Below are 72,089 nucleotides of genomic sequence, written 5' to 3'. Positions count from 1 at the left end.
GTAATGCGCAAGAAATGGTACGGAAACCCCGTATTTACATATCTGCCACTGTGCAGGAGAATCCGTATAGGTGTTCGAGTGTTCGAACCGTAATGCGCAAGAAATGGTATGGAAACCCCGTATTTACATATCTGCCACTGTGCAGGACAATCTGTATAGGTGTTCGAGTGTTCGAACCGTAATGCGCAAGAAATGGTACGGAAACCCCGTATTTACATATCTGCCACTGTGCAGGAGAATCCATATAGGTGTTCGAGTGTTCGAACCGTAATGTGCAAGAAATGGTCCCGAAACCCCGTATTTACATATCTGCCACTGTGCAGGAGAATCCGTATAGGTGTTCGAGTGTTCGAACCGTAATGCGCAAGAAATGGTATGTAAACCCCGTATTTACATATCTGCCACTGTGCAGGAGAATCCGTATAGGTGTTCGAGTGTTCGAACCGTAATGCGTAAGAAATGGTATGTAAACCCCGTATTTACATATCTGCCACTGTGCAGGACAATCCGTATAGGTGTTCGAGTGTTCGAACCGTAATGCGCAAGAAATGGTATGTAAACCCCGTATTTACATATCTGCCACTGTGCAGGAGAATCCGTATAGGTGTTCGAGTGTTCGAACCGTAATGCGCAAGAAATGGTATGTAAACCCCGTATTTACATATCTGCCACTGTGCAGGAGAATCCGTATAGGTGTTCGAGTGTTCGAACCGTAATGCGCAAGAAATGGTACGGAAACCTCGTATTTACATATCTGCCACTGTGCAGGACAATCCGTATAGGTGTTCGAGTGTTCGAACCGTAATGCGCAAGAAATGGTATCTAAACCCCGTATTTACATATCTGCCACTGTGCAGGAGAATCCATATAGGTGTTCGAGTGTTCGAACCGTAATGTGCAAGAAATGGTCCCGAAACCCCGTATTTACATATCTGCCACTGTGCAGGAGAATCCGTATAGGTGTTCGAGTGTTCGAACCGTAATGCGCAAGAAATGGTATGTAAACCCCGTATTTACATATCTGCCACTGTGCAGGAGAATCCGTATAGGTGTTCGAGTGTTCGAACCGTAATGTGCAAGAAATTGTACGGAAACACCGTATTTACATATCTGCCACTGTGCAGGACAATCCGTATAGGTGTTCGAGTGTTCGAACCGTAATGCGCAAGAAATGGTATGTAAACCCCGTATTTACATATCTGCCACTGTGTAGGAGAATCCGTATAGGTGTTCGAGTGTTCGAACCGTAATGCGCAAGAAATGGTACGGAAACCCCGTATTTACATATCTGCCACTGTGCAGGAGAATCCGTATAGGTGTTCGTGTGTTAGAACCGTAATGCGCAAGAAATGGTACGGAAACCCCGTATTTACATATCTGCCACTGTGCAGGAGAATCCGTATAGGTGTTTGAGTGTTAGAACCGTAATGCGCAAGAAATGGTATGTAAACCCCGTATTTACATAGCTGCCACTATACAGGAGAATCCGTATAGGTGTTCGAGTGTTCGAACCGTATTGCGCAAGAAATGGTACGGAAACCCCGTATTTACATATCTGCCACTGTGCAGGAGAATCCGTATAGGTGTTCGAGTGTTCGAACCGTAATGCGCAAGAAACGGTACGGAAACCCCGTATTTACATATCTGCCACTGTGTAGGGGAATCCGTATAGGTGTTCGAGTGTTCGAACCGTAATGCCTTAGAAATGGTATGTAAACCCCGTATTTACATATCTGCCACTGTGCAGGAGAATCCATATAGGTGTTCGACTGTTCGAACCGTAATGTGCAAGAAATGGTCCCGAAACCCCGTATTTACATATCTGCCACTGTGTAGGAGAATCCGTATAGGTGTTCGAGTGTTCGAACCGTAATGCGCAAGAAATGGTATGTAAACCCCGTATTTACATATCTGCCACTGTGCAGGAGAATCCGTATTGGTGTTCGAATGTTCGAACCGTAATGCGCAAGAAATGGTACGGAAACCCCGTATTTACATATCTGCCACTGTGCAGGACAATCCGTATAGGTGTTCAAGTGTTCGAACCGTAATGCGCAAGAAATGGTACGGAAACCCCGTATTTACATATCTGCCACTGTGCAGGGTAATCCGTATAGGTGTTCGAGTGTTCGAACCGTAATGCGCAAGAAATGGTATGTAAACCCCGTATTTACATATCTGCCACTGTGTAGGAGAATCCGTATAGGTGTTCGAGTGTTCGAACCGTAATGCGCAAGAAATGGTACGGAAACCCCGTATTTACATATCTGCCACTGTGCAGGACAATCCGTATAGGTGTTCGAGTGTTCGAACCGTAATGCGCAAGAAATGGTACGGAAACCCCGTATTTACATATCTGCCACTGTGCAGGGGAATCCGTATAGGTGTTCGAGTGTTCGAACCGTAATGCGCAAGAAATGGTAAGTAAACCCCGTATTTACATATCTGCCACTGTGTAGGAGAATCCGTATAGGTGTTCGAGTGTTCGAACCGTAATGCGCAAGAAATGGTACGGAAACCCCGTATTTACATATCTGCCACTGTGCAGGAGAATCCGTATAGGTGTTCGAGTGTTCGAACCGTAATTCGCAAGAAATGGTATGTAAACCCCGTATTTACATATCTGCCACTATATAGGAGAATCCGTATAGGTGTTCGAGTGTTCAAACCGTAATGCGCAAGAAATGGTACGGAAACCCTGTATTTACATATCTGCCACTGTGCAGGGTAATCCGTATAGGTGTTCGAGTGTTCGAACCGTAATGCGCAAGAAATGGTACGGAAACCCTGTATTTACGTATCTGCCACTGTGCAGGGGAATCCGTATAGGTGTTCGAGTGTTCGAACCGTAATGCGCAAGAAATGGTAAGTAAACCCCGTATTTACATATCTGCCACTGTGTAGGAGAATCCGTATAGGTGTTCGAGTGTTCGAACCGTAATGCGCAAGAAATGGTACGAAAACCCCGTATTTACATATCTGCCACTGTGCAGGGGAATCCGTATAGGTGTTCGAGTGTTCGAACCGTAATGCGTTAGAAATGGTATGTAAACCCCGTATTTACATATCTGCCACTGTGCAGGAGAATCCGTATAGGTGTTCGAGTGTTCGAACCGTAATGTGCAAGAAATGGTCCCGAAACCCCGTATTTACATATCTGCCACTGTGCAGGAGAATCCGTATAGGTGTTCGAGTGTTCGAACCGTAATGCGCAAGAAATGGTACGGAAACCCCGTATTTACATATCTGCCACTGTGCAGGAGAATCCGTATAGGTGTTCGTGTGTTAGAACCGTAATGCGCAAGAAATGGTACGGAAACCCCGTATTTACATATCTGCCACTGTGCAGGAGAATCCGTATAGGTGTTTGAGTGTTAGAACCGTAATGCGCAAGAAATGGTATGTAAACCCCGTATTTACATAGCTGCCACTATACAGGAGAATCCGTATAGGTGTTCGAGTGTTCGAACCGTATTGCGCAAGAAATGGTACGGAAACCCCGTATTTACATATCTGCCACTGTGCAGGAGAATCCGTATAGGTGTTCGAGTGTTCGAACCGTAATGCGCAAGAAATGGTACGGAAACCCCGTATTTACATATCTGCCACTGTGCAGGGGAATCCGTATAGGTGTTCGAGTGTTCGAACCGTAATGCGCAAGAAATGGTAAGTAAACCCCGTATTTACATATCTGCCACTGTGTAGGAGAATCCGTATAGGTGTTCGAGTGTTCGAACCGTAATGCGCAAGAAATGGTACGGAAACCCCGTATTTACATATATGCCACTGTGCAGGAGAATCCGTATAGGTGTTCGAGTGTTCGAACCGTAATTCGCAAGAAATGGTATGTAAACCCCGTATTTACATATCTGCCACTATATAGGAGAATCCGTATAGGTGTTCGAGTGTTCAAACCGTAATGCGCAAGAAATGGTACGGAAACCCTGTATTTACATATCTGCCACTGTGCAGGGTAATCCGTATAGGTGTTCGAGTGTTCGAACCGTAATGCGCAAGAAATGGTACGGAAACCCTGTATTTACGTATCTGCCACTGTGCAGGGGAATCCGTATAGGTGTTCGAGTGTTCGAACCGTAATGCGCAAGAAATGGTACGGAAACCCCGTATTTACATATCTGCCACTGTGCAGGGGAATCCGTATAGGTGTTCGAGTGTTCGAACCGTAATGCGTTAGAAATGGTATGTAAACCCCGTATTTACATATCTGCCACTGTGCAGGAGAATCCGTATAGGTGTTCGAGTGTTCGAACCGTAATGTGCAAGAAATGGTCCCGAAACCCCATATTTACATATCTGCCACTGTGCAGGAGAATCCGTATAGGTGTTCGAGTGTTCGAACCGTAATGCGCAAGAAATGGTACGGAAACCCCGTATTTACATATCTGCCACTGTGCAGGAGAATCCGTATAGGTGTTCGTGTGTTAGAACCGTAATGCGCAAGAAATGGTACGGAAACCCCGTATTTACATATCTGCCACTGTGCAGGAGAATCCGTATAGGTGTTTGAGTGTTAGAACCGTAATGCGCAAGAAATGGTATGTAAACCCCGTATTTACATAGCTGCCACTATACAGGAGAATCCGTATAGGTGTTCGAGTGTTCGAACCGTATTGCGCAAGAAATGGTACGGAAACCCCGTATTTACATATCTGCCACTGTGCAGGAGAATCCGTATAGGTGTTCGAGTGTTCGAACCGTAATGCGCAAGAAATGGTACGGAAACCCCGTATTTACATATCTGCCACTGTGCAGGGGAATCCGTATAGGTGTTCGAGTGTTCGAACCGTAATGCGCAAGAAATGGTAAGTAAACCCCGTATTTACATATCTGCCACTGTGTAGGAGAATCCGTATAGGTGTTCGAGTGTTCGAACCGTATTGCGCAAGAAATGGTACGGAAACCCCGTATTTACATATCTGCCACTGTGCAGGAGAATCCGTATAGGTGTTCGAGTGTTCGAACCGTAATTCGCAAGAAATGGTATGTAAACCCCGTATTTACATATCTGCCACTATATAGGAGAATCCGTATAGGTGTTCGAGTGTTCAAACCGTAAGGCGCAAGAAATGGTACGGAAACCCTGTATTTACATATCTGCCACTGTGCAGGGTAATCCGTATAGGTGTTCGAGTGTTCGAACCGTAATGCGCAAGAAATGGTACGGAAACCCTGTATTTACGTATCTGCCACTGTGCAGGGGAATCCGTATAGGTGTTCGAGTGTTCGAACCGTAATGCGCAAGAAATGGTAAGTAAACCCCGTATTTACATATCTGCCACTGTGTAGGAGAATCCGTATAGTTGTTCGAGTGTTCGAACCGTAATGCGCAAGAAATGGTACGGAAACCCCGTATTTACATATCTGCCACTGTGCAGGGGAATCCGTATAGGTGTTCGAGTGTTCGAACCGTAATGCGTTAGAAATGGTATGTAAACCCCGTATTTACATATCTGCCACTGTGCAGGAGAATCCGTATAGGTGTTCGAGTGTTCGAACCGTAATGTGCAAGAAATGGTCCCGAAACCCCGTATTTACATATCTGCCACTGTGCAGGAGAATCCGTATAGGTGTTCGAGTGTTCGAACCGTAATGCGCAAGAAATGGTACGGAAACCCCGTATTTACATATCTGCCACTGTGCAGGAGAATCCGTATAGGTGTTCGTGTGTTAGAACCGTAATGCGCAAGAAATGGTACGGAAACCCCGTATTTACATATCTGCCACTGTGCAGGAGAATCCGTATAGGTGTTTGAGTGTTAGAACCGTAATGCGCAAGAAATGGTACGTAAACCCCGTATTTACATAGCTGCCACTATACAGGAGAATCCGTATAGGTGTTCGAGTGTTCGAACCGTATTGCGCAAGTAATGGTACGGAAACCCCGTATTTACATATCTGCCACTGTGCAGGAGAATCCGTATAGGTGTTCGAGTGTTCGAACCGTAATGCGCAAGAAATGGTACGGAAACCCCGTATTTACATATCTGCCACTGTGCAGGGGAATCCGTATAGGTGTTCGAGTGTTCGAACCGTAATGCCTTAGAAATGGTATGTAAACCCCGTATTTACATATCTGCCACTGTGCAGGAGAATCCATATAGGTGTTCGACTGTTCGAACCGTAATGTGCAAGAAATGGTCCCGAAACCCCGTATTTACATATCTGCCACTGTGTAGGAGAATCCGTATAGGTGTTCGATTGTTCGAACCGTAATGCACAAGAAATGGTATGTAAACCCCGTATTTACATATCTGCCACTGTGCAGGAGAATCCGTATTGGTGTTCGAATGTTCGAACCGTAATGCGCAAGAAATGGTACGGAAACCCCGTATTTACATATCTGCCACTGTGCAGGACAATCCGTATAGGTGTTCGAGTGTTCGAACCGTAATGCGCAAGAAATGGTACGGAAACCCCGTATTTACATATCTGCCACTGTGCAGGGTAATCCGTATAGGTGTTCGAGTGTTCGAACCGTAATGCGCAAGAAATGGTATGTAAACCCCGTATTTACATATCTGCCACTGTGTAGGAGAATCCGTATAGGTGTTCGAGTGTTCGAACCGTAATGCGCAAGAAATGGTACGGAAACCCCGTATTTACATATCTGCCACTGTGCAGGACAATCCGTATAGGTGTTCGAGTGTTCGAACCGTAATGCGCAAGAAATGGTACGGAAACCCCGTATTTACATATCTGCCACTGTGCAGGGGAATCCGTATAGGTGTTCGAGTGTTCGAACCGTAATGCGCAAGAAATGGTAAGTAAACCCCGTATTTACATATCTGCCACTGTGTAGGAGAATCCGTATAGGTGTTCGAGTGTTCGAACCGTAATGCGCAAGAAATGGTACGGAAACCCCGTATTTACATATCTGCCACTGTGCAGGAGAATCCGTATAGGTGTTCGAGTGTTCGAACCGTAATTCGCAAGAAATGGTATGTAAACCCCGTATTTACATATCTGCCACTATATAGGAGAATCCGTATAGGTGTTCGAGTGTTCAAACCGTAATGCGCAAGAAATGGTACGGAAACCCTGTATTTACATATCTGCCACTGTGCAGGGTAATCCGTATAGGTGTTCGAGTGTTCGAACCGTAATGCGCAAGAAATGGTACGGAAACCCTGTATTTACGTATCTGCCACTGTGCAGGGGAATCCGTATAGGTGTTCGAGTGTTCGAACCGTAATGCGCAAGAAATGGTAAGTAAACCCCGTATTTACATATCTGCCACTGTGTAGGAGAATCCGTATAGGTGTTCGAGTGTTCGAACCGTAATGCGCAAGAAATGGTACGAAAACCCCGTATTTACATATCTGCCACTGTGCAGGGGAATCCGTATAGGTGTTCGAGTGTTCGAACCGTAATGCGTTAGAAATGGTATGTAAACCCCGTATTTACATATCTGCCACTGTGCAGGAGAATCCGTATAGGTGTTCGAGTGTTCGAACCGTAATGTGCAAGAAATGGTCCCGAAACCCCGTATTTACATATCTGCCACTGTGCAGGAGAATCCGTATAGGTGTTCGAGTGTTCGAACCGTAATGCGCAAGAAATGGTACGGAAACCCCGTATTTACATATCTGCCACTGTGCAGGAGAATCCGTATAGGTGTTCGTGTGTTAGAACCGTAATGCGCAAGAAATGGTACGGAAACCCCGTATTTACATATCTGCCACTGTGCAGGAGAATCCGTATAGGTGTTTGAGTGTTAGAACCGTAATGCGCAAGAAATGGTATGTAAACCCCGTATTTACATAGCTGCCACTATACAGGAGAATCCGTATAGGTGTTCGAGTGTTCGAACCGTATTGCGCAAGAAATGGTACGGAAACCCCGTATTTACATATCTGCCACTGTGCAGGAGAATCCGTATAGGTGTTCGAGTGTTCGAACCGTAATGCGCAAGAAATGGTACGGAAACCCCGTATTTACATATCTGCCACTGTGCAGGGGAATCCGTATAGGTGTTCGAGTGTTCGAACCGTAATGCGCAAGAAATGGTAAGTAAACCCCGTATTTACATATCTGCCACTGTGTAGGAGAATCCGTATAGGTGTTCGAGTGTTCGAACCGTAATGCGCAAGAAATGGTACGGAAACCCCGTATTTACATATATGCCACTGTGCAGGAGAATCCGTATAGGTGTTCGAGTGTTCGAACCGTAATTCGCAAGAAATGGTATGTAAACCCCGTATTTACATATCTGCCACTATATAGGAGAATCCGTATAGGTGTTCGAGTGTTCAAACCGTAATGCGCAAGAAATGGTACGGAAACCCTGTATTTACATATCTGCCACTGTGCAGGGTAATCCGTATAGGTGTTCGAGTGTTCGAACCGTAATGCGCAAGAAATGGTACGGAAACCCTGTATTTACGTATCTGCCACTGTGCAGGGGAATCCGTATAGGTGTTCGAGTGTTCGAACCGTAATGCGCAAGAAATGGTACGGAAACCCCGTATTTACATATCTGCCACTGTGCAGGGGAATCCGTATAGGTGTTCGAGTGTTCGAACCGTAATGCGTTAGAAATGGTATGTAAACCCCGTATTTACATATCTGCCACTGTGCAGGAGAATCCGTATAGGTGTTCGAGTGTTCGAACCGTAATGTGCAAGAAATGGTCCCGAAACCCCATATTTACATATCTGCCACTGTGCAGGAGAATCCGTATAGGTGTTCGAGTGTTCGAACCGTAATGCGCAAGAAATGGTACGGAAACCCCGTATTTACATATCTGCCACTGTGCAGGAGAATCCGTATAGGTGTTCGTGTGTTAGAACCGTAATGCGCAAGAAATGGTACGGAAACCCCGTATTTACATATCTGCCACTGTGCAGGAGAATCCGTATAGGTGTTTGAGTGTTAGAACCGTAATGCGCAAGAAATGGTATGTAAACCCCGTATTTACATAGCTGCCACTATACAGGAGAATCCGTATAGGTGTTCGAGTGTTCGAACCGTATTGCGCAAGAAATGGTACGGAAACCCCGTATTTACATATCTGCCACTGTGCAGGAGAATCCATATAGGTGTTCGAGTGTTCGAACCGTAATGCGCAAGAAATGGTACGGAAACCCCGTATTTACATATCTGCCACTGTGCAGGGGAATCCGTATAGGTGTTCGAGTGTTCGAACCGTAATGCGCAAGAAATGGTAAGTAAACCCCGTATTTACATATCTGCCACTGTGTAGGAGAATCCGTATAGGTGTTCGAGTGTTCGAACCGTAATGCGCAAGAAATGGTACGGAAACCCCGTATTTACATATCTGCCACTGTGCAGGAGAATCCGTATAGGTGTTCGAGTGTTCGAACCGTAATTCGCAAGAAATGGTATGTAAACCCCGTATTTACATATCTGCCACTATATAGGAGAATCCGTATAGGTGTTCGAGTGTTTAAACCGTAATGCGCAAGAAATGGTACGGAAACCCTGTATTTACATATCTGCCACTGTGCAGGGTAATCCGTATAGGTGTTCGAGTGTTCGAACCGTAATGCGCAAGAAATGGTACGGAAACCCTGTATTTACGTATCTGCCACTGTGCAGGGGAATCCGTATAGGTGTTCGAGTGTTCGAACCGTAATGCGCAAGAAATGGTAAGTAAACCCCGTATTTACATATCTGCCACTGTGTAGGAGAATCCGTATAGGTGTTCGAGTGTTCGAACCGTAATGCGCAAGAAATGGTACGGAAACCCCGTATTTACATATCTGCCACTGTGCAGGGGAATCCGTATAGGTGTTCGAGTGTTCGAACCGTAATGCGTTAGAAATGGTATGTAAACCCCGTATTTACATATCTGCCACTGTGCAGGAGAATCCGTATAGGTGTTCGAGTGTTCGAACCGTAATGTGCAAGAAATGGTCCCGAAACCCCGTATTTACATATCTGCCACTGTGCCGGAGAATCCGTATAGGTGTTCGAGTGTTCGAACCGTAATGCGCAAGAAATGGTACGGAAACCCCGTATTTACATATCTGCCACTGTGCAGGAGAATCCGTATAGGTGTTCGTGTGTTAGAACCGTAATGCGCAAGAAATGGTACGGAAACCCCGTATTTACATATCTGCCACTGTGCAGGAGAATCCGTATAGGTGTTTGAGTGTTAGAACCGTAATGCGCAAGAAATGGTATGTAAACCCCGTATTTACATAGCTGCCACTATACAGGAGAATCCGTATAGGTGTTCGAGTGTTCGAACCGTATTGCGCAAGAAATGGTACGGAAACCCCGTATTTACATATCTGCCACTGTGCAGGAGAATCCGTATAGGTGTTCGAGTGTTCGAACCGTAATGCGCAAGAAATGGTACGGAAACCCCGTATTTACATATCTGCCACTGTGCAGGGGAATCCGTATAGGTGTTCGAGTGTTCGAACCGTAATGCGCAAGAAATGGTAAGTAAACCCCGTATTTACATATCTGCCACTGTGTAGGAGAATCCGTATAGGTGTTCGAGTGTTCGAACCGTAATGCGCAAGAAATGGTACGGAAACCCCGTATTTACATATCTGCCACTGTGCAGGAGAATCCGTATAGGTGTTCGAGTGTTCGAACCGTAATTCGCAAGAAATGGTATGTAAACCCCGTATTTACATATCTGCCACTATATAGGAGAATCCGTATAGGTGTTCGAGTGTTCAAACCGTAAGGCGCAAGAAATGGTACGGAAACCCTGTATTTACATATCTGCCACTGTGCAGGGTAATCCGTATAGGTGTTCGAGTGTTCGAACCGTAATGCGCAAGAAATGGTACGGAAACCCTGTATTTACGTATCTGCCACTGTGCAGGGGAATCCGTATAGGTGTTCGAGTGTTCGAACCGTAATGCGCAAGAAATGGTAAGTAAACCCCGTATTTACATATCTGCCACTGTGTAGGAGAATCCGTATAGTTGTTCGAGTGTTCGAACCGTAATGCGCAAGAAATGGTACGGAAACCCCGTATTTACATATCTGCCACTGTGCAGGGGAATCCGTATAGGTGTTCGAGTGTTCGAACCGTAATGCGTTAGAAATGGTATGTAAACCCCGTATTTACATATCTGCCACTGTGCAGGAGAATCCGTATAGGTGTTCGAGTGTTCGAACCGTAATGTGCAAGAAATGGTCCCGAAACCCCGTATTTACATATCTGCCACTGTGCAGGAGAATCCGTATAGGTGTTCGAGTGTTCGAACCGTAATGCGCAAGAAATGGTACGGAAACCCCGTATTTACATATCTGCCACTGTGCAGGAGAATCCGTATAGGTGTTCGTGTGTTAGAACCGTAATGCGCAAGAAATGGTACGGAAACCCCGTATTTACATATCTGCCACTGTGCAGGAGAATCCGTATAGGTGTTTGAGTGTTAGAACCGTAATGCGCAAGAAATGGTACGTAAACCCCGTATTTACATAGCTGCCACTATACAGGAGAATCCGTATAGGTGTTCGAGTGTTCGAACCGTATTGCGCAAGTAATGGTACGGAAACCCCGTATTTACATATCTGCCACTGTGCAGGAGAATCCGTATAGGTGTTCGAGTGTTCGAACCGTAATGCGCAAGAAATGGTACGGAAACCCCGTATTTACATATCTGCCACTGTGCAGGGGAATCCGTATAGGTGTTCGAGTGTTCGAACCGTAATGCCTTAGAAATGGTATGTAAACCCCGTATTTACATATCTGCCACTGTGCAGGAGAATCCATATAGGTGTTCGACTGTTCGAACCGTAATGTGCAAGAAATGGTCCCGAAACCCCGTATTTACATATCTGCCACTGTGTAGGAGAATCCGTATAGGTGTTCGATTGTTCGAACCGTAATGCGCAAGAAATGGTATGTAAACCCCGTATTTACATATCTGCCACTGTGCAGGAGAATCCGTATTGGTGTTCGAATGTTCGAACCGTAATGCGCAAGAAATGGTACGGAAACCCCGTATTTACATATCTGCCACTGTGCAGGACAATCCGTATAGGTGTTCGAGTGTTCGAACCGTAATGCGCAAGAAATGGTACGGAAACCCCGTATTTACATATCTGCCACTGTGCAGGGTAATCCGTATAGGTGTTCGAGTGTTCGAACCGTAATGCGCAAGAAATGGTATGTAAACCCCGTATTTACATATCTGCCACTGTGTAGGAGAATCCGTATAGGTGTTCGAGTGTTCGAACCGTAATGCGCAAGAAATGGTACGGAAACCCCGTATTTACATATCTGCCACTGTGCAGGGTAATCCGTATAGGTGTTCGAGTGTTCGAACCGTAATGCGCAAGAAATGGTATGTAAACCCCGTATTTACATATCTGCCACTGTGTAGGAGAATCCGTATAGGTGTTCGAGTGTTCGAACCGTAATGCGCAAGAAATGGTACGGAAACCCCGTATTTACATATCTGCCACTGTGCAGGACAATCCGTATAGGTGTTCGAGTGTTCGAACCGTAATGCGCAAGAAATGGTACGGAAACCCCGTATTTACATATCTGCCACTGTGCAGGAGAATCCGTATAGGTGTTCGAGTGTTCGAACCGTAATTCGCAAGAAATGGTATGTAAACCCCGTATTTACATATCTGCCACTATATAGGAGAATCCGTATAGGTGTTCGAGTGTTCAAACCGTAATGCGCAAGAAATGGTACGGAAACCCTGTATTTACATATCTGCCACTGTGCAGGGTAATCCGTATAGGTGTTCGAGTGTTCGAACCGTAATGCGCAAGAAATGGTACGGAAACCCTGTATTTACGTATCTGCCACTGTGCAGGGGAATCCGTATAGGTGTTCGAGTGTTCGAACCGTAATGCGCAAGAAATGGTAAGTAAACCCCGTATTTACATATCTGCCACTGTGTAGGAGAATCCGTATAGGTGTTCGAGTGTTCGAACCGTAATGCGCAAGAAATGGTACGGAAACCCCGTATTTACATATCTGCCACTGTGCAGGGGAATCCGTATAGGTGTTCGAGTGTTCGAACCGTAATGTGCAAGAAATGGTATGTAAACCCCGTATTTACATATCTGCCACTGTGCAGGAGAATCCGTATAGGTGTTCGAGTGTTCGAACCATAATGCGCAAGAAATGGTACGGAAACCTCGTATTTACATATCTGCCACTGTGCAGGAGAATCCGTATAGGTGTTCGAGTGTTCGAACCGAAATGCGCAAGAAATGGTATCTAAACCCCGTATTTACATATCTGCCACTGTGCAGGAGAATCCATATAGGTGTTCGAGTGTTCGAACCGAAATGCGCAAGAAATGGTATCTAAACCCCGTATTTACATATCTGCCACTGTGCAGGAGAATCCATATAGGTGTTCGAGTGTTCGAACCGTAATGTGCAAGAAATGGTCCCGAAACCCCGTATTTACATATCTGCCACTGTGCAGGAGAATCCGTATAGGTGTTCGAGTGTTCGAACCGTAATGTGCAAGAAATGGTATGTAAACCCCGTATTTACATATCTGCCACTGTGCAGGACAATCCGTATAGGTGTTCGAGTGTTCGAACCGTAATGTGCAAGAAATTGTACGGAAACACCGTATTTACATATCTGCCACTGTGCAGGACAATCCGTATAGGTGTTCGAGTGTTCGAACCGTAATGCGCAAGAAATGGTATGTAAACCCCGTATTTACATATCTGCCACTGTGTAGGAGAATCCGTATAGGTGTTCGAGTGTTCGAACCGTAATGCGCAAGAAATGGTGCGGAAACCCCGTATTTACATATCTGCCACTGTGCAGGAGAATCCGTATAGGTGTTCGTGTGTTAGAACCGTAATGCGCAAGAAATGGTACGGAAACCCCGTATTTACATATCTGCCACTGTGCAGGAGAATCCGTATAGGTGTTTGAGTGTAAGAACCGTAATGCGCAAGAAATGGTATGTAAACCCCGTATTTACATAGCTGCCACTATACAGGAGAATCCGTATAGGTGTTCGAGTGTTCGAACCGTATTGCGCAAGAAATGGTACGGAAACCCCGTATTTACATATCTGCCACTGTGCAGGAGAATCCGTATAGGTGTTCGAGTGTTCGAACCGTAATGCGCAAGAAATGGTACGGAAACCCCGTATTTACATATCTGCCACTGTGTAGGGGAATCCGTATAGGTGTTCGAGTGTTCGAACCGTAATGCCTTAGAAATGGTATGTAAACCCCGTATTTACATATCTGCCACTGTGCAGGAGAATCCATATAGGTGTTCGACTGTTCGAACCGTAATGTGCAAGAAATGGTCCCGAAACCCCGTATTTACATATCTGCCACTGTGTAGGAGAATCCGTATAGGTGTTCGAGTGTTCGAACCGTAATGCGCAAGAAATGGTATGTAAACCCCGTATTTACATATCTGCCACTGTGCAGGAGAATCCGTATTGGTGTTCGAATGTTCGAACCGTAATGCGCAAGAAATGGTACGGAAACCCCGTATTTACATATCTGCCACTGTGCAGGACAATCCGTATAGGTGTTCGAGTGTTCGAACCGTAATGCGCAAGAAATGGTACGGAAACCCCGTATTTACATATCTGCCACTGTGCAGGGTAATCCGTATAGGTGTTCGAGTGTTCGAACCGTAATGCGCAAGAAATGGTATGTAAACCCCGTATTTACATATCTGCCACTGTGTAGGAGAATCCGTATAGGTGTTCGAGTGTTCGAACCGTAATGCGCAAGAAATGGTACGGAAACCCCGTATTTACATATCTGCCACTGTGCAGGACAATCCGTATAGGTGTTCGAGTGTTCGAACCGTAATGCGCAAGAAATGGTACGAAAACCCCGTATTTACATATCTGCCACTGTGCAGGGGAATCCGTAGAGGTGTTCGAGTGTTCGAACCGTAATGCGCAAGAAATGGTAAGTAAACCCCGTATTTACATATCTGCCACTGTGTAGGAGAATCCGTATAGGTGTTCGAGTGTTCGAACCGTAATGCGCAAGAAATGGTACGGAAACCTCGTATTTACATATCTGCCACTGTGCAGGAGAATCCGTATAGGTGTTCGAGTGTTCGAACCGTAATGCGCAAGAAATGGTATGTAAACCCTGTATTTACATATCTGCCACTGTGTAGGAGAATCCGTATAGGTGTTCGAGTGTTCGAACCGTAATGCGCAAGAAATGGTACGGAAACCCCGTATTTACATATCTGCCACTGTGCAGGACAATCCGTATAGGTGTTCGAGTGTTCGAACCGTAATGCGCAAGAATTAGTACGGAAACCCCGTATTTACATATCTGCCACTGTGTAGGGGAATCCGTATAGGTGTTCGAGTGTTCGAACCGTAATGCCTTAGAAATGGTATGTAAACCCCGTATTTACATATCTGCCACTGTGCAGGAGAATCCATACAGGTGTTCGAGTGTTCGAACCGTAATGTGCAAGAAATGGTCCCGAAACCCCGTATTTACATATCTGCCACTGTGCAGGAGAATCCGTATAGGTGTTCGAGTGTTCGAACCGTAATGCGCAAGAAATGGTATGTAAACCCCGTATTTACATATCTGCCACTGTGCAGGAGAATCCGTATAGGTGTTCGAGTGTTCGAACCGTAATGCGCAAGAAATGGTACGGAAACCCCGTATTTACATATCTGCCACTGTGCAGGACAATCCGTATAGGTGTTCGAGTGTTCGAACCGTAATGCGCAAGAAATGGTACGGAAACCCCGTATTTACATATCTGCCACTGTGCAGGGTAATCCGTATAGGTGTTCGAGTGTTCGAACCGTAATGCGCAAGAAATGGTATGTAAACCCCGTATTTACATATCTGCCACTGTGTAGGAGAATCCGTATAGGTGTTCGAGTGTTCGAACCGTAATGCGCAAGAAATGGTACGGAAACCCCGTATTTACATATCTGCCACTGTGCAGGACAATCCATATAGGTGTTCGAGTGTTCGAACCGTAATGCGCAAGAAATGGTACGGAAACCCCGTATTTACATATCTGCCACTGTGCAGGGGAATCCGTATAGGTGTTCGAGTGTTCGAACCGTAATGCGCAAGAAATGGTAAGTAAACCCCGTATTTACATATCTGCCACTGTGTAGGAGAATCCGTATAGGTGTTCGAGTGTTCGAACCGTAATGCGCAAGAAATGGTACGGAAACCCCGTATTTACATATCTGCCACTGTGCAGGAGAATCCGTATAGGTGTTCGAGTGTTCGAACCGTAATGCGCAAGAAATGGTATGTAAACCCCGTATTTACATATCTGCCACTATATAGGAGAATCCGTATAGGTGTTCGAGTGTTCGAACCGTATTGCGCAAGAAATGGTACGGAAACCCTGTATTTACATATCTGCCACTGTGCAGGACAATCCGTATAGGTGTTCGAGTGTTCGAACCGTAATGCGCAAGAAATGGTACGGAAACCCTGTATTTACGTATCTGCCACTGTGCAGGGGAATCCGTATAGGTGTTCGAGTGTTCGAACCGTAATGCGCAAGAAATGGTAAGTAAACCCCGTATTTCCATATCTGCCACTGTGTAGGAGAATCCGTATAGGTGTTCGAGTGTTCGAACCGTAATGCGCAAGAAATGGTATGGAAACCCCGTATTTACATATCTGCCACTGTGCAGGGGAATCCGTATAGGTGTTCGAGTGTTCGAACCGTAATGCGTTAGAAATGGTATGTAAACCCTGTATTTACATATCTGCCACTGTGCAGGAGAATCCGTATAGGTGTTCGAGTGTTCGAACCGTAATGTGCAAGAAATGGTCCCGAAACCCCGTATTTACATATCTGCCACTGTGCAGGAGAATCCGTATAGGTGTTCGAGTGTTCGAACCGTAATGCGCAAGAAATGGTATGTAAACCCCGTATTTACATATCTGCCACTGTGCAGGAGAATCCGTATAGGTGTTCGAGTGTTCGAACCATAATGCGCAAGAAATGGTACGGAAACCTCGTATTTACATATCTGCCACTGTGCAGGAGAATCCGTATAGGTGTTCGAGTGTTCGAACCGAAATGCGCAAGAAATGGTATCTAAACCCCGTATTTACATATCTGCCACTGTGCAGGAGAATCCATATAGGTGTTCGAGTGTTCGAACCGTAATGCGCAAGAAATGGTCCCGAAACACCGTATAGACATATCTGCCACTGTGCAGGAGAATCCGTATAGGTGTTCGAGTGTTCGAACCGTAATGCGCAAGAAATGGTATGTAAACCCCGTATTTACATATCTGCCACCGTGCAGGACAATCCGTATAGGTGTTCGAGTGTTCGAACCGTAATGCGCAACAAATGGTACGGAAACCCCGTATTTACATATCTGCCACTGTGCAGGACAATCCGTATAGGTGTTCGAGTGTTCGAACCGTAATGCGCAAGAAATGGTACGGAAACCCCGTATTTACATATCTGCCACTGTGCAGGGGAATCCGTATAGGTGTTCGAGTGTTCGAACCGTAATGCGCAAGAAATGGTATGTAAACCCCGTATTTACATATCAGCCACTGTGCAGGAGAATCCATATAGGTGTTCGAGTGTTCGAACCGTAATGCGCAAGAAATGGTACGGAAACCCGTATTTACATATCTGCCATTGTGCAGGACAATCCTTATAGGTGTTCGAGTGTTCGAACCGTAATGCGCAAGAAATGGTACGGAAACCCCGTATTTACATATCTGCCACTGTGCAGGGGAATCCGTATAGGTGTTCGAGTGTTCGAACCGTAATGCGTAAGAAATGGTATGTAAATCCCGTATTTACATATCTGCCACTGTGCAGGAGAATCCGTATAGGTGTTCGAGTGTTCGAACCGTAATGTGCAAGAAATGGTCCCGAAACCCCGTATTTACATATCTGCCACTGTGCAGGAGAATCCGTATAGGTGTTCGAGTGTTCGAACCGTAATGCGCAAGAAATGGTATGTAAACCCCGTATTTACATATCTGCCACAGTGCAGGAGAATCCGTATAGGTGTTCGAGTATTCGAACCGTAATGCGCAAGAAATGGTACGGAAACCCCGTATTTACATATCTGCCACTGTGCAGGAGAATCCGTATAGGTGTTCGACTGTTCGAACCGTAATGCGCAAGAAATGGTATCTAAACCCCGTATTTACATATCTGCCACTATACAGGAGAATCCGTATAGGTGTTCGAGTGTTCGAACCGTATTGCGCAAGAAATGGTACGGAAACCCCGTATTTACATATCTGCCACTGTGCAGGACAATCCGTATAGTTGTTCGAGTGTTCGAATCGGAATGCGCAAGAAATGGTACGGAAACCCCGTATTTACATATCTGCCACTGTGCAGGGGAATCCGTATAGGTGTTCGAGTGTTCGAACCATAATGCGCAAGAAATGGTATGTAAAGCCCGTATTTACATATCTGCCGCTGTGCAGGACAATCCGTATAGGTGTTCGAGTGTTCGAACCATAATGCGCAAGAAATGGTACGGAAACCCCGTATTTACATATCTGCCACTGTGCAGGACAATCCGTATAGGTGTTCTAGTGTTCGAACCGTAATGCGCCAGAAATGGTATGTAAACCCCGTATTTACATATCTGCCACTGTGTAGGAGAATCCGTATAGGTGTTCGAGTGTTCGAAACGTAATGCGCAAGAAATGGTACGGAAACCCCGTATTTACATATCTACCACTGTGCAGGACAATCCGTATAGGTGTTCGAGTGTTCGAACCGTAATGCGCAAGAAATGGTACGGAAACCCCGTATTTACATATCTGCCACTGTGCAGGGGAATCCGTATAGGTGTTCGAGTGTTCGAACCGTAATGCGTAAGAAATGGTAAGTAAACCCCGTATTTACATATCTGCCACTGTGTAGGAGAATCCATATAGGTGTTCGAGTGTTCGAACCGTAATGCGCAAGAAATGGTACGGAAACCCCGTATTTACATATCTGCCACTGTGCAGGAGAATCCGTATAGGTGTTCGAGTGTTCGAACCGTAATGCGCAAGAAATGGTATGTAAACCCCGTATTTACATATCTGCCACTATATAGGAGAATCCGTATAGGTGTTCGAGTGTTCGAACCGTATTGCGCAAGAAATGGTACGGAAACCCTGTATTTACATATCTGCCACTGTGCAGGACAATCCGTGTAGGTGTTCGAGTGTTCGAACCGTAATGCGCAAGAAATGGTATGTAAACCCCGTATTTACATATCTGCCGCTGTGTAGGACAATCCGTATAGGTGTTCGAGTGTTCGAACCGTAATGCGCAAGAAATGGTAAGTAAACCCCGTATTTACATATCTGCCACTGTGTAGGAGAATCCGTATAGGTGTTCGAGTGTTCGAACCGTAATGCGCAAGAAATGGTACGGAAACCCCGTATTTACATATCTGCCACTGTGCAGGGGAATCCGTATAGGTGTTCGAGTGTTCGAACCGTAATGCGTTAGAAATGGTATGTAAACCCCGTATTTACATATCTGCCACTGTGCAGGAGAATCCGTATAGGTGTTCGAGTGTTCGAACCGTAATGTGCAAGAAATGGTCCCGAAACCCCGTATTTACATATCTGCCACTGTACAGGAGAATCCGTATAGGTGTTCGAGTGTTCGAACCGTAATGCGCAAGAAATGGTATGTAAACCCCGTATTTACATATCTGCCACTGTGCAGGAGAATCCGTATAGGTGTTCGAGTGTTCGAACCATAATGCGCAAGAAATGGTACGGAAACCTCGTATTTACATATCTGCCACTGTGCAGGAGAATCCGTATAGGTGTTCGAGTGTTCGAACCGAAATGCGCAAGAAATGGTATCTAAACCCCGTATTTACATATCTGCCACTGTGCAGGAGAATCCATATAGGTGTTCGAGTGTTCGAACCGTAATGCGCAAGAAATGGTCCCGAAACACCGTATTTACATATCTGCCACTGTGCAGGAGAATCCGTATAGGTGTTCGAGTGTTCGAACCGTAATGCGCAAGAAATTGTACGGAAACACCGTATTTACATATCTGCCACTGTGCAGGAGAATCCGTATAGGTGTTCGAGTGTTCGAACCGTAATGCGCAAGAAATGGTATGTAAACCCCGTATTTACATATCTGCCACTGTGCAGGAGAATCCATATAGGTGTTCGAGTGTTCGAACCGTAATGCGCAAGAAATGGTACGGAAACCCGTATTTACATATCTGCCATTGTGCAGGACAATCCTTATAGGTGTTCGAGTGTTCGAACCGTAATGCGCAAGAAATGGTACGGAAACCCCGTATTTACATATCTGCCACTGTGCAGGGGAATCCGTATAGGTGTTCGAGTGTTCGAACCGTAATGCGTAAGAAATGGTATGTAAACCTCGTATTTACATATCTGCCACTGTGCAGGAGAATCCGTATAGGTGTTCGAGTGTTCGAACCGTAATGTGCAAGAAATGGTCCCGAAACCCCGTATTTACATATCTGCCACTGTGCAGGAGAATCCGTATAGGTGTTCGAGTGTTCGAACCGTAATGCGCAAGAAATGGTATGTAAACCCCGTATTTACATATCTGCCACAGTGCAGGAGAATCCGTATAGGTGTTCGAGTATTCGAACCGTAATGCGCAAGAAATGGTACGGAAACCTCGTATTTACATATCTGCCACTGTGCAGGAGAATCCGTATAGGTGTTCGACTGTTCGAACCGTAATGCGCAAGAAATGGTATCTAAACCCCGTATTTACATATCTGCCACTATACAGGAGAATCCGTATAGGTGTTCGAGTGTTCGAACCGTATTGCGCAAGAAATGGTACGGAAACCCCGTATTTACATATCTGCCACTGTGCAGGACAATCCGTATAGTTGTTCGAGTGTTCGAATCGGAATGCGCAAGAAATGGTACGGAAACCCCGTATTTACATATCTGCCACTGTGCAGGGGAATCCGTATAGGTGTTCGAGTGTTCGAACCATAATGCGCAAGAAATGGTATGTAAACCCCGTATTTACATATCTGCCGCTGTGCAGGACAATCCGTATAGGTGTTCGAGTGTTCGAACCATAATGCGCAAGAAATGGTACGGAAACCCCGTATTTACATATCTGCCACTGTGCAGGACAATCCGTATAGGTGTTCTAGTGTTCGAACCGTAATGCGCCAGAAATGGTATGTAAACCCCGTATTTACATATCTGCCACTGTGTAGGAGAATCCGTATAGGTGTTCGAGTGTTCGAAACGTAATGCGCAAGAAATGGTACGGAAACCCCGTATTTACATATCTGCCACTGTGCAGGACAATCCGTATAGGTGTTCGAGTGTTCGAACCGTAATGCGCAAGAAATGGTACGGAAACCCCGTATTTACATATCTGCCACTGTGCAGGGGAATCCGTATAGGTGTTCGAGTGTTCGAACCGTAATGCGCAAGAAATGGTAAGTAAACCCCGTATTTACATATCTGCCACTGTGTAGGAGAATCCATATAGGTGTTCGAGTGTTCGAACCGTAATGCGCAAGAAATGGTACGGAAACCCCGTATTTACATATCTGCCACTGTGCAGGAGAATCCGTATAGGTGTTCGAGTGTTCGAACCGTAATGCGCAAGAAATGGTATGTAAACCCCGTATTTACATATCTGCCACTATATAGGAGAATCCGTATAGGTGTTCGAGTGTTCGAACCGTATTGCGCAAGAAATGGTACGGAAACCCTGTATTTACATATCTGCCACTGTGCAGGACAATCCGTGTAGGTGTTCGAGTGTTCGAACCGTAATGCGCAAGAAATGGTATGTAAACCCCGTATTTACATATCTGCCGCTGTGTAGGACAATCCGTATAGGTGTTCGAGTGTTCGAACCGTAATGCGCAAGAAATGGTAAGTAAACCCCGTATTTACATATCTGCCACTGTGTAGGAGAATCCGTATAGGTGTTCGAGTGTTCGAACCGTAATGCGCAAGAAATGGTACGGAAACCCCGTATTTACATATCTGCCACTGTGCAGGGGAATCCGTATAGGTGTTCGAGTGTTCGAACCGTAATGCGTTAGAAATGGTATGTAAACCCCGTATTTACATATCTGCCACTGTGCAGGAGAATCCGTATAGGTGTTCGAGTGTTCGAACCGTAATGTGCAAGAAATGGTCCCGAAACCCCGTATTTACATATCTGCCACTGTACAGGAGAATCCGTATAGGTGTTCGAGTGTTCGAACCGTAATGCGCAAGAAATGGTATGTAAACCCCGTATTTACATATCTGCCACTGTGCAGGAGAATCCGTATAGGTGTTCGAGTGTTCGAACCATAATGCGCAAGAAATGGTACGGAAACCTCGTATTTACATATCTGCCACTGTGCAGGACAATCCGTATAGGTGTTCGAGTGTTCGAACCGTAATGCGCAAGAAATGGTACGGAAACCCCGTATTTACATATCTGCCACTGTGCAGGGGAATCCGTATAGGTGTTCGAGTGTTCGAACCGTAATGCGTAAGAAATGGTAAGTAAACCCCGTATTTACATATCTGCCACTGTGTAGGAGAATCCATATAGGTGTTCGAGTGTTCGAACCGTAATGCGCAAGAAATGGTATGTAAACCCCGTATTTACATATCTGCCACTGTGCAGGAGAATCCGTATAGGTGTTCGAGTGTTCGAACCATAATGCGCAAGAAATGGTACGGAAACCTCGTATTTACATATCTGCCACTGTGCAGGAGAATCCGTATAGGTGTTCGAGTGTTCGAACCGAAATGCGCAAGAAATGGTATCTAAACCCCGTATTTACATATCTGCCACTGTGCAGGAGAATCCATATAGGTGTTCGAGTGTTCGAACCGTAATGCGCAAGAAATGGTCCCGAAACACCGTATTTACATATCTGCCACTGTGCAGGAGAATCCGTATAGGTGTTCGAGTGTTCGAACCGTAATGCGCAAGAAATTGTACGGAAACACCGTATTTACATATCTGCCACTGTGTAGGAGAATCCGTATAGGTGTTCGAGTGTTCGAACCGTAATGCGCAAGAAATGGTATGTAAACCCCGTATTTACATATCTGCCACTGTGCAGGAGAATCCATATAGGTGTTCGAGTGTTCGAACCGTAATGCGCAAGAAATGGTACGGAAACCCGTATTTACATATCTGCCATTGTGCAGGACAATCCTTATAGGTGTTCGAGTGTTCGAACCGTAATGCGCAAGAAATGGTACGGAAACCCCGTATTTACATATCTGCCACTGTGCAGGGGAATCCGTATAGGTGTTCGAGTGTTCGAACCGTAATGCGTAAGAAATGGTATGTAAACCCCGTATTTACATATCTGCCACTGTGTAGGAGAATCCATATAGGTGTTCGAGTGTTCGAACCGTAATGCGCAAGAAATGGTACCGAAACCCCGTATTTACATATCTGCCACTGTGCAGGAGAATCCGTATAGGTGTTCGAGTGTTCGAACCGTAATGCGCAAGAAATGGTATGTAAACCCCGTATTTACATATCTGCCACTATATAGGAGAATCCGTATAGGTGTTCGAGTGTTCGAACCGTATTGCGCAAGAAATGGTACGGAAACCCTGTATTTACATATCTGCCACTGTGCAGGACAATCCGTGTAGGTGTTCGAGTGTTCGAACCGTAATGCGCAAGAAATGGTATGTAAACCCCGTATTTACATATCTGCCGCTGTGTAGGACAATCCGTATAGGTGTTCGAGTGTTCGAACCGTAATGCGCAAGAAATGGTAAGTAAACCCCGTATTTACATATCTGCCACTGTGTAGGAGAATCCGTATAGGTGTTCGAGTGTTCGAACCGTAATGCGCAAGAAATGGTACGGAAACCCCGTATTTACATATCTGCCACTGTGCAGGGGAATCCGTATAGGTGTTCGAGTGTTCGAACCGTAATGCGTTAGAAATGGTATGTAAACCCCGTATTTACATATCTGCCACTGTGCAGGAGAATCCGTATAGGTGTTCGAGTGTTCGAACCGTAATGTGCAAGAAATGGTCCCGAAACCCCGTATTTACATATCTGCCACTGTACAGGAGAATCCGTATAGGTGTTCGAGTGTTCGAACCGTAATGCGCAAGAAATGGTATGTAAACCCCGTATTTACATATCTGCCACTGTGCAGGAGAATCCGTATAGGTGTTCGAGTGTTCGAACCATAATGCGCAAGAAATGGTACGGAAACCTCGTATTTACATATCTGCCACTGTGCAGGAGAATCCGTATAGGTGTTCGAGTGTTCGAACCGAAATGCGCAAGAAATGGTATCTAAACCCCGTATTTACATATCTGCCACTGTGCAGGAGAATCCATATAGGTGTTCGAGTGTTCGAACCGTAATGCGCAAGAAATGGTCCCGAAACACCGTATTTACATATCTGCCACTGTGCAGGAGAATCCGTATAGGTGTTCGAGTGTTCGAACCGTAATGCGCAAGAAATTGTACGGAAACACCGTATTTACATATCTGCCACTGTGCAGGAGAATCCGTATAGGTGTTCGAGTGTTCGAACCGTAATGCGCAAGAAATGGTATGTAAACCCCGTATTTACATATCTGCCACTGTGCAGGAGAATCCATATAGGTGTTCGAGTGTTCGAACCGTAATGCGCAAGAAATGGTACGGAAACCCGTATTTACATATCTGCCATTGTGCAGGACAATCCTTATAGGTGTTCGAGTGTTCGAACCGTAATGCGCAAGAAATGGTACGGAAACCCCGTATTTACATATCTGCCACTGTGCAGGGGAATCCGTATAGGTGTTCGAGTGTTCGAACCGTAATGCGTAAGAAATGGTATGTAAACCCCGTATTTACATATCTGCCACTGTGCAGGAGAATCCGTATAGGTGTTCGAGTGTTCGAACCGTAATGTGCAAGAAATGGTCCCGAAACCCCGTATTTACATATCTGCCACTGTGCAGGAGAATCCGTATAGGTGTTCGAGTGTTCGAACCGTAATGCGCAAGAAATGGTATGTAAACCCCGTATTTACATATCTGCCACAGTGCAGGAGAATCCGTATAGGTGTTCGAGTATTCGAACCGTAATGCGCAAGAAATGGTACGGAAACCTCGTATTTACATATCTGCCACTGTGCAGGAGAATCCGTATAGGTGTTCGACTGTTCGAACCGTAATGCGCAAGAAATGGTATCTAAACCCCGTATTTACATATCTGCCACTATACAGGAGAATCCGTATAGGTGTTCGAGTGTTCGAACCGTATTGCGCAAGAAATGGTACGGAAACCCCGTATTTACATATCTGCCACTGTGCAGGACAATCCGTATAGTTGTTCGAGTGTTCGAATCGGAATGCGCAAGAAATGGTACGGAAACCCCGTATTTACATATCTGCCACTGTGCAGGGGAATCCGTATAGGTGTTCGAGTGTTCGAACCATAATGCGCAAGAAATGGTATGTAAACCCCGTATTTACATATCTGCCGCTGTGCAGGACAATCCGTATAGGTGTTCGAGTGTTCGAACCATAATGCGCAAGAAATGGTACGGAAACCCCGTATTTACATATCTGCCACTGTGCAGGACAATCCGTATAGGTGTTCTAGTGTTCGAACCGTAATGCGCCAGAAATGGTATGTAAACCCCGTATTTACATATCTGCCACTGTGTAGGAGAATCCGTATAGGTGTTCGAGTGTTCGAAACGTAATGCGCAAGAAATGGTACGGAAACCCCGTATTTACATATCTGCCACTGTGCAGGACAATCCGTATAGGTGTTCGAGTGTTCGAACCGTAATGCGCAAGAAATGGTACGGAAACCCCGTATTTACATATCTGCCACTGTGCAGGGGAATCCGTATAGGTGTTCGAGTGTTCGAACCGTAATGCGCAAGAAATGGTAAGTAAACCCCGTATTTACATATCTGCCACTGTGTAGGAGAATCCATATAGGTGTTCGAGTGTTCGAACCGTAATGCGCAAGAAATGGTACGGAAACCCCGTATTTACATATCTGCCACTGTGCAGGAGAATCCGTATAGGTGTTCGAGTGTTCGAACCGTAATGCGCAAGAAATGGTATGTAAACCCCGTATTTACATATCTGCCACTATATAGGAGAATCCGTATAGGTGTTCGAGTGTTCGAACCGTATTGCGCAAGAAATGGTACGGAAACCCTGTATTTACATATCTGCCACTGTGCAGGACAATCCGTGTAGGTGTTCGAGTGTTCGAACCGTAATGCGCAAGAAATGGTATGTAAACCCCGTATTTACATATCTGCCGCTGTGTAGGACAATCCGTATAGGTGTTCGAGTGTTCGAACCGTAATGCGCAAGAAATGGTAAGTAAACCCCGTATTTACATATCTGCCACTGTGTAGGAGAATCCGTATAGGTGTTCGAGTGTTCGAACCGTAATGCGCAAGAAATGGTACGGAAACCCCGTATTTACATATCTGCCACTGTGCAGGGGAATCCGTATAGGTGTTCGAGTGTTCGAACCGTAATGCGTTAGAAATGGTATGTAAACCCCGTATTTACATATCTGCCACTGTGCAGGAGAATCCGTATAGGTGTTCGAGTGTTCGAACCGTAATGTGCAAGAAATGGTCCCGAAACCCCGTATTTACATATCTGCCACTGTACAGGAGAATCCGTATAGGTGTTCGAGTGTTCGAACCGTAATGCGCAAGAAATGGTATGTAAACCCCGTATTTACATATCTGCCACTGTGCAGGAGAATCCGTATAGGTGTTCGAGTGTTCGAACCATAATGCGCAAGAAATGGTACGGAAACCTCGTATTTACATATCTGCCACTGTGCAGGACAATCCGTATAGGTGTTCGAGTGTTCGAACCGTAATGCGCAAGAAATGGTACGGAAACCCCGTATTTACATATCTGCCACTGTGCAGGGGAATCCGTATAGGTGTTCGAGTGTTCGAACCGTAATGCGTAAGAAATGGTAAGTAAACCCCGTATTTACATATCTGCCACTGTGTAGGAGAATCCATATAGGTGTTCGAGTGTTCGAACCGTAATGCGCAAGAAATGGTACCGAAACCCCGTATTTACATATCTGCCACTGTGCAGGAGAATCCGTATAGGTGTTCGAGTGTTCGAACCGTAATGCGCAAGAAATGGTATGTAAACCCCGTATTTACATATCTGCCACTATATAGGAGAATCCGTATAGGTGTTCGAGTGTTCGAACCGTATTGCGCAAGAAATGGTACGGAAACCCTGTATTTACATATCTGCCACTGTGCAGGACAATCCGTGTAGGTGTTCGAGTGTTCGAACCGTAATGCGCAAGAAATGGTATGTAAACCCCGTATTTACATATCTGCCGCTGTGTAGGACAATCCGTATAGGTGTTCGAGTGTTCGAACCGTAATGCGCAAGAAATGGTAAGTAAACCCCGTATTTACATATCTGCCACTGTGTAGGAGAATCCGTATAGGTGTTCGAGTGTTCGAACCGTAATGCGCAAGAAATGGTACGGAAACCCCGTATTTACATATCTGCCACTGTGCAGGGGAATCCGTATAGGTGTTCGAGTGTTCGAACCGTAATGCGTTAGAAATGGTATGTAAACCCCGTATTTACATATCTGCCACTGTGCAGGAGAATCCGTATAGGTGTTCGAGTGTTCGAACCGTAATGTGCAAGAAATGGTCCCGAAACCCCGTATTTACATATCTGCCACTGTACAGGAGAATCCGTATAGGTGTTCGAGTGTTCGAACCGTAATGCGCAAGAAATGGTATGTAAACCCCGTATTTACATATCTGCCACTGTGCAGGAGAATCCGTATAGGTGTTCGAGTGTTCGAACCATAATGCGCAAGAAATGGTACGGAAACCTCGTATTTACATATCTGCCACTGTGCAGGAGAATCCGTATAGGTGTTCGAGTGTTCGAACCGAAATGCGCAAGAAATGGTATCTAAACCCCGTATTTACATATCTGCCACTGTGCAGGAGAATCCATATAGGTGTTCGAGTGTTCGAACCGTAATGCGCAAGAAATGGTCCCGAAACACCGTATTTACATATCTGCCACTGTGCAGGAGAATCCGTATAGGTGTTCGAGTGTTCGAACCGTAATGCGCAAGAAATTGTACGGAAACACCGTATTTACATATCTGCCACTGTGCAGGAGAATCCGTATAGGTGTTCGAGTGTTCGAACCGTAATGCGCAAGAAATGGTATGTAAACCCCGTATTTACATATCTGCCACTGTGCAGGAGAATCCATATAGGTGTTCGAGTGTTCGAACCGTAATGCGCAAGAAATGGTACGGAAACCCGTATTTACATATCTGCCATTGTGCAGGACAATCCTTATAGGTGTTCGAGTGTTCGAACCGTAATGCGCAAGAAATGGTACGGAAACCCCGTATTTACATATCTGCCACTGTGCAGGGGAATCCGTATAGGTGTTCGAGTGTTCGAACCGTAATGCGTAAGAAATGGTATGTAAACCCCGTATTTACATATCTGCCACTGTGCAGGAGAATCCGTATAGGTGTTCGAGTGTTCGAACCGTAATGTGCAAGAAATGGTCCCGAAACCCCGTATTTACATATCTGCCACTGTGCAGGAGAATCCGTATAGGTGTTCGAGTGTTCGAACCGTAATGCGCAAGAAATGGTATGTAAACCCCGTATTTACATATCTGCCACAGTGCAGGAGAATCCGTATAGGTGTTCGAGTATTCGAACCGTAATGCGCAAGAAATGGTACGGAAACCTCGTATTTACATATCTGCCACTGTGCAGGAGAATCCGTATAGGTGTTCGACTGTTCGAACCGTAATGCGCAAGAAATGGTATCTAAACCCCGTATTTACATATCTGCCACTATACAGGAGAATCCGTATAGGTGTTCGAGTGTTCGAACCGTATTGCGCAAGAAATGGTACGGAAACCCCGTATTTACATATCTGCCACTGTGCAGGACAATCCGTATAGTTGTTCGAGTGTTCGAATCGGAATGCGCAAGAAATGGTACGGAAACCCCGTATTTACATATCTGCCACTGTGCAGGGGAATCCGTATAGGTGTTCGAGTGTTCGAACCATAATGCGCAAGAAATGGTATGTAAACCCCGTATTTACATATCTGCCGCTGTGCAGGACAATCCGTATAGGTGTTCGAGTGTTCGAACCATAATGCGCAAGAAATGGTACGGAAACCCCGTATTTACATATCTGCCACTGTGCAGGACAATCCGTATAGGTGTTCTAGTGTTCGAACCGTAATGCGCCAGAAATGGTATGTAAACCCCGTATTTACATATCTGCCACTGTGTAGGAGAATCCGTATAGGTGTTCGAGTGTTCGAAACGTAATGCGCAAGAAATGGTACGGAAACCCCGTATTTACATATCTGCCACTGTGCAGGACAATCCGTATAGGTGTTCGAGTGTTCGAACCGTAATGCGCAAGAAATGGTACGGAAACCCCGTATTTACATATCTGCCACTGTGCAGGGGAATCCGTATAGGTGTTCGAGTGTTCGAACCGTAATGCGCAAGAAATGGTAAGTAAACCCCGTATTTACATATCTGCCACTGTGTAGGAGAATCCATATAGGTGTTCGAGTGTTCGAACCGTAATGCGCAAGAAATGGTACGGAAACCCCGTATTTACATATCTGCCACTGTGCAGGAGAATCCGTATAGGTGTTCGAGTGTTCGAACCGTAATGCGCAAGAAATGGTATGTAAACCCCGTATTTACATATCTGCCACTATATAGGAGAATCCGTATAGGTGTTCGAGTGTTCGAACCGTATTGCGCAAGAAATGGTACGGAAACCCTGTATTTACATATCTGCCACTGTGCAGGACAATCCGTGTAGGTGTTCGAGTGTTCGAACCGTAATGCGCAAGAAATGGTATGTAAACCCCGTATTTACATATCTGCCGCTGTGTAGGACAATCCGTATAGGTGTTCGAGTGTTCGAACCGTAATGCGCAAGAAATGGTAAGTAAACCCCGTATTTACATATCTGCCACTGTGTAGGAGAATCCGTATAGGTGTTCGAGTGTTCGAACCGTAATGCGCAAGAAATGGTACGGAAACCCCGTATTTACATATCTGCCACTGTGCAGGGGAATCCGTATAGGTGTTCGAGTGTTCGAACCGTAATGCGTTAGAAATGGTATGTAAACCCCGTATTTACATATCTGCCACTGTGCAGGAGAATCCGTATAGGTGTTCGAGTGTTCGAACCGTAATGTGCAAGAAATGGTCCCGAAACCCCGTATTTACATATCTGCCACTGTACAGGAGAATCCGTATAGGTGTTCGAGTGTTCGAACCGTAATGCGCAAGAAATGGTATGTAAACCCCGTATTTACATATCTGCCACTGTGCAGGAGAATCCGTATAGGTGTTCGAGTGTTCGAACCATAATGCGCAAGAAATGGTACGGAAACCTCGTATTTACATATCTGCCACTGTGCAGGAGAATCCGTATAGGTGTTCGAGTGTTCGAACCGAAATGCGCAAGAAATGGTATCTAAACCCCGTATTTACATATCTGCCACTGTGCAGGAGAATCCATATAGGTGTTCGAGTGTTCGAACCGTAATGCGCAAGAAATGGTCCCGAAACACCGTATTTACATATCTGCCACTGTGCAGGAGAATCCGTATAGGTGTTCGAGTGTTCGAACCGTAATGCGCAAGAAATTGTACGGAAACACCGTATTTACATATCTGCCACTGTGCAGGAGAATCCGTATAGGTGTTCGAGTGTTCGAACCGTAATGCGCAAGAAATGGTATGTAAACCCCGTATTTACATATCTGCCACTGTGCAGGAGAATCCATATAGGTGTTCGAGTGTTCGAACCGTAATGCGCAAGAAATGGTACGGAAACCCGTATTTACATATCTGCCATTGTGCAGGACAATCCTTATAGGTGTTCGAGTGTTCGAACCGTAATGCGCAAGAAATGGTACGGAAACCCCGTATTTACATATCTGCCACTGTGCAGGGGAATCCGTATAGGTGTTCGAGTGTTCGAACCGTAATGCGTAAGAAATGGTATGTAAACCCCGTATTTACATATCTGCCACTGTGCAGGAGAATCCGTATAGGTGTTCGAGTGTTCGAACCGTAATGTGCAAGAAATGGTCCCGAAACCCCGTATTTACATATCTGCCACTGTGCAGGAGAATCCGTATAGGTGTTCGAGTGTTCGAACCGTAATGCGCAAGAAATGGTATGTAAACCCCGTATTTACATATCTGCCACAGTGCAGGAGAATCCGTATAGGTGTTCGAGTATTCGAACCGTAATGCGCAAGAAATGGTACGGAAACCTCGTATTTACATATCTGCCACTGTGCAGGAGAATCCGTATAGGTGTTCGACTGTTCGAACCGTAATGCGCAAGAAATGGTATCTAAACCCCGTATTTACATATCTGCCACTATACAGGAGAATCCGTATAGGTGTTCGAGTGTTCGAACCGTATTGCGCAAGAAATGGTACGGAAACCCCGTATTTACATATCTGCCACTGTGCAGGACAATCCGTATAGTTGTTCGAGTGTTCGAATCGGAATGCGCAAGAAATGGTACGGAAACCCCGTATTTACATATCTGCCACTGTGCAGGGGAATCCGTATAGGTGTTCGAGTGTTCGAACCATAATGCGCAAGAAATGGTATGTAAACCCCGTATTTACATATCTGCCGCTGTGCAGGACAATCCGTATAGGTGTTCGAGTGTTCGAACCATAATGCGCAAGAAATGGTACGGAAACCCCGTATTTACATATCTGCCACTGTGCAGGACAATCCGTATAGGTGTTCTAGTGTTCGAACCGTAATGCGCCAGAAATGGTATGTAAACCCCGTATTTACATATCTGCCACTGTGTAGGAGAATCCGTATAGGTGTTCGAGTGTTCGAAACGTAATGCGCAAGAAATGGTACGGAAACCCCGTATTTACATATCTGCCACTGTGCAGGACAATCCGTATAGGTGTTCGAGTGTTCGAACCGTAATGCGCAAGAAATGGTACGGAAACCCCGTATTTACATATCTGCCACTGTGCAGGGGAATCCGTATAGGTGTTCGAGTGTTCGAACCGTAATGCGCAAGAAATGGTAAGTAAACCCCGTATTTACATATCTGCCACTGTGTAGGAGAATCCATATAGGTGTTCGAGTGTTCGAACCGTAATGCGCAAGAAATGGTACGGAAACCCCGTATTTACATATCTGCCACTGTGCAGGAGAATCCGTATAGGTGTTCGAGTGTTCGAACCGTAATGCGCAAGAAATGGTATGTAAACCCCGTATTTACATATCTGCCACTATATAGGAGAATCCGTATAGGTGTTCGAGTGTTCGAACCGTATTGCGCAAGAAATGGTACGGAAACCCTGTATTTACATATCTGCCACTGTGCAGGACAATCCGTGTAGGTGTTCGAGTGTTCGAACCGTAATGCGCAAGAAATGGTATGTAAACCCCGTATTTACATATCTGCCGCTGTGTAGGACAATCCGTATAGGTGTTCGAGTGTTCGAACCGTAATGCGCAAGAAATGGTAAGTAAACCCCGTATTTACATATCTGCCACTGTGTAGGAGAATCCGTATAGGTGTTCGAGTGTTCGAACCGTAATGCGCAAGAAATGGTACGGAAACCCCGTATTTACATATCTGCCACTGTGCAGGGGAATCCGTATAGGTGTTCGAGTGTTCGAACCGTAATGCGTTAGAAATGGTATGTAAACCCCGTATTTACATATCTGCCACTGTGCAGGAGAATCCGTATAGGTGTTCGAGTGTTCGAACCGTAATGTGCAAGAAATGGTCCCGAAACCCCGTATTTACATATCTGCCACTGTACAGGAGAATCCGTATAGGTGTTCGAGTGTTCGAACCGTAATGCGCAAGAAATGGTATGTAAACCCCGTATTTACATATCTGCCACTGTGCAGGAGAATCCGTATAGGTGTTCGAGTGTTCGAACCATAATGCGCAAGAAATGGTACGGAAACCTCGTATTTACATATCTGCCACTGTGCAGGAGAATCCGTATAGGTGTTCGAGTGTTCGAACCGAAATGCGCAAGAAATGGTATCTAAACCCCGTATTTACATATCTGCCACTGTGCAGGAGAATCCATATAGGTGTTCGAGTGTTCGAACCGTAATGCGCAAGAAATGGTCCCGAAACACCGTATTTACATATCTGCCACTGTGCAGGAGAATCCGTATAGGTGTTCGAGTGTTCGAACCGTAATGCGCAAGAAATTGTACGGAAACACCGTATTTACATATCTGCCACTGTGCAGGAGAATCCGTATAGGTGTTCGAGTGTTCGAACCGTAATGCGCAAGAAATGGTATGTAAACCCCGTATTTACATATCTGCCACTGTGTAGGAGAATCCGTATAGGTGTTCGAGTGTTCGAACCGTAATGCGCAAGAAATGGTACGGAAACCCCGTATTTACATATCTGCCACTGTGCAGGGTAATACGTATAGGTGTTCGAGTGTTCGAACCGTAATGCGCAAGAAATGGTATGTAAACCCCGTATTTACCTATCTGCCACTGTGTAGGAGAATCCGTATAGGTGTTCGAGTGTTCGAACCGTAATGCGCAAGAAATGGTACGGAAACAACGTATTTACATATCTGCCACTGTGCAGGAGAATCCGTATAGGTGTTCGTGTGTTAGAACCGTAATGCGCAAGAAATGGTACGGAAACCCCGTATTTACATATCTGCCACTGTGCAGGAGAATCCGTATAGGTGTTTGAGTGTTAGAACCGTAATGCGCAAGAAATGGTATGTAAACCCCGTATTTACATAGCGGCCACTATACAGGAGAATCCGTATAGGTGTTCGAGTGTTCGAACCGTAATGCCTTAGAAATGGTATGTAAACCCCGTATTTACATATCTGCCACTGTGCAGGAGAATCCATATAGGTGTTCGAGTGTTCGAACCGTAATGTGCAAGAAATGGTCCCGAAACCCCGTATTTACATATCTGCCACTGTGCAGGAGAATCCGTATAGGTGTTCGAGTGTTCGAACCGTAATGCGCAAGAAATGGTATGTAAACCCCGTATTTACATATCTGCCACTGTGCAGGAGAATCCGTATAGGTGTTCGAGTGTTCGAACCGTAATGCGCAAGAAATGGTACGGAAACCCCGTATTTACATATCTGCCACTGTGCAGGACAATCCGTATAGGTGTTCGAGTGTTCGAACCGTAATGCGCAAGAAATGGTACGGAAACCCCGTATTTACATATCTGCCACTGTGCAGGGTAATCCGTATAGGTGTTCGAGTGTTCGAACCGTAATGCGCAAGAAATGGTATGTAAACCCCGTATTTACATATCTGCCACTGTGTAGGAGAATCCGTATAGGTGTTCGAGTGTTCGAACCGTAATGCGCAAGAAATGGTACGGAAACCCCGTATTTACATATCTGCCACTGTGCAGGACAATCCGTATAGGTGTTCGAGTGTTCGAACCGTAATGCGCAAGAAATGGTACGGAAACCCCGTATTTACATATCTGCCACTGTGCAGGGGAATCCGTATAGGTGTTCGAGTGTTCGAACCGTAATGCGCAAGAAATGGTACGGAAACCCCGTATTTACATATCTGCCACTGTGCAGGAGAATCCGTATAGGTGTTCGAGTGTTCGAACCGTAATGCGCAAGAAATGGTACGGAAACCCCGTATTTACATATCTGCCACTGTGCAGGAGAATCCGTATAGATGTTCGAGTGTTCGAACCGTAATGCGCAAGAAATGGTATGTAAACCCCGTATTTACATATCTGCCACTATATAGGAGAATCCGTATAGGTGTTCGAGTGTTCGAACCGTATTGCGCAAGAAATGGTACGGAAACCCTGTATTTACATATCTGCCACTGTGCAGGAGAATCCGTATAGGTGTTCGAGTGTTCGAACCGTAATGCGCAAGAAATTGTACGGAAACACCGTATTTACATATCTGCCACTGTGCAGGAGAATCCGTATAGGTGTTCGAGTGTTCGAACCGTAATGCGCAAGAAATGGTATGTAAACCCCGTATTTACATATCTGCCACTGTGTAGGAGAATCCGTATAGGTGTTCGAGTGTTCGAACCGTAATGCGCAAGAAATGGTACGGAAACCCCGTATTTACATATCTGCCACTGTGCAGGGTAATACGTATAGGTGTTCGAGTGTTCGAACCGTAATGCGCAAGAAATGGTATGTAAACCCCGTATTTACCTATCTGCCACTGTGTAGGAGAATCCGTATAGGTGTTCGAGTGTTCGAACCGTAATGCGCAAGAAATGGTACGGAAACAACGTATTTACATATCTGCCACTGTGCAGGAGAATCCGTATAGGTGTTCGTGTGTTAGAACCGTAATGCGCAAGAAATGGTACGGAAACCCCGTATTTACATATCTGCCACTGTGCAGGAGAATCCGTATAGGTGTTTGAGTGTTAGAACCGTAATGCGCAAGAAATGGTATGTAAACCCCGTATTTACATAGCGGCCACTATACAGGAGAATCCGTATAGGTGTTCGAGTGTTCGAACCGTAATGCCTTAGAAATGGTATGTAAACCCCGTATTTACATATCTGCCACTGTGCAGGAGAATCCATATAGGTGTTCGAGTGTTCGAACCGTAATGTGCAAGAAATGGTCCCGAAACCCCGTATTTACATATCTGCCACTGTGCAGGAGAATCCGTATAGGTGTTCGAGTGTTCGAACCGTAATGCGCAAGAAATGGTATGTAAACCCCGTATTTACATATCTGCCACTGTGCAGGAGAATCCGTATAGGTGTTCGAGTGTTCGAACCGTAATGCGCAAGAAATGGTACGGAAACCCCGTATTTACATATCTGCCACTGTGCAGGACAATCCGTATAGGTGTTCGAGTGTTCGAACCGTAATGCGCAAGAAATGGTACGGAAACCCCGTATTTACATATCTGCCACTGTGCAGGGTAATCCGTATAGGTGTTCGAGTGTTCGAACCGTAATGCGCAAGAAATGGTATGTAAACCCCGTATTTACATATCTGCCACTGTGTAGGAGAATCCGTATAGGTGTTCGAGTGTTCGAACCGTAATGCGCAAGAAATGGTACGGAAACCCCGTATTTACATATCTGCCACTGTGCAGGACAATCCGTATAGGTGTTCGAGTGTTCGAACCGTAATGCGCAAGAAATGGTACGGAAACCCCGTATTTACATATCTGCCACTGTGCAGGGGAATCCGTATAGGTGTTCGAGTGTTCGAACCGTAATGCGCAAGAAATGGTACGGAAACCCCGTATTTACATATCTGCCACTGTGCAGGAGAATCCGTATAGGTGTTCGAGTGTTCGAACCGTAATGCGCAAGAAATGGTACGGAAACCCCGTATTTACATATCTGCCACTGTGCAGGAGAATCCGTATAGGTGTTCGAGTGTTCGAACCGTAATGCGCAAGAAATGGTATGTAAACCCCGTATTTACATATCTGCCACTATATAGGAGAATCCGTATAGGTGTTCGAGTGTTCGAACCGTATTGCGCAAGAAATGGTACGGAAACCCTGTATTTACATATCTGCCACTGTGCAGGACAATCCGTATAGGTGTTCGAGTGTTCGAACCGTAATGCGCAAGAAATGGTACGGAAACCCTGTATTTACGTATCTGCCACTGTGCAGGGGAATCCGTATAGGTGTTCGAGTGTTCGAACCGTAATGCGCAAGAAATGGTAAGTAAACCCCGTATTTCCATATCTGCCACTGTGTAGGAGAATCCGTATAGGTGTTCGAGTGTTCGAACCGTAATGCGCAAGAAATGGTATGGAAACCCCGTATTTACATATCTGCCACTGTGCAGGGGAATCCGTATAGGTGTTCGAGTGTTCGAACCGTAATGCGTTAGAAATGGTATGTAAACCCCGTATTTACATATCTGCCACTGTGCAGGAGAATCCGTATAGGTGTTCGAGTGTTCGAACCGTAATGTGCAAGAAATGGTCCCGAAACCCCGTATTTACATATCTGCCACTGTGCAGGAGAATCCGTATAGGTGTTCGAGTGTTCGAACCGTAATGCGCAAGAAATGGTATGTAAACCCCGTATTTACATATCTGCCACTGTGCAGGAGAATCCGTATAGGTGTTCGAGTGTTCGAACCATAATGCGCAAGAAATGGTACGGAAACCTCGTATTTACATATCTGCCACTGTGCAGGAGAATCCGTATAGGTGTTCGAGTGTTCGAACCGAAATGCGCAAGAAATGGTATCTAAACCCCGTATTTACATATCTGCCACTGTGCAGGAGAATCCATATAGGTGTTCGAGTGTTCGAACCGTAATGCGCAAGAAATGGTCCCGAAACACCGTATAGACATATCTGCCACTGTGCAGGAGAATCCGTATAGGTGTTCGAGTGTTCGAACCGTAATGCGCAAGAAATGGTATGTAAACCCCGTATTTACATATCTGCCACCGTGCAGGACAATCCGTATAGTTGTTCGAGTGTTCGAACCGTAATGCGCAAGAAATGGTATCTAAACCCCGTATTTACATATCTGCCACTATACAGGAGAATCCGTATAGGTGTTCGAGTGTTCGAACCGTATTGCGCAAGAAATGGTACGGAAACCCCGTATTTACATATCTGCCACTGTGCAGGACAATCCGTATAGTTGTTCGAGTGTTCGAATCGGAATGCGCAAGAAATGGTACGGAAACCCCGTATTTACATATCTGCCACTGTGCAGGGGAATCCGTATAGGTGTTCGAGTGTTCGAACCGTAATGCGCAAGAAATGGTATGTAAACCCCGTATTTACATATCTGCCGCTGTGCAGGACAATCCGTATAGGTGTTCGAGTGTTCGAACCATAATGCGCAAGAAATGGTACGGAAACCCCGTATTTACATATCTGCCACTGTGCAGGACAATCCGTATAGGTGTTCTAGTGTTCGAACCGTAATGCGCCAGAAATGGTATGTAAACCCCGTATTTACATATCTGCCACTGTGTAGGAGAATCCGTATAGGTGTTCGAGTGTTCGAAACGTAATGCGCAAGAAATGGTACGGAAACCCCGTATTTACATATCTGCCACTGTGCAGGACAATCCGTATAGGTGTTCGAGTGTTCGAACCGTAATGCGCAAGAAATGGTACGGAAACCCCGTATTTACATATCTGCCACTGTGCAGGGGAATCCGTATAGGTGTTCGAGTGTTCGAACCGTAATGCGCAAGAAATGGTAAGTAAACCCCGTATTTACATATCTGCCACTGTGTAGGAGAATCCGTATAGGTGTTCGAGTGTTCGAACCGTAATGCGCAAGAAATGGTACGGAAACCCCGTATTTACATATCTGCCACTGTGCAGGAGAATCCGTATAGGTGTTCGAGTGTTCGAACCGTAATGCGCAAGAAATGGTATGTAAACCCCGTATTTACATATCTGCCACTATATAGGAGAATCCGTATAGGTGTTCGAGTGTTCGAACCGTATTGCGCAAGAAATGGTACGGAAACTCTGTATTTACATATCTGCCACTGTGCAAGACAATCCGTATAGGTGTTCGAGTGTTCGAACCGTAATGCGCAAGAAATGGTATGTAAACCCCGTATTTGCATATCTGCCACTGTGCAGGACAATCCGTATAGGTGTTCTAGTGTTCGAACGTAAACCCCGTATTTACATATCTGCCACTGTGTAGGAGAATCTGTATAGGTGTTCGACTGTTCGAAACGTAATGCGCAAGAAATGGTACGGAAACCACGTATTTACATATCTGCCACTGTGCAGGACAATCCGTATAGGTGTTCGAGTGTTCGAACCGTAATGCGCAAGAAATGGTACGGAAACCCCGTATTTACATATCTGCCACTGTACAGGAGAATCCGTATAGGTGTTCGAGTGTTCGAACCGTAATGCGCAAGAAATGGTATGTAAACCCCGTATTTACATATCTGCCACTATATAGGAGAATCCGTATAGGTGTTCGAGTGTTCGAACCGTATTGCGCAAGAAATGGTACGGAAACCCTGTATTTACATATCTGCCACTGTGCAGGACAATCCGTATAGGTGTTCGAGTGTTCGAACCGTAATGCGCAAGAAATGGTACGGAAACCCTGTATTTACGTATCTGCCACTGTGCAGGGGAATCCGTATAGGTGTTCGAGTGTTCGAACCGTAATGCGCAAGAAATGGTAAGTAAACCCCGTATTTTCATATCTGCCACTGTGTAGGAGAATCCGTATAGGTGTTCGAGTGTTCGAACCGTAATGCGCAAGAAATGGTACGGAAACCCCGTATTTACATATCTGCCACTCTGCAGGGGAATCCGTATAGGTGTTCGAGTGTTCGAACCGTAATGCGTTAGAAATGGTATGTAAACCCCGTATTTACATATCTGCCACTGTGCAGGAGAATCCGTATAGGTGTTCGAGTGTTCGAACCGTAATGTGCAAGAAATGGTCCCGAAACCCCGTATTTACATATCTGCCACTGTGCAGGAGAATCCGTATAGGTGTTCGAGTGTTCGAACCGTAATGCGCAAGAAATGGTATGTAAACCCCGTATTTACATATCTGCCACTGTGCAGGAGAATCCGTATAGGTGTTCGAGTGTTCGAACCATAATGCGCAATAAATGGTACGGAAACCTCGTATTTACATATCTGCCACTGTGCAGGAGAATCCGTATAGGTGTTCGAGTGTTCGAACCGAAATGCGCAAGAAATGGTATCTAAACCCCGTATTTACATATCTACCACTGTGCAGGAGAATCCATATAGGTGTTCGAGTGTTCGAACCGTAATGCGCAAGAAATGGTCCCGAAACACCGTATTTACATATCTGCCACTGTGCAGGAGAATCCGTATAGGTGTTCGAGTGTTCGAACCGTAATGCGCAAGAAATGGTATGTAAACCCCGTATTTACATATCTGCCACCGTGCAGGACAATCCGTATAGGTGTTCGAGTGTTCGAACCGTAATGCGCAAGAAATGGTACGGAAACCCCGTATTTACATATCTGCCACTGTGCAGGACAATCCGTATAGGTGTTCGAGTGTTCGAACCGTAATGCGCAAGAAATGGTACGGAAACCCCGTATTTACATATCTGCCACTGTGCAGGGGAATCCGTATAGGTGTTCGAGTGTTCGAACCGTAATGCGCAAGAAATGGTATGTAAACCCCGTATTTACATATCAGCCACTGTGCAGGAGAATCCATATAGGTGTTCGAGTGTTCGAACCGTAATGCGCAAGAAATGGTACGGAAACCCGTATTTACATATCTGCCATTGTGCAGGACAATCCTTATAGGTGTTCGAGTGTTCGAACCGTAATGCACAAGAAATGGTACGGAAACCCCGTATTTACATATCTGCCACTGTGCAGGGGAATCCGTATAGGTGTTCGAGTGTTCGAACCGTAATGAGTAAGAAATGGTATGTAAACCTCGTATTTACATATCTGCCACTGTGCAGGAGAATCCGTATAGGTGTTCGAGTGTTCGAACCGTAATGTGCAAGAAATGGTCCCGAAACCCCGTATTTACATATCTGTCACTGTGCAGGAGAATCCGTATAGGTGTTCGAGTGTTCGAACCGTAATGCGCAAGAAATGGTATGTAAACCCCGTATTTACATATCTAACACAGTGCAGGAGAATCCGTATAGGTGTTCGAGTGTTCAAACCGTAATGCGCAAGAAATGGTACGGAAACCTCGTATTTACATATCTGCCACTGTGCAGGACAATCCGTATAGGTGTTCGAGTGTTCGAACCGTAATGCGCAAGAAATGGTATCTAAACCCCGTATTTACATATCTGCCACTATACAGGAGAATCCGTATAGGTGTTCGAGTGTTCGAACCGTATTGCGCAGGAAATGGTACGGAAACCCCGTATTTACATATCTGCCACTGTGCAGGATAATCCGTATAGGTGTTCGAGTGTTCGAACCGTAATGCGCAAGAAATGGTATGTAAACCCCGTATTTACATATCTGCCACTGTGTAGGAGAATCCGTATAGGTGTTCGAGTGTTCGAACCGTAATGCGCAAGAAATGGTACGGAAACCCCGTATTTACATATCTGCCACTGTGCAGGACAATCCGTATAGGTGTTCGAGTGTTCGAACCGTAATGCGCAAGAAATGGTACGGAAACCCCGTATTTACATATCTGCCACTGTGCAGGGGAATCCGTATAGGTGTTCGAGTGTTCGAACCGTAATGCGCAAGAAATGGTAAGTAAACCCCGTATTTACATATCTGCCACTGTGTAGGAGAATCCGTATAGGTGTTCGAGTGTTCGAACCGTAATGCGCAAGAAATGGTACGGAAACCCCGTATTTACATATCTGCCACTGTGCAGGAGAATCCGTATAGGTGTTCGAGTGTTCGAACCGTAATGCGCAAGAAATAGTATGTAAACCCCGTATTTACATATCTGCCACTATATAGGAGAATCCGTATAGGTGTTCGAGTGTTCGAACCGTATTGCGCAAGAAATGGTACGGAAACCCTGTATTTACATATCTGCCACTGTGCAGGACAATCCGTATAGGTGTTCGAGTGTTCGAACCGTAATGCGCAAGAAATGGTACGGAAACCCTGTATTTACGTATCTGCCACTGTGCAGGGGAATCCGTATAGGTGTTCGAGTGTTCGAACCGTAATGCGCAAGAAATGGTAAGTAAACCCCGTATTTCCATATCTGCCACTGTGTAGGAGAATCCGTATAGGTGTTCGAGTGTTCGAACCGTAATGCGCAAGAAATGGTACGGAAACCCCGTATTTACATATCTGCCACTGTGCAGGGGAATCCGTATAGGTGTTCGAGTGTTCGAACCGTAATGCGTTAGAAATGGTATGTAAACCCCGTATTTACATATCTGCCACTGTGCAGGAGAATCCGTATAGGTGTTCGAGTGTTCGAACCGTAATGTGCAAGAAATGGTCCCGAAACCCCGTATTTACATATCTGCCACTTTGCAGGAGAATCCGTATAGGTGTTCGAGTGTTCGAACCGTAATGCGCAAGAAATGGTATGTAAACCCCGTATTTACATATCTGCCACTGTGCAGGAGAATCCGTATAGGTGTTCGAGTGTTCGAACCATAATGCGCAAGAAATGGTACGGAAACCTCGTATTTACATATCTGCCACTGTGCAGGAGAATCCGTATAGGTGTTCGAGTGTTCGAACCGAAATGCGCAAGAAATGGTATCTAAACCCCGTATTTACATATCTGCCACTGTGCAGGAGAATCCATATAGGTGTTCGAGTGTTCGAACCGTAATGCGCAAGAAATGGTCCCGAAACACCGTATTTACATATCTGCCACTGTGCAGGAGAATCCGTATAGGTGTTCGAGTGTTCGAACCGTAATGCGCAAGAAATGGTATGTAAACCCCGTATTTACATATCTGCCACCGTGCAGGACAATCCGTATAGGTGTTCGAGTGTTCGAACCGTAATGCGCAAGAAATGGTACGGAAACCCCGTATTTACATATCTGCCACTGTGCAGGATAATCCGTATAGGTGTTCGAGTGTTCGAACCGTAATGCGCAAGAAATGGTATGTAAACCCCGTATTTACATATCTGCCACTGTGTAGGAGAATCCGTATAGGTGTTCGAGTGTTCGAACCGTAATGCGCAAGAAATGGTACGGAAACCCCGTATTTACATATCTGCCACTGTGCAGGACAATCCGTATAGGTGTTCGAGTGTTCGAACCGTAATGCGCAAGAAATGGTACGGAAACCCCGTATTTACATATCTGCCACTGTGCAGGGGAATCCGTATAGGTGTTCGAGTGTTCGAACCGTAATGCGCAAGAAATGGTAAGTAAACCCCGTATTTACATATCTGCCACTGTGTAGGAGAATCCGTATAGGTGTTCGAGTGTTCGAACCGTAATGCGCAAGAAATGGTACGGAAACCCCGTATTTACATATCTGCCACTGTGCAGGAGAATCCGTATAGGTGTTCGAGTGTTCGAACCGTAATGCGCAAGAAATAGTATGTAAACCCCGTATTTACATATCTGCCACTATATAGGAGAATCCGTATAGGTGTTCGAGTGTTCGAACCGTATTGCGCAAGAAATGGTACGGAAACCCTGTATTTACATATCTGCCACTGTGCAGGACAATCCGTATAGGTGTTCGAGTGTTCGAACCGTAATGCGCAAGAAATGGTACGGAAACCCTGTATTTACGTATCTGCCACTGTGCAGGGGAATCCGTATAGGTGTTCGAGTGTTCGAACCGTAATGCGCAAGAAATGGTAAGTAAACCCCGTATTTCCATATCTGCCACTGTGTAGGAGAATCCGTATAGGTGTTCGAGTGTTCGAACCGTAATGCGCAAGAAATGGTACGGAAACCCCGTATTTACATATCTGCCACTGTGCAGGGGAATCCGTATAGGTGTTCGAGTGTTCGAACCGTAATGCGTTAGAAATGGTATGTAAACCCCGTATTTACATATCTGCCACTGTGCAGGAGAATCCGTATAGGTGTTCGAGTGTTCGAACCGTAATGTGCAAGAAATGGTCCCGAAACCCCGTATTTACATATCTGCCACTGTGCAGGAGAATCCGTATAGGTGTTCGAGTGTTCGAACCGTAATGCGCAAGAAATGGTATGTAAACCCCGTATTTACATATCTGCCACTGTGCAGGAGAATCCGTATAGGTGTTCGAGTGTTCGAACCATAATGCGCAAGAAATGGTACGGAAACCTCGTATTTACATATCTGCCACTGTGCAGGAGAATCCGTATAGGTGTTCGAGTGTTCGAACCGAAATGCGCAAGAAATGGTATCTAAACCCCGTATTTACATATCTGCCACTGTGCAGGAGAATCCATATAGGTGTTCGAGTGTTCGAACCGTAATGCGCAAGAAATGGTCCCGAAACACCGTATTTACATATCTGCCACTGTGCAGGAGAATCCGTATAGGTGTTCGAGTGTTCGAACCGTAATGCGCAAGAAATGGTATGTAAACCCCGTATTTACATATCTGCCACCGTGCAGGACAATCCGTATAGGTGTTCGAGTGTTCGAACCGTAATGCGCAAGAAATGGTACGGAAACCCCGTATTTACATATCTGCCACTGTGCAGGACAATCCGTATAGGTGTTCGAGTGTTCGAACCGTAATGCGCAAGAAATGGTACGGAAACCCCGTATTTACATATCTGCCACTGTGCAGGGGAATCCGTATAGGTGTTCGAGTGTTCGAACCGTAATGCGCAAGAAATGGTATGTAAACCCCGTATTTACATATCAGCCACTGTGCAGGAGAATCCATATAGGTGTTCGAGTGTTCGAACCGTAATGCGCAAGAAATGGTACGGAAACCCGTATTTACATATCTGCCATTGTGCAGGACAATCCTTATAGGTGTTCGAGTGTTCGAACCGTAATGCGCAAGAAATGGTACGGAAACCCCGTATTTACATATCTGCCACTGTGCAGGGGAATCCGTATAGGTGTTCGAGTGTTCGAACCGTAATGCGTAAGAAATGGTATGTAAACCCCGTATTTACATATCTGCCACTGTGCAGGAGAATCCGTATAGGTGTTCGAGTGTTCGAACCGTAATGTGCAAGAAATGGTCCCGAAACCCCGTATTTACATATCTGCCACTGTGCAGGAGAATCCGTATAGGTGTTCGAGTGTTCGAACCGTAATGCGCAAGAAATGGTATGTAAACCCCGTATTTACATATCTGCCACAGTGCAGGAGAATCCGTATAGGTGTTCGAGTGTTCGAACCGTAATGCGCAAGAAATGGTACGGAAACCTCGTATTTACATATCTGCCACTGTGCAGGAGAATCCGTATAGGTGTTCGACTGTTCGAACCGTAATGCGCAAGAAATGGTATCTAAACCCCGTATTTACATATCTGCCACTATACAGGAGAATCCGTATAGGTGTTCGAGTGTTCGAACCGTATTGCGCAAGAAATGGTACGGAAACCCCGTATTTACATATCTGCCACTGTGCAGGACAATCCGTATAGTTGTTCGAGTGTTCGAATCGGAATGCGCAAGAAATGGTACGGAAACCCCGTATTTACATATCTGCCACTGTGCAGGGGAATCCGTATAGGTGTTCGAGTGTTCGAACCGTAATGCGCAAGAAATGGTATGTAAACCCCGTATTTACATATCAGCCACTGTGCAGGAGAATCCATATAGGTGTTCGAGTGTTCGAACCGTAATGCGCAAGAAATGGTACGGAAACCCGTATTTACATATCTGCCATTGTGCAGGACAATCCTTATAGGTGTTCGAGTGTTCGAACCGTAATGCACAAGAAATGGTACGGAAACCCCGTATTTACATATCTGCCACTGTGCAGGAGAATCCGTATAGGTGTTCGAGTGTTCGAACCATAATGCGCAATAAATGGTACGGAAACCTCGTATTTACATATCTGCCACTGTGCAGGAGAATCCGTATAGGTGTTCGAGTGTTCGAACCGAAATGCGCAAGAAATGGTATCTAAACCCCGTATTTACATATCTGCCACTGTGCAGGAGAATCCATATAGGTGTTCGAGTGTTCGAACCGTAATGCGCAAGAAATGGTCCCGAAACACCGTATTTACATATCTGCCACTGTGCAGGAGAATCCGTATAGGTGTTCGAGTGTTCGAACCGTAATGCGCAAGAAATGGTATGTAAACCCCGTATTTACATATCTGCCACCGTGCAGGACAATCCGTATAGGTGTTCGAGTGTTCGAACCGTAATGCGCAAGAAATGGTACGGAAACCCCGTATTTACATATCTGCCACTGTGCAGGACAATCCGTATAGGTGTTCGAGTGTTCGAACCGTAATGCGCAAGAAATGGTACGGAAACCCCGTATTTACATATCTGCCACTGTGCAGGGGAATCCGTATAGGTGTTCGAGTGTTCGAACCGTAATGCGCAAGAAATGGTATGTAAACCCCGTATTTACATATCAGCCACTGTGCAGGAGAATCCATATAGGTGTTCGAGTGTTCGAACCGTAATGCGCAAGAAATGGTACAGAAACCCGTATTTACATATCTGCCATTGTGCAGGACAATCCTTATAGGTGTTCGAGTGTTCGAACCGTAATGCACAAGAAATGGTACGGAAACCCCGTATTTACATATCTGCCACTGTGCAGGGGAATCCGTATAGGTGTTCGAGTGTTCGAACCGTAATGCGTAAGAAATGGTATGTAAACCTCGTATTTACATATCTGCCACTGTGCAGGAGAATCCGTATAGGTGTTCGAGTGTTCGAACCGTAATGTGCAAGAAATGGTCCCGAAACCCCGTATTTACATATCTGTCACTGTGCAGGAGAATCCGTATAGGTGTTCGAGTGTTCGAACCGTAATGCGCAAGAAATGGTATGTAAACCCCGTATTTACATATCTGCCACAGTGCAGGAGAATCCGTATAGGTGTTCGAGTGTTCGAACCGTAATGCGCAAGAAATGGTACGGAAACCTCGTATTTACATATCTGCCACTGTGCAGGACAATCCGTATAGGTGTTCGAGTGTTCGAACCGTAATGCGCAAGAAATGGTATCTAAACCCCGTATTTACATATCTGCCACTATACAGGAGAATCCGTATAGGTGTTCGAGTGTTCGAACCGTATTGCGCAGGAAATGGTACGGAAACCCCGTATTTACATATCTGCCACTGTGCAGGATAATCCGTATAGGTGTTCGAGTGTTCGAACCGTAATGCGCAAGAAATGGTATGTAAACCCCGTATTTACATATCTGCCACTGTGTAGGAGAATCCGTATAGGTGTTCGAGTGTTCGAACCGTAATGCGCAAGAAATGGTACGGAAACCCCGTATTTACATATCTGCCACTGTGCAGGACAATCCGTATAGGTGTTCGAGTGTTCGAACCGTAATGCGCAAGAAATGGTACGGAAACCCCGTATTTACATATCTGCCACTGTGGAGGGGAATCCGTATAGGTGTTCGAGTGTTCGAACCGTAATGCGCAAGAAATGGTAAGTAAACCCCGTATTTACATATCTGCCACTGTGTAGGAGAATCCGTATAGGTGTTCGAGTGTTCGAACCGTAATGCGCAAGAAATGGCACGGAAACCCCGTATTTACATATCTGCCACTGTGCAGGAGAATCCGTATAGGTGTTCGAGTGTTCGAACCGTAATGCGCAAGAAATAGTATGTAAACCCCGTATTTATATATTTGCCACTATATAGGAGAATCCGTATAGGTGTTCGAGTGTTCGAACCGTATTGCGCAAGAAATGGTACGGAAACCCTATATTTACATATCTGCCACTGTGCAGGACAATCCGTATAGGTGTTCGAGTGTTCGAACCGTAATGCGCAAGAAATGGTACGGAAACCCTGTATTTACGTATCTGCCACTGTGCAGGGGAATCCGTATAGGTGTTCGAGTGTTCGAACCGTAATGCGCAAGAAATGGTAAGTAAACCCCGTATTTCCATATCTGCCACTGTGTAGGAGAATCCGTATAGGTGTTCGAGTGTTCGAACCGTAATGCGCAAGAAATGGTACGGAAACCCCGTATTTACATATCTGCCACTGTGCAGGGGAATCCGTATAGGTGTTCGAGTGTTCGAACCGTAATGCGTTAGAAATGGTATGTAAACCCCGTATTTACATATCTGCCACTGTGCAGGAGAATCCGTATAGGTGTTCGAGTGTTCGAACCGTAATGTGCAAGAAATGGTCCCGAAACCCCGTATTTACATATCTGCCACTGTGCAGGAGAATCCGTATAGGTGTTCGAGTGTTCGAACCGTAATGCGCAAGAAATGGTATGTAAACCCCGTATTTACATATCTGCCACTGTGCAGGAGAATCCGTATAGGTGTTCGAGTGTTCGAACCATAATGCGCAAGAAATGGTACGGAAACCTCGTATTTACATATCTGCCACTGTGCAGGAGAATCCGTATAGGTGTTCGAGTGTTCGAACCGAAATGCGCAAGAAATGGTATCTAAACCCCGTATTTACATATCTGCCACTGTGCAGGAGAATCCATATAGGTGTTCGAGTGTTCGAACCGTAATGCGCAAGAAATGGTCCCGAAACACCGTATTTACATATCTGCCACTGTGCAGGAGAATCCGTATAGGTATTCGAGTGTTCGAACCGTAATGCGCAAGAAATGGTATGTAAACCCCGTATTTACATATCTGCCACCGTGCAGGACAATCCGTATAGGTGTTCGAGTGTTCGAACCGTAATGCGCAAGAAATGGTACGGAAACCCCGTATTTACATATCTGCCACTGTGTAGGACAATCCGTATAGGTGTTCGAGTGTTCGAACCGTAATGCGCAAGAAATGGTACGGAAACCCCGTATTTACATATCTGCCACTGTGCAGGGGAATCCGTATAGGTGTTCGAGTGTTCGAACCGTAATGCGCAAGAAATGGTATGTAAACCCCGTATTTACATATCAGCCACTGTGCAGGAGAATCCATATAGGTGTTCGAGTGTTCGAACCGTAATGCGCAAGAAATGGTACGGAAACCCGTATTTACATATCTGCCATTGTGCAGGACAATCCTTATAGGTGTTCGAGTGTTCGAACCGTAATGCGCAAGAAATGGTACGGAAACCCCGTATTTACATATCTGCCACTGTGCAGGGGAATCCGTATAGGTGTTCGAGTGTTCGAACCGTAATGCGTAAGAAATGGTATGTAAACCCCGTATTTACATATCTGCCACTGTGCAGGAGAATCCGTATAGGTGTTCGAGTGTTCGAACCGTAATGTGCAAGAAATGGTCCCGAAACCCCGTATTTACATATCTGCCACTGTGCAGGAGAATCCGTATAGGTGTTCGAGTGTTCGAACCGTAATGCGCAAGAAATGGTATGTAAACCCCGTATTTACATATCTGCCACAGTGCAGGAGAATCCGTATAGGTGTTCGAGTGTTCGAACCGTAATGCGCAAGAAATGGTACGGAAACCTCGTATTTACATATCTGCCACTGTGCAGGAGAATCCGTATAGGTGTTCGACTGTTCGAACCGTAATGCGCAAGAAATGGTATCTAAACCCCGTATTTACATATCTGCCACTATACAGGAGAATCCGTATAGGTGTTCGAGTGTTCGAACCGTATTGCGCAAGAAATGGTACGGAAACCCCGTATTTACATATCTGCCACTGTGCAGGACAATCCGTATAGTTGTTCGAGTGTTCGAATCGGAATGCGCAAGAAATGGTACGGAAACCCCGTATTTACATATCTGCCACTGTGCAGGGGAATCCGTATAGGTGTTCGAGTGTTCGAACCGTAATGCGCAAGAAATGGTATGTAAACCCCGTATTTACATATCTGCCGCTGTGCAGGACAATCCGTATAGGTGTTCGAGTGTTCGAACCGTAATGCGCAAGAAATGGTACGGAAACCCCGTATTTACATATCTGCCACTGTGCAGGACAATCCGTATAGGTGTTCGAGTGTTCGAACCGTAATGCGCCAGAAATGGTATGTAAACCCCGTATTTACATATCTGCCAATGTGTAGGAGAATCCGTATAGGTGTTCGAGTGTTCGAACCGTAATGCGCAAGAAATGGTACGGAAACCCCGTATTTACATATCTGCCACTGTGCAGGGGAATCCGTATAGGTGTTCGAGTGTTCGAACCGTAATGCGCAAGAAATGGTAAGTAAACCCCGTATTTACATATCTGCCACTGTGTAGGAGAATCCGTATAGGTGTTCGAGTGTTCGAACCGTAATGCGCAAGAAATGGTACGGAAACCCCGTATTTACATATCTGCCACTGTGCAGGAGAATCCGTATAGGTGTTCGAGTGTTCGAACCGTAATGCGCAAGAAATGGTATGTAAACCCCGTATTTACATATCTGCCACTATATAGGAGAATCCGTATAGGTGTTCGAGTGTTCGAACCGTATTGCGCAAGAAATGGTACGGAAACCCTGTATTTACATATCTGCCACTGTGCAGGACAATCCGTATAGGTGTTCGAGTGTTCGAACCGTAATGCGCAAGAAATGGTACGGAAACCCTGTATTTACGTATCTGCCACTGTGCAGGGGAATCCGTCTAGGTGTTCGAGTGTTCGAACCGTAATGCGCAAGAAATGGTAAGTAAACCCCGTATTTCCATATCTGCCACTGTGTAGGAGAATCCGTATAGGTGTTCGAGTGTTCGAACCGTAATGCGCAAGAAATGGTACGGAAACCCCGTATTTGCATATCTGCCACTATGCAGGGGAATCCATATAGGTGTTCGAGTGTTCGAACCGTAATGCGTTAGAAATGGTATGTAAACCCCGTATTTACATATCTGCCACTGTGGAGGAGAATCCGTATAGGTGTTCGAGTGTTCGAACCGTAATGTGCAAGAAATGGTCCCGAAACCCCGTATTTACATATCTGCCACTGTGCAGGAGAATCCGTATAGGTGTTCGAGTGTTCGAACCATAATGCGCAAGAAATGGTACGGAAACCTCGTATTTACATATCTGCCACTGTGCAGGAGAATCCGTATAGGTGTTCGAGTGTTCGAACCGAAATGCGCAAGAAATGGTATCTAAACCCCGTATTTACATATCTGCCACTGTGCAGGAGAATCCATATAGGTGTTCGAGTGTTCGAACCGTAATGCGCAAGAAATGGTCCCGAAACACCGTATTTACATATCTGCCACTGTGCAGGAGAATCCATATAGGTGTTCGAGTGTTCGAACCGTAATGCGCAAGAAATGGTATGTAAACCCCGTATTTACATATCCGCCACCGTGCAGGACAATCCGTATAGGTGTTCGAGTGTTCGAACCGTAATGCGCAAGAAATGGTACGGAAACCCCGTATTTACATATCTGCCACTGTGCAGGACAATCCGTATAGGTGTTCGAGTGTTCGAACCGTAATGCGGAAGAAATGGTACGGAAACCCCGTATTTACATATCTGCCACTGTGCAGGGGAATCCGTATAGGTGTTCGAGTGTTCGAACCGTAATGCGCAAGAAATGGTATGTAAACCCCGTATTTACATATCAGCCACTGTGCAGGAGAATCCATATAGGTGTTCGAGTGTTCGAACCGTAATGCGCAAGAAATGGTACGGAAACCCGTATTTACATATCTGCCATTGTGCAGGACAATCCTTATAGGTGTTCGAGTGTTCGAACCGTAATGCGCAAGAAATGGTACGGAAACCCCGTATTTACATATCTGCCACTGTGCAGGGGAATCCGTATAGGTGTTCGAGTGTTCGAACCGTAATGCGTAAGAAATGGTATGTAAACCCCGTATTTACATATCTGCCACTGTGCAGGAGAATCCGTATAGGTGTTCGAGTGTTCGAACCGTAATGTGCAAGAAATGGTCCCGAAACCCCGTATTTACATATCTGCCACTGTGCAGGAGAATCCGTATAGGTGTTCGAGTGTTCGAACCGTAATGCGCAAGAAATGGTATGTAAACCCCGTATTTACATATCTGCCACAGTGCAGGAGAATCCGTATAGGTGTTCGAGTGTTCGAACCGTAATGCGCAAGAAATGGTACGGAAACCTCGTATTTACATATCTGCCACTGTGCAGGAGAATCCGTATAAGTGTTCGAGTGTTCGAACCGTAATGCGCAAGAAATGGTACGTAAACCCCGTATTTACATATCTGCCACTATATAGGAGAATCCGTATAGGTGTTCGAGTGTTCGAACCGTATTGCGCAAGAAATGGTACGGAAACCCTGTATTTACATATCTGCCACTGTGCAGGACAATCCGTATAGGTGTTCGAATGTTCGAACCGTAATGCGCAAGAAATGGTACGGAAACCCTGTATTTACGTATCTGCCACTGTGCAGGGGAATCCGTATAGGTGTTCGAGTGTTCGAACCGTAATGCGCAAGAAATGGTAAGTAAACCCCGTATTTCCATATCTGCCACTGTGTAGGAGAATCCGTATAGGTGTTCGAGTGTTCGAACCGTAATGCGCAAGAAATGGTACGGAAACCCCGTATTTACATATCTGCCACTGTGCAGGGGAATCCGTATAGGTGTTCGAGTGTTCGAACCGTAATGCGTTAGAAATGGTATGTAAACCCCGTATTTACATATCTGCCACTGTGCAGGAGAATCCGTATAGGTGTTCGAGTGTTCGAACCGTAATGTGCAAGAAATGGTCCCGAAACCCCGTATTTACATATCTGCCACTGTGCAGGAGAATCCGTATAGGTGTTCGAGTGTTCGAACCGTAATGCGCAAGAAATGGTATGTAAACCCCGTATTTACATATCTGCCACTGTGCAGGAGAATCCGTATAGGTGTTCGAGTGTTCGAACCGTAATGCGCAAGAAATGGTACGGAAACCCCGTATTTACATATCTGCCACTGTGCAGGGGAATCCGTATAGGTGTTCGAGTGTTCGAACCGTAATGCGCAAGAAATGGTATGTAAACCCCGTATTTACATATCAGCCACTGTGCAGGAGAATCCATATAGGTGTTCGAGTGTTCGAACCGTAATGCGCAAGAAATGGTACGGAAACCCGTATTTACATATCTGCCATTGTGCAGGACAATCCTTATAGGTGTTCGAGTGTTCGAACCGTAATGCGCAAGAAATGGTACGGAAACCCCGTATTTACATATCTGCCACTGTGCAGGGGAATCCGTATAGGTGTTCGAGTGTTCGAACCGTAATGCGTAAGAAATGGTATGTAAACCCCGTATTTACATATCTGCCACTGTGCAGGAGAATCCGTATAGGTGTTCGAGTGTTCGAACCGTAATGTGCAAGAAATGGTCCCGAAACCCCGTATTTACATATCTGCCACTGTGCAGGAGAATCCGTATAGGTGTTCGAGTGTTCGAACCGTAATGCGCAAGAAATGGTATGTAAACCCCGTATTTACATATCTGCCACAGTGCAGGAGAATCCGTATAGGTGTTCGAGTGTTCGAACCGTAATGCGCAAGAAATGGTACGGAAACCTCGTATTTACATATCTGCCACTGTGCAGGAGAATCCGTATAGGTGTTCGAGTGTTCGAACCGTAATGCGCAAGAAATGGTATCTAAACCCCGTATTCACATATCTGCCACTATACAGGAGAATCCGTATAGGTGTTCGAGTGTTCGAACCGTATTGCGCAAGAAATGGTACGGAAACCCCGTATTTACATATCTGCCACTGTGTAGGACAATCCGTATAGGTGTTCGAGTGTTCGAATCGGAATGCGCAAGAAATGGTACGGAAACCCCGTATTTACATATCTGCCACTGTGCAGGGGAATCCGTATAGGTGTTCGAGTGTTCGAACCGTAATGCGCAAGAAATGGTATGTAAACCCCGTATTTACATATCTGCCGCTGTGCAGGACAATCTGTATAGGTGTTCGAGTGTTCGAACCGTAATGCGGAAGAAATGGTACGGAAACCCCGTATTTACATATCTGCCACTGTGCAGGACAATCCGTATAGGTGTTCGAGTGTTCGAGCCGTAATGCGCAAGAAATGGTATGTAAACCCCGTATTTACATATCTGCCACTGTGCAGGAGAATCCGTATAGGTGTTCGAGTGTTCGAACCGTAATGCGCAAGAAATGGTACGGAAACCCCGTATTTACATATCTGCCACTGTGCAGGACAATCCGTATAGGTGTTCGAGTGTTCGAACCGTAATGGGCAAGAAATGGTACGGAAACCCCGTATTTACATATCTGCCACTGTGCAGGGTAATCCGTATAGGTGTTCGAGTGTTCGAACCGTAATGCGCAAGAAATGGTATGTAAACCCCGTATTTACATATCTGCCACTGTGTAGGAGAATCCGTATAGGTGTTCGAGTGTTCGAACCGTAATGCGGAAGAAATGGTACGGAAACCCCGTATTTACATATCTGCCACTGTGCAGGACAATCCGTATAGGTGTTCGAGTGTTCGAACCGTAATGCGCAAGAAATGGTACGGAAACCCCGTATTTACATATCTGCCACTGTGCATGGAATCCGTATAGGTGTTCGAGTGTTCGAACCGTAATGCGCAAGAAATGGTAAGTAAACCCCGTATTTACATATCTGCCACTGTGTAGGAGAATCCGTATAGGTGTTCGAGTGTTCGAACCGTAATGCGTAAGAAATGGTATGTAAACCCCGTATTTACATATCTGCCACTGTGCAGGAGAATCCATATAGGTGTTCGAGTGTTCGAACCGTAATGTGCAAGAAATGGTCCCGAAACCCCGTATTTACATATCTGCCACTGTGCAGGAGAATCCGTATAGGTGTTCGAGTGTTCGAACCGTAATGCGCAAGAAATGGTATGTAAACCCCGTATTTACATATCTGCCACTGTGCAGGATAATCCGTATAGGTGTTCGAGTGTTCGAACCATAATGCGCAAGAAATGGTACGGAAACCTCGTATTTACATATCTACCACTGTGCAGGAGAATCCGTATAGGTGTTCGAGTGTTCGAACCGAAATGCGCAAGAAATGGTATCTAAACCCCGTATTTACATATCTGCCACTGTGCAGGAGAATCCATATAGGTGTTCGAGTGTTCGAACCGTAATGCGCAAGAAATGGTCCCGAAACACCGTATTTACATATCTGCCACTGTGCAGGAGAATCCGTATAGGTGTTCGAGTGTTCGAACCGTAATGCGCAAGAAATGGTATGTAAACCCCGTATTTACATATCCGCCACCGTGCAGGACAATCCCTATAGGTGTTCGAGTGTTCGAACCGTAATGCGCAAGAAATGGTACGGAAACCCCGTATTTACATATCTGCCACTGTGCAGGACAATCCGTATAGGTGTTCGAGTGTTCGAACCGTAATGCGCAAGAAATGGTACGGAAACCCCGTATTTACATATCTGCCACTGTGCAGGGGAATCCATATAGGTGTTCGAGTATTCGAACCGTAATGCGCAAGAAATGGTATGTAAACCCCGTATTTACATATCAGCCACTGTGCAGGAGAATCCATATAGGTGTTCGAGTGTTCGAACCGTAATGCGCAAGAAATGGTACGGAAACCCGTATTTACATATCTGCCATTGTGCAGGACAATCCTTATAGGTGTTCGAGTGTTCGAACCGTAATGCGCAAGAAATGGTACGGAAACCCCGTATTTACATATCTGCCACTGTGCAGGGGAATCCGTATAGGTGTTCGAGTGTTCGAACCGTAATGCGTAAGAAATGGTATGTAAACCCCGTATTTACATATCTGCCACTGTGCAGGAGAATCCGTATAGGTGTTCGAGTGTTCGAACCGTAATGTGCAAGAAATGGTCCCGAAACCCCGTATTTACATATCTGCCACTATGCAGGAGAATCCGTATAGGTGTTCGAGTGTTCGAACCGTAATGCGCAAGAAATGGTATGTAAACCTCGTATTTACATATCTGCCACAGTGCAGGAGAATCCGTATAGGTGTTCGAGTGTTCGAACCGTAATGCGCAAGAAATGGTACGGAAACCTCGTATTTACATATCTGCCACTGTGCAGGAGAATCCGTATAGGTGTTCGAGTGTTCGAACCGTAATGCGCAAGAAATGGTATGTAAACCCCGTATTTACATATCTGCCACTATATAGGAGAATCCGTATAGGTGTTCGAGTGTTCGAACCGTATTGCGCAAGAAATGGTACGGAAACCCTGTATTTACATATCTGCCACTGTGCAGGACAATCCGTATAGGTGTTCGAATGTTCGAACCGTAATGCGCAAGAAATGGTACGGAAACCCTGTATTTACGTATCTGCCACTGTGCAGGGGAATCCGTATAGGTGTTCGAGTGTTCGAACCGTAATGCGCAAGAAATGGTAAGTAAACCCCGTATTTCCATATCTGCCACTGTGTAGGAGAATCCGTATAGGTGTTCGAGTGTTCGAACCGTAATGCGCAAGAAATGGTACGGAAACCCCGTATTTACATATCTGCCACTGTGCAGGGGAATCCGTATAGGTGTTCGAGTGTTCGAACCGTAATGCGCAAGAAATGGTATGTAAACCCCGTATTTACATATCTGCCACTGTGCAGGAGAATCCGTATAGGTGTTCGAGTGTTCGAACCGTAATGCGCAAGAAATGGTACGGAAACCCCGTATTTACATATCTGCCACTGTGCAGGGGAATCCGTATAGGTGTTCGAGTGTTCGAACCGTAATGCGCAAGAAATGGTATGTAAACCCCGTATTTTCATATCAGCCACTATGCAGGAGAATCCATATAGGTGTTCGAGTGTTCGAACCGTAATGCGCAAGAAATGGTACGGAAACCCGTATTTACATATCTGCCATTGTGCAGGACAATCCTTATAGGTGTTCGAGTGTTCGAACCGTAATGTGCAAGAAATGGTACGGAAACCCCGTATTTACATATCTGCCACTGTGCAGGGGAATCTGTATAGGTGTTCGAGTGTTCGAACCGTAATGCGTAAGAAATGGTATGTAAACCCCGTATTTACATATCTGCCACTGTGCAGGAGAATCCGTATAGGTGTTCGAGTGTTCGAACCGTAATGTGCAAGAAATGGTCCCGAAACCCCGTATTTACATATCTGCCACTGTGCAGGAGAATCCGTATAGGTGTTCGAGTGTTCGAACCGTAATGCGCAAGAAATGGTATGTAAACCCCGTATTTACATATCTGCCACAGTGCAGGAGAATCCGTATAGGTGTTCGAGTGTTCGAACCGTAATGCGCAAGAAATGGTACGGAAACCTCGTATTTACATATCTGCCACTGTGCAGGAGAATCCGTATAGGTGTTCGAGTGTTCGAACCGTAATGCGCAAGAAATGGTATCTAAACCCCGTATTTACATATCTGCCACTATACAGGAGAATCCGTATAGGTGTTCGAGTGTTCGAACCGTATTGCGCAAGAAATGGTACGGAAACCCCGTATTTACATATCTGCCACTGTGCAGGACAATCCGTATAGGTGTTCGAGTGTTCGAATCGGAATGCGCAAGAAATGGTACGGAAACCCCGTATTTACATATCTGCCACTGTGCAGGGGAATCCGTATAGGTGTTCGAGTGTTCGAACCGTAATGCGCAAGAAATGGTATGTAAACCCCGTATTTACATATCTGCCGCTGTGCAGGACAATCTGTATAGGTGTTCGAGTGTTCGAACCGTAATGCGCAAGAAATGGTACGGAAACCCCGTATTTACATATCTGCCACTGTGCAGGACAATCCGTATAGGTGTTCGAGTGTTCGAACCGTAATGCGCAAGAAATGGTATGTAAACCCCGTATTTACATATCTGCCACTGTGTAGGAGAATCCGTATAGGTGTTCGAGTGTTCGAACCGTAATGCGCAAGAAATGGTACGGAAGCCCCGTATTTACATATCTGCCACTGTGCAGGACAATCCGTATAGGTGTTCGAGTGTTCGAACCGTAATGCGCAAGAAATGGTACGGAAACCCCGTATTTACATATCTGCCACTGTGCAGGGTAATCCGTATAGGTGTTCGAGTGTTCGAACCGTAATGCGCAAGAAATGGTATGTAAACCCCGTATTTACATATCTGCCACTGTGTAGGAGAATCCGTATAGGTGTTCGAGTGTTCGAACCGTAATGCGCAAGAAATGGTACGGAAACCCCGTATTTACATATCTGCCACTGTGCAGGGGAATCCGTATAGGTGTTCGAGTGTTCGAACCGTAATGCGCAAGAAATGGTATGTAAACCCCGTATTTACATATCAGCCACTATGCAGGAGAATCCATATAGGTGTTCGAGTGTTCGAACCGTAATGCGCAAGAAATGGTACGGAAACCCGTATTTACATATCTGCCATTGTGCAGGACAATCCTTATAGGTGTTCGAGTGTTCGAACCGTAATGTGCAAGAAATGGTACGGAAACCCCGTATTTACATATCTGCCACTGTGCAGGGGAATCTGTATAGGTGTTCGAGTGTTCGAACCATAATGCGTAAGAAATGGTAAGTAAACCCCGTATTTACATATCTGCCACTGTGTAGGAGAATCCGTATAGGTGTTCGAGTGTTCGAACCGTAATGCGTAAGAAATGGTATGTAAACCCCGTATTTACATATCTGCCACTGTGCAGGAGAATCCATATAGGTGTTCGAGTGTTCGAACCGTAATGTGCAAGAAATGGTCCCGAAACCCCGTATTTACATATCTGCCACTGTGCAGGAGAATCCGTATAGGTGTTCGAGTGTTCGAACCGTAATGCGCAAGAAATGGTAGGTAAACCCCGTATTTACATATCTGCCACTGTGCAGGAGAATCCGTATAGGTGTTCGAGTGTTCGAACCGTAATGCGCAAGAAATGGTACGGAAACCTCGTATTTACATATCTGCCACTGTGCAGGAGAATCCGTATAGGTGTTCGAGTGTTCGAACCGTAATGCGCAAGAAATGGTATCTAAACCCCGTATTTACATATCTGCCACTGTGCAGGAGAATCCATATAGGTGTTCGAGTGTTCGAACCGTAATGTGCAAGAAATGGTCCCGAAACCCCGTATTTACATATCTGCCACTGTGCTGGAGAATCCGTATAGGTGTTCGAGTGTTCGAACCGTAATGCGCAAGAAATGGTATGTAAATCCCGTATTTACATATCTGCCACTGTGCAGGAGAATCCGTATAGGTGTTCGAGTGTTCGAACCGTAATGCGCAAGAAATGGTACGGAAACCCCGTATTTACATATCTGCCACAATGCAGGAGAATCCGTATAGGTGTTCGAGTGTTCGAACCGTAATGCGCAAGAAATGGTATGTAAACCCCGTATTTACATATCTGCCACTGTGCAGGAGAATCCGTATAGGTGTTCGAGTGTTCGAACCGTAATGCGCAAGAAATGGTATGTAAACCCCGTATTTACATATCTGCCACTGTGCAGGACAATCCGTATAGGTGTTCGAGTGTTCGAACCGTAATGCGCAAGAAATGGTACGGAAACCCCGTATTTACATATCTGCCACTGTGCAGGACAATCCGTATAGGTGTTCGAGTGTTCGAACCGTAATGCGCAAGAAATGGTACGGAAACCCCGTATTTACATATCTGCCACTGTGCAGGGGAATCCGTATAGGTGTTCGAGTGTTCGAACCGTAATGCGCAAGAAATGGTACGGAAACCCCGTATTTACATATCTGCCACTATGCAGGAGAATCCGTATTGGTGTTCGAGTGTTCGAACCGTAATGCGCAAGAAATGGTATGTAAACCCCGTATTTACATATCTGCCACTGTGCAGGAGAATCCGTATAGGTGTTCGAGTGTTCGAACCGTAATGCGGAAGAAATGGTATGTAAACCCCGTATTTACATATCTGCCACTGTGCAGGACAATCCGTATAGGTGTTCGAGTGTTCGAACCGTAATGCGCAAGAAATGGTACGGAAACCACGTATTTACATATCTGCCACTGTGCAGGACAATCCGTATAGGTGTTCGAGTGTTCGAACCGTAATGCGCAAGAAATGGTACGGAAACCCCGTATTTACATATCTGCCACTGTGCAGGGGAATCCGTATAGGTGTTCGAGTGTTCGAACCGTAATGCGTAAGAAATGGTATGTAAACCCCGTATTTACATATCTACCACTGTGCAGGAGAATCCATATAGGTGTTCGAGTGTTCGAACCGTAATGTGCAGGAAATGGTCCCGAAACCCCGTATTTACATATCTGCCACTGTGCCGGAGAATCCGTATAGGTGTTCGAGTGTTCGAACCGTAATGCACAAGAAATGGTATGTAAACCCCGTATTTACATATCTGCCACTGTGCAGGAGAATCCGTATAGGTGTTCGAGTGTTCGAACCGTAATGCGCAAGAAATGGTACGGAAACCTCGTATTTACATATCTGCCACTGTGCAGGAAAATCCGTATAGGTGTTCGAGTGTTCGAACCGTAATGCGCAAGAAATGGTATCTAAACCCCGTATTTACATATCTGCCACTCTGCAGGAGAATCCATATAGGTGTTCGAGTGTTCGAACCGTAATGTGCAAGAAATGGTCCCGAAACACCGTATTTACATATCTGCCACTGTGCAGGAGGATCCGTATAGGTGTTCGAGTGTTCGAACCGTAATGCGCAAGAAATGGTACGTAAACCCCGTATTTACATATCTGCCACTGTGCAGGAGAATCCGTATAGGTGTTCGAGTGTTCGAACCGTAATGCGCAACAAATGGTACGGAAACACCGTATTTACATATCTGCCACTGTGCAGGAGAATCCGTATAGGTGTTCGAGTGTTCGAACCGTAATGCGCAAGAAATGGTATGTAAACCCCGTATTTACATATCTGCCACTGTGTAGGAGAATCCGTATAGGTGTTCGAGTGTTCGAACCGTAATGTGCAAGAAATGGTCCCGAAACCCCGTATTTACATATCTGCCACTGTGCAGGAGAATCCGTATAGGTGTTCGAGTGTTCGAACCGTAATGCGCAAGAAATGGTATCTAAACCCCGTATTTACATATCTGCCACTGTGCAGGAGAATCCATATAGGTGTTCGAGTGTTCGAACCGTAATGTGCAAGAAATGGTCCCGAAACCCCGTATTTACATCTCTGCCACTATGCTGGAGAATCCGTATAGGTGTTCGAGTGTTCGAACCGTAATGTGCAAGAAATGGTATGTAAACCCCGTATTTACATATCTGCCACTGTGCAGGAGAATCCGTATAGGTGTTCGAGTGTTCGAACCGTAATGCGCAAGAAATTGTACGGAAACCTCGTATTTACATATCTGCCACTGTGCAGGAGAATCCGTATAGGTGTTCGGGTGTTCGAACCGTAATGCGCAAGAAATGGTATCTAAACCCCGTATTTACATATCTGCCACTGTGCAGGAGAATCCATATAGGTGTTCGAGTGTTCGAACTGTAATGTGCAAGAAATGGTCCCGAAATCCCGTATTTACATATCTGCCACTGTGCTGGAGAATCCGTATAGGTGTTCGAGTGTTCGAACCGTAATGCGCAAGAAATGGTATGTAAACCCCGTATTTACATATCTGCCACTGTGCAGGAGAATCCGTATAGGTGTTCAAGTGTTCGAACCGCAATGCGCAAGAAATGGTATGTAAACCCCGTATTTACATATCTGCCACTGTGCAGGAGAATCCGTATAGGTGTTCGAGTGTTCGAACCGTAATGCGCAAGAAATGGTACGGAAACCCCGTATTTACATATCTGCCACTGTGCAGGAGAATCCGTATAGGTGTTCGAGTGTTCGAACCGTAATGCGCAAGAAATGGTATCTAAACCCCGTATTTACATATCTGCCACTGTGCAGGAGAATCCATATAGGTGTTCGAGTGTTCGAACCGTAATGTGCAAGAAATGGTCCCGGAACCCCGTATTTACATATCTGCCACTGTGTAGGAGAATCCGTATAGGTGTTCGAGTGTTCGAACCGTAATGCGCAAGAAATGGTATCTAAACCCCGTATTTACATATCTGCCACTGTGCAGGAGAATCCATATAGGTGTTCGAGTGTTCGAACCGTAATGTGCAAGAAATGGTCCCGAAACCCCGTATTTACATCTCTGCCACTATGCTGGAGAATCCGTATAGGTGTTCGAGTGTTCGAACCGTAATGTGCAAGAAATGGTATGTAAACCCCGTATTTACATATCTGCCACTGTGCAGGAGAATCCGTATAGGTGTTCGAGTGTTCGAACCGTAATGCGCAAGAAATTGTACGGAAACCTCGTATTTACATATCTGCCACTGTGCAGGAGAATCCGTATAGGTGTTCGGGTGTTCGAACCGTAATGCGCAAGAAATGGTATCTAAACCCCGTATTTACATATCTGCCACTGTGCAGGAGAATCCATATAGGTGTTCGAGTGTTCGAACTGTAATGTGCAAGAAATGGTCCCGAAATCCCGTATTTACATATCTGCCACTGTGCTGGAGAATCCGTATAGGTGTTCGAGTGTTCGAACCGTAATGCGCAAGAAATGGTATGTAAACCCCGTATTTACATATCTGCCACTGTGCAGGAGAATCCGTATAGGTGTTCAAGTGTTCGAACCGCAATGCGCAAGAAATGGTATGTAAACCCCGTATTTACATATCTGCCACTGTGCAGGAGAATCCGTATAGGTGTTCGAGTGTTCGAACCGTAATGCGCAAGAAATGGTACGGAAACCCCGTATTTACATATCTGCCACTGTGCAGGAGAATCCGTATAGGTGTTCGAGTGTTCGAACCGTAATGCGCAAGAAATGGTATCTAAACCCCGTATTTACATATCTGCCACTGTGCAGGAGAATCCATATAGGTGTTCGAGTGTTCGAACCGTAATGTGCAAGAAATGGTCCCGGAACCCCGTATTTACATATCTGCCACTGTGCAGGAGAATCCGTATAGGTGTTCGAGTGTTCGAACCGTAATGCGCAAGAAATGGTATCTAAACCCCGTATTTACATATCTGCCACTGTGCAGGAGAATCCATATAGGTGTTCGAGTGTTCGAACCGTAATGTGCAAGAAATGGTCCCGAAACCCCGTATTTACATCTCTGCCACTATGCTGGAGAATCCGTATAGGTGTTCGAGTGTTCGAACCGTAATGTGCAAGAAATGGTATGTAAACCCCGTATTTACATATCTGCCACTGTGCAGGAGAATCCGTATAGGTGTTCGAGTGTTCGAACCGTAATGCGCAAGAAATTGTACGGAAACCTCGTATTTACATATCTGCCACTGTGCAGGAGAATCCGTATAGGTGTTCGGGTGTTCGAACCGTAATGCGCAAGAAATGGTATCTAAACCCCGTATTTACATATCTGCCACTGTGCAGGAGAATCCATATAGGTGTTCGAGTGTTCGAACTGTAATGTGCAAGAAATGGTCCCGAAATCCCGTATTTACATATCTGCCACTGTGCTGGAGAATCCGTATAGGTGTTCAAGTGTTCGAACCGTAATGCGCAAGAAATGGTATGTAAACCCCGTATTTACATATCTGCCACTGTGCAGGAGAATCCGTATAGGTGTTCAAGTGTTCGAACCGCAATGCGCAAGAAATGGTATGTAAACCCCGTATTTACATATCTGCCACTGTGCAGGAGAATCCGTATAGGTGTTCGAGTGTTCGAACCGTAATGCGCAAGAAATGGTACGGAAACCCCGTATTTACATATCTGCCACTGTGCAGGAGAATCCGTATAGGTGTTCGAGTGTTCGAACCGTAATGCGCAAGAAATGGTATCTAAACCCCGTATTTACATATCTGCCACTGTGCAGGAGAATCCATATAGGTGTTCGAGTGTTCGAACCGTAATGTGCAAGAAATGGTCCCGGAACCCCGTATTTACATATCTGCCACTGTGCAGGAGAATCCGTATAGGTGTTCGAGTGTTCGAACCGTAATGCGCAAGAAATGGTACGGAAACCTCGTATTTACATATCTGCCACTGTGCAGGAGAATCCGTATAGGTGTTCGAGTGTTCGAACCGTAATGCGCAAGATATGGTATCTAAACCCCGTATTTACATATCTGCCACTGTGCAGGAGAATCCATATAGGTGTTCGAGTGTTCGAACCGTAATGTGCAAGAAATGGTCCCGAAACCCCGTATTTACATATCTGCCACTGTGCTGGAGAATCCGTATAGGTGTTCGAGTGTTCGAACCGTAATGCGCAAGAAATGGTATGTAAATCCCGTATTTACATATCTGCCACTGTGCAGGAGAATCCGTATAGGTGTTCGAGTGTTCGAACCGTAATGCGCAAGAAATGGTACGGAAACCCCGTATTTACATATCTGCCACTATGCAGGAGAATCCGTATTGGTGTTCGAGTGTCCGAACCGTAATGCGCAAGAAATGGTATGTAAACCCCGTATTTACATATCTGCCACTGTGCAGGAGAATCCGTATAGGTGTTCGAGTGTTCGAACCGTAATGCGCAAGAAATGGTATGTAAACCCCGTATTTACATATCTGCCACTGTGCAGGACAATCCGTATAGGTGTTCGAGTGTTCGAACCGTAATGCGCAAGAAATGGTACGGAAACCCCGTATTTACATATCTGCCACTGTGCAGGACAATCCGTATAGGTGTTCGAGTGTTCGAACCGTAATGCGCAAGAAATGGTACGGAAACCCCGTATTTACATATCTGCCACTGTGCAGGGGAATCCGTATAGGTGTTCGAGTGTTCGAACCGTAATGCGTAAGAAATGGTATGTAAACCCCGTATTTACATATCTGCCACTGTGTAGGAGAATCCATATAGGTGTTCGAGTGTTCGAACCGTAATGTGCAGGAAATGGTCCCGAAACCCCGTATTTACATATCTGCCACTGTGCCGGAGAATCCGTATAGGTGTTCGAGTGTTCGAACCGTAATGCGCAAGAAATGGTACGGAAACCTCGTATTTACATATCTGCCACTGTACAGGAGAATCCGTATAGGTGTTCGAGTGTTCGAACCGTAATGCGCAAGAAATGGTATCTAAACCCCGTATTTACGTATCTGCCACTGTGCAGGAGAATCCATATAGGTGTTCGAGTGTTCGAACCGTAATGTGCAAGAAATGTTCCCGAAACCCCGTATTTACATATCTGCCACTGTGCTGGAGAATCCGTATAGGTGTTCGAGTGTTCGAACCGTAATGCGCAAGAAATAGTATGTAAATCCCGTATTTACATATCTGCCACTGTGCAGGAGAATCCGTATAGGTGTTCGAGTGTTCGAACCGTAATGCGCAAGAAATGGTACGGAAACCCCGTATTTACATATCTGCCACTATGCAGGAGAATCCGTATTGGTGTTCGAGTGTTCGAACCGTAATGCGCAAGAAATGGTATGTAAACCCCGTATTTACATATCTGCCACTGTGCAGGAGAATCCGTATAGGTGTTCGAGTGTTCGAACCGTAATGCGCAAGAAATGGTATGTAAACCCCGTATTTACATATCTGCCACTGTGCAGGACAATCCGTATAGGTGTTCGAGTGTTCGAACCGTAATGCGCAAGAAATGGTTCGAAAACCCCGTATTTACATATCTGCCACTGTGCAGGACAATCCGTATAGGTGTTCGAGTGTTCGAACCGTAATGCGCAAGAAATGGTACGGAAACCCCGTATTTACATATCTGCCACTGTGCAGGGGAATCCGTATAGGTGTTCGAGTGTTCGAACCGTAATGCGTAAGAAATGGTATGTAAACCCCGTATTTACATATCTGCCACTGTGCAGGAGAATCCATATAGGTGTTCGAGTGTTCGAACCGTAATGTGCAGGAAATGGTCCCGAAACCCCGTATTTACATATCTGCCACTGTGCCGGAGAATCCGTATAGGTGTTCGAGTGTTCGAACCGTAATGCGCAAGAAATGGTACGTAAACCCCGTATTTACATATCTGCCACTGTGCAGGAGAATCCGTATAGGTGTTCGAGTGTTCGAACCGTAATGCGCAACAAATGGTACGGAAACACCGTATTTACATATCTGCCACTGTGCAGGAGAATCCGTATAGGTGTTCGAGTGTTCGAACCGTAATGCGCAAGAAATGGTATGTAAACCCCGTATTTACCCATCTGCCACTGTGTAGGAGAATCCGTATAGGTGTTCGAGTGTTCGAACCGTAATGTGCAAGAAATGGTCCCGAAACCCCGTATTTACATATCTGCCACTGTGCAGGAGAATCCGTATAGGTGTTCGAGTGTTCGAACCGTAATGCGCAAGAAATGGTATCTAAACCCCGTATTTACATATCTGCCACTATGCAGGAGAATCCATATAGGTGTTCGAGTGTTCGAACCGTAATGTGCAAGAAATGGTCCCGAAACCCCGTATTTACATCTCTGCCACTATGTTGGAGAATCCGTATAAATGTTCGAGTGTTCGAACCGTAATGCGCAAGAAATGGTATGTAAACCCCGTATTTACATATCTGCCACTGTGCAGGAGAATCCGTATAGGTGTTCGAGTGTTCGAACCGTAATGCGCAAGAAATTGTACGGAAACCTCGTATTTACATATCTGCCACTGTGCAGGAGAATCCGTATAGGTGTTCGGGTGTTCGAACCGTAATGCGCAAGAAATGGTATCTAAACCCCGTATTTACATATCTGCCACTGTGCAGGAGAATCCATATAGGTGTTCGAGTGTTCGAACCGTAATGTGCAAGAAATGGTCCCGGAACCCCGTATTTACATATCTGCCACTGTGCAGGAGAATCCGTATAGGTGTTCGAGTGTTCGAACCGCAATGCGCAAGAAATGGTATGTAAACCCCGTATTTACATATCTGCCACTGTGCAGGAGAATCCGTATAGGTGTTCGAGTGTTCGAACCGTAATGCGCAAGAAATGGTATGTAAACCCCGTATTTACATATCTGCCACTGTGCAGGAGAATCCGTATAGGTGTTCGAGTGTTCGAACCGCAATGCGCAAGAAATGGTATGTAAACCCCGTATTTACATATCTGCCACTGTGCAGGAGAATCCGTATAGGTGTTCGAGTGTTCGAACCGTAATGCGCAAGAAATGGTACGGAAACCCCGTATTTACATATCTGCCACTGTGCAGGAGAATCCGTATAGGTGTTCGAGTGTTCGAACCGTAATGCGCAAGAAATGGTATCTAAACCCCGTATTTACATATCTGCCACTGTGCAGGAGAATCCATATAGGTGTTCGAGTGTTCGAACCGTAATGTGCAAGAAATGGTCCCGGAACCCCGTATTTACATATCTGCCACTGTGCAGGAGAATCCGTATAGGTGTTCGAGTGTTCGAACCGCAATGCGCAAGAAATGGTATGTAAACCCCGTATTTACATATCTGCCACTGTGCAGGAGAATCCGTATAGGTGTTCGAGTGTTCGAACCGTAATGCGCAAGAAATGGTATGTAAACCCCGTATTTACATATCTGCCACTGTGCAGGAGAATCCGTATAGGTGTTCGAGTGTTTGAACCGTAATGCGCAAGAAATGGTACGGAAACATCGTATTTACATATCTGCCACTGTGCAGGAGAATCCGTATAGGTGTTCTAGTGTTCGAACCGTAATGCGCAAGAAATGGTACGGAAACCCCGTATTTACATATCTGCCACTGTGCAGGACAATCCGTATAGGTGTTCGAGTGTTCGAACCGTAATGCGCAAGAAATGGTACGGAAACCCCGTATTTACATATCTGCCACTGTGCAGGGGAATCCGTATAGGTGTTCGAGTGTTCGAACCGTAATGCGTAAGAAATGGTATGTAAACCCCGTATTTACATATCTGCCACTGTGCAGGAGAATCCATATAGGTGTTCGAGTGTTCGAACCGTGATGTGCAAGAAATGGTCCCGAAACCCCGTATTTACATATCTGCCACTGTGCAGGTGAATCCGTATAGGTGTTCGAGTGTTCGAACCGTAATGCGCAAGAAATGGTATGTAAACCCCGTATTTACATATCTGCCACTGTGCAGGAGAATCCATATAGGTGTTCGAGTGTTCGAACCGTAATGTGCAAGAAATGGTCCCGAAACCCCGTATTTACATCTCTGCCACTATGTTGGAGAATCCGTATAAATGTTCGAGTGTTCGAACCGTAATGCGCAAGAAATGGTATGTAAACCCCGTATTTACATATCTGCCACTGTGCAGGAGAATCCGTATAGGTGTTCGAGTGTTCGAACCGTAATGCGCAAGAAATTGTACGGAAACCTCGTATTTACATATCTGCCACTGTGCAGGAGAATCCGTATAGGTGTTCGGGTGTTCGAACCGTAATGCGCAAGAAATGGTATCTAAACCCCGTATTTACATATCTGCCACTGTGCAGGAGAATCCATATAGGTGTTCGAGTGTTCGAACCGTAATGTGCAAGAAATGGTCCCGGAACCCCGTATTTACATATCTGCCACTGTGCAGGAGAATCCGTATAGGTGTTCGAGTGTTCGAACCGCAATGCGCAAGAAATGGTATGTAAACCCCGTATTTACATATCTGCCACTGTGCAGGAGAATCCGTATAGGTGTTCGAGTGTTCGAACCGTAATGCGCAAGAAATGGTATGTAAACCCCGTATTTACATATCTGCCACTGTGCAGGAGAATCCGTATAGGTGTTCGAGTGTTCGAACCGCAATGCGCAAGAAATGGTATGTAAACCCCGTATTTACATATCTGCCACTGTGCAGGAGAATCCGTATAGGTGTTCGAGTGTTCGAACCGTAATGCGCAAGAAATGGTACGGAAACCCCGTATTTACATATCTGCCACTGTGCAGGAGAATCCGTATAGGTGTTCGAGTGTTCGAACCGTAATGCGCAAGAAATGGTATCTAAACCCCGTATTTACATATCTGCCACTGTGCAGGAGAATCCATATAGGTGTTCGAGTGTTCGAACCGTAATGTGCAAGAAATGGTCCCGGAACCCCGTATTTACATATCTGCCACTGTGCAGGAGAATCCGTATAGGTGTTCGAGTGTTCGAACCGCAATGCGCAAGAAATGGTATGTAAACCCCGTATTTACATATCTGCCACTGTGCAGGAGAATCCGTATAGGTGTTCGAGTGTTCGAACCGTAATGCGCAAGAAATGGTATGTAAACCCCGTATTTACATATCTGCCACTGTGCAGGAGAATCCGTATAGGTGTTCGAGTGTTTGAACCGTAATGCGCAAGAAATGGTACGGAAACATCGTATTTACATATCTGCCACTGTGCAGGAGAATCCGTATAGGTGTTCTAGTGTTCGAACCGTAATGCGCAAGAAATGGTACGGAAACCCCGTATTTACATATCTGCCACTGTGCAGGACAATCCGTATAGGTGTTCGAGTGTTCGAACCGTAATGCGCAAGAAATGGTACGGAAACCCCGTATTTACATATCTGCCACTGTGCAGGGGAATCCGTATAGGTGTTCGAGTGTTCGAACCGTAATGCGTAAGAAATGGTATGTAAACCCCGTATTTACATATCTGCCACTGTGCAGGAGAATCCATATAGGTGTTCGAGTGTTCGAACCGTGATGTGCAAGAAATGGTCCCGAAACCCCGTATTTACATATCTGCCACTGTGCAGGTGAATCCGTATAGGTGTTCGAGTGTTCGAACCGTAATGCGCAAGAAATGGTATGTAAACCCCGTATTTACATATCTGCCACTGTGCAGGAGAATCCGTATAGGTGTTCGAGTGTTCGAACCGTAATGTGCAAGAAATGGTCCCGAAACCCCGTATTTACATATCTGCCACTGTGCAGGAGAATCCGTATAGGTGTTCGAGTGTTCGAACCGTAATGCGCAAGAAATGGTATCTAAACCCCGTATTTACATATCTGCCACTGTGCAGGAGAATCCATATAGGTGTTCGAGTGTTCGAACCGTAATGTGCAAGAAATGGTCCCGAAACCCCGTATTTACATATCTGCCACTGTGCTAGAGAATCCGTATAGGTGTTCGAGTGTTCGAACCGTAATGCGCAAGAAATGGTATGTAAACCCCGTATTTACATATCTGCCACTGTGCAGGAGAATCCGTATAGGTGTTCGAGTGTTCGAACCGTAATGCGCAAGAAATTGTATGGAAACCTCGTATTTACATATCTGCCACTGTGCAGGAGAATCCGTATAGGTGTTCGGGTGTTCGAACCGTAATGCGCAAGAAATGGTATCTAAACCCCGTATTTACATATCTGCCACTGTGCAGGAGAATCCATATAGGTGTTCGAGTGTTCGAACCGTAATGTGCAAGAAATGGTCCCGAAACCCCGTATTTACATATCTGCCACTGTGCTGGAGAATCCGTATAGGTGTTCGAGTGTTCGAACCGTAATGCGCAAGAAATGGTATGTAAACCCCGTATTTACATATCTGCCACTGTGTAGGAGAATCCGTATAGGTGTTCGAGTGTTCGAACCGTAATGCGCAAGAAATGGTATGTAAACCCCGTATTTACATATCTGCCACTGTGCAGGAGAATCCGTATAGGTGTTCGAGTGTTCGAACCGTAATGCGCAAGAAATGGTACGGAAACCCCGTATATACATATCTGCCACTGTGCAGGAGAATCCGTATAGGTGTTCGAGTGTTCGAACCGTAATGCGCAAGAAATGGTATCTAAACCCCGTATTTACATATCTGCCACTGTGCAGGAGAATCCATATAGGTGTTCGAGTGTTCGAACCGTAATGTGCAAGAAATGGTCCCGGAACCCCGTATTTACATATCTGCCACTGTGCAGGAGAATCCGTATAGGTGTTCGAGTGTTCGAACCGTAACGCGCAAGAAATGGTATGTAAACCCCGTATTTACATATCTGCCACTGTGCAGGAGAATCCGTATAGGTGTTCGAGTGTTTGAACCGTAATGCGCAAGAAATGGTACGGAAACACCGTATTTACATATCTGCCACTGTGCAGGAGAATCCGTAAAGGTGTTCTACCATAATGCGCAAGAAATGGTACGGAAACCCCGTATTTACATATCTGCCACTGTGCAGGACAATCCGTATAGGTGTTCGAGTGTTCGAACCGTAATGCGCAAGAAATGGAACGGAAACCCCGTATTTACATATCTGGCACTGTGCAGGGGAATCCGTATAGGTGTTCGAGTGTTCGAACCGTAATGCGTAAGAAATGGTATGTAAACCCCGTATTTACATATCTGCCACTGTGCAGGAGAATCCATATAGGTGTTCGAGTGTTCGAACCGTAATGTGCAAGAAATGGTCCCGAAACCCCGTATTTACATATCTCCCACTGTGCAGGAGAATCCGTATAGGTGTTCGAGTGTTCGAACCGTAATGCGCAAGAAATGGTAGGTAAACCCCGTATTTTCATATCTGCCACGGTGCAGGAGAATCCGTATAGGTGTTCGACTGTTCGAACCGTAATGCGCAAGAAATGGTACGGAAACCTCGTATTTACATATCTACCACTATGCAGGAGAATGCGTATAGGTGTTCGAGTGTTCGAACCGTAATGCGCAAGAAATGGTATCTAAACCCCGTATTTACATATCTGCCACTGTGCAGGAGAATCCATATAGGTGTTCGAGTGTTCGAACCGTAATGTGCAAGAAATGGTCCCGAAACCCCGTATTTACATATCTGCCACTGTGCAGGAGGATCCGTATAGGTGTTCGAGTGTTCGAACCGTAATGCGCAAGAAATGGTATGTAAACCCCGTATTTACATATCTGCCACTGTGCAGGAGAATCCGTATAGGTGTTCGAGTGTTCGAACCGTAATGCGCAAGAAATGGTATGTAAACCCCGTATTTACATATCTGCCACTGTGCAGGAGAATCCGTATAGGTGTTCGAGTGTTCGAACCGTAATGCGCAAGAAATGGTACGGAAACCCCGTATTTACATATCTGCCACTGTGCAGGAGAATCCGTATAGGTGTTCGAGTGTTCGAACCGTAATGCGCAAGAAATGGTATCTAAACCCCGTATTTACATATCTGCCACTGTGCAGGAGAATCCATATAGGTGTTCGAGTGTTCGAACCGTAATGTGCAAGAAATGGTCCCGGAACCCCGTATTTACATATCTGCCACTGTGCAGGAGAATCCGTATAGGTGTTCGAGTGTTCGAACCGTAACGCGCAAGAAATGGTATGTAAACCCCGTATTTACATATCTGCCACTGTGTAGGAGAATCCGTATAGGTGTTCGAGTGTTTGAACCGTAATGCGCAAGAAATGGTACGGAAACACCGTATTTACATATCTGCCACTGTGGAGGAGAATCCGTATAGGTGTTCTACCGTAATGCGCAAGAAATGGTACGGAAACCCCGTATTTACATATCTGCCACTGTGCAGGACAATCCGTATAGGTGTTCGAGTGTTCGAACCGTAATGCGCAAGAAATGGTACGGAAACTCCGTATTTACATATCTGCCACTGTGCAGGGGAATCCGTATAGGTGTTCGAGTGTTCGAACCGTAATGCGTAAGAAATGGTATGTAAACCCCGTATTTACATATCTGCCACTGTGCAGGAGAATCCATATAGGTGTTCGAGTGTTCGAACCGTAATGTGCAAGAAATGGTCCCGAAACCCCGTATTTACATATCTGCCACTGTGCAGGAGAATCCGTATAGGTGTTCGAGTGTTCGAACCGTAATGCGCAAGAAATGGTAGGTAAACCCCGTATTTACATATCTGCCACGGTGCAG

Source organism: Camellia sinensis, chromosome 12 (genome assembly GCF_055761805.1).
Source record: "Camellia sinensis isolate YWXY chromosome 12, ASM5576180v1, whole genome shotgun sequence".
Taxonomy (NCBI): domain Eukaryota; kingdom Viridiplantae; phylum Streptophyta; class Magnoliopsida; order Ericales; family Theaceae; genus Camellia; species Camellia sinensis.
Note: the sequence above shows the minus strand (reverse complement) of the source record.